We start from the raw sequence: 72,089 nt of genomic DNA, 5'->3' as shown, positions 1-72,089 counted from the left end.
CTTGCTAAGTTGTTAAGGTTGTCCTTGCACTTGTGATATTCCTGTCTCAGCCTTCCAAGTACTGAGATTACAGACATGCACCACCATGTTCAGCTGAGAGTGATCTTTTAAAAGTATAAAATAGTTTAAAGCCATTGAGCTCTTTATTTTATTTCAAATAAAATTTTCATTTTCTGTATCATTCTGCAAGGCCTCTGCATGTTCTTTTTTTTTTTTTTTTTTTTTTTTTTGGTGGTGGTACTGGGGTTCTTGGAAACCCTTCTCTGGGCTACACTCCCAGACCTATTTTATATTTTTATTTGGAAACAGGGTCTCTTAACCCAGCAAGGCTGGTTTCGAACCAGCACATTCCTCCTGTCTCCGCCTCCCAAGCGGGAATTACAAGTGTGTACCAACATGCCCTGCTCTGCATGTTCTTATCTTTACCCACTTTCCAGTCTTAGCTTGTGCCCTTCTTCCCTGTAAGCATTAAGGTATAGTCACACTGACTAACTTCTAGATTCATCAAGTTGTGTCCAGTGCCAGGATGGTGGTGTACAATATTATGCCACTTTCAATACTCCTAGTGTGTCTATCTCCTTCTCATTTTTTAGGTCTGAGCATGTATGTGACCTTATTGGGGATGGCTTTCTCTTTAAATCAGTTTCATACACACCTTATTCCTTTCCATTCTGATTCCCTATTCATTTTCTTCTTAGTTTTTTTTCTCTTAGTTTTTTTCCTCCTAGACTGGTATATATCTTTGTATAGTACACTCAGCCTAAACACTGCAGCAATCAGGAGAGTCTAATACTTTAGAGCCAAGTCCTAGCTTCAGCACTTAATTCTGTGAAAATTAGGCAAAACTTTAATATCTTCCATACCTTTGTTTTCACATTTCTATAATAACAATTATCATATATAACGTTCTGGGAATAGTATAAAGAGTAAGTAATGTAATATTTGATGCAGAGGAAGTATAGCTAGTAGTATTAATACTAGTACTACTACTAATTACTTATGATGGTGATATTATTTTTGGTGCAATCAGCAAAATTGTTGAATGAGTGTTATATGAATTATTGTTCAGTTACATAATACCAAGAACCATGCTATTTGTGAGATTTATTTTAAAATAGTCTCACAACTTAATGCAACAGGCAGCATTATCTTCAGGAAAAGCTAGAGAACCTAAATAACATCCCCCAAAGATATATAGCTCCAAAATAATGGTATGAGAATTTTAAAACAATTTTACTCCACGCCTGATGCTATTTCAAACAGTTCACTGTTGGTGGACTAGATTAAGTCTCTGCATAAGAACCACCTGCAATCTTTTACAATTGCAGATTCTCGGTGTCACCCCTGCAGACTGGGATTCTGTAGATCTGACTTGTGAACATGAAATCTGTGGCTCTCACAAGAACTATCTGGTCCCCCTGAAGTAAAGCTAATTGGAACCACTGCTCTGTCCTGCTCCTGCTTTGTGGATTAATGATGCTGCCCCTAGGCACCACAGTGATGTGGGAGCCCATCTTGGGGGAAAAGCCATGGGATTAACGGAACACTAGTGAAAGTTCTGGTTCCATTAGCAGGTCCTTCATTCTTATCATCATAACCTTTACTTCCACACTGGCCTGAATAGTGGGTGGCCAAAAAGGAGCTTGTGGCTACAAGCGCATTACCAACATCAAGAAAACATCATGGTATCATGATAGTGCTTCGAGGCAGCCTTTTGGATTATTTCTTAAACATGGAGCTAAGTCTGAAATTTACTTCCAGGAGGAAGAAACAACTTTCCTTAAATTGGGTAAGAAAGCAAAGTTATAAACAGATGAATTTCCAAGTGCTTCTTTATATTATTTTGTCAGAGATCCAGGAATAAAGTTTGCATATGAGAAGCTTTGGAAAGATGATTGCAAGAGGCAAGCAATCAAGATCTATAGGGAAATGTTTACAGAAAGCTCCGTGTTCAATTAAATAGAGGAGCAGATGTTGTTACAGACTGCTCCATGTGTGAATTTTTTTTTTCTACAGCATTCTGGCCAGAAAAAATCATTGATATCTTCTTGAAAACATAGGTAGCTTTTAGTGCTGGCAATTAAGTACCTCAATTTCTTTTAGTTATCATGTAGAGACATCTCTAACTCAAGCCAAATAATAACAGGTTGGCCGCATTTCAATGCAAACTGGGAAATGTTCAAAGAATACTGGGATTATAATTCCCAATGATCATTTAATTTTTTCTCCTTGCTTCTATGATTTACATTATGGCCAGCAAAAGAAAAAAAAGTTTTATTCTTAAACATTTGTATATAATTTTAGACAATAACCAAGGTGGTCTGGTGGAAACTTGTCTTAGAAATATAAGACTTCTGTGCAACCTTTGGAGTTGAGTTTAAACTGAGTTTGGAAAGGTGAGAAGGGGCCACAGCATGTGGAGACCTCACAAGTTAACACAGTGATGATAACATCTCTGGAATGGATTCAGAATCAGTCTCCATGAGAGCAATATGAAAGGATGTTCAGACTTATTCCTGTGCCCAGCAGGGTAATTCAGCCCACTGAAACGGCTCAGCGTTGAGGTGGGCCTCATTCCCAGATCCTAATTGTCTCAACAGGTTTAGTCTACACTACAACAAAAACGGCCCTCAAATCCCATTGATTTAAAATATAAAATTTTCACTTTATTATTCACATTCCATGACCAAAGCAGGTTAGCAATGGTGCTCAGCTCAAAAACTTCATTTGATGAAGCTATCTTAAAATATATTTCTTTGAACAACTCAGTAGATGTGGACAAGGTTCATCTTGTACCAATCTTAAACTCTTCTTCCTAGAAGTAATACATGTTATTTCCAGCCATAAGTAGTTGAAAGACCTATCCCAGAGCCACACTCACATTTAGGTGTAAATGCAATGTACAAATGGCGGTGAATGAAAAGTGGGTATTGGAAAAAACTAGTAATGGATACCACATAAAACAAAATGCTTAGGTAAGCCACCTAGGAGAGGAAAGAAAGTCTTACCATTGTTCATGATACAAAGCAGAAGATGCTTGTACCAAGTAATGCTGAAAGCACCTACAAAACATAGGATGAGACCCTATTTATTCCCAACCCAGAGTCTATAACTGTGCATAGATTCCTCATAAGGTGAGAGAGACAGGGAATTAGAGGCCATGGCCTGGAAATGAGAGTTTCAAGCTTGCTAAGAGGTATCTCAAAGAATGAAATAGGAAAGCGACAGTCTCATAAATTTCTGCAAAAATGAATTTCTACTATTCTTTTTTTTTTTTTTTTTTTTGGTGGTGCTGGGGGTGGAACCCAGGGGCTTTCTACCTCCAGGCTATACTCCCATACCTATTTTATATTTTATTTGGAAACAGGGTCTCACTAGGTTGCTGAGAGCCTCACTAAGTAGCTGAGGCTGGCTTCAAACCTGTGTGATCCTCCTGTCTCAGCCTCCCAAGCATGGGGATTACAAGCATGCGCCACCATGCCTGGCTAAATTTCTACTATTCTTATAATAACAAATCTGTCATTGATTAACAAGCCAGTGTCAATGTGGCTATGTCTTTGTGCTGATGGTGTAGAATGGCATAAATTGAAGTTAGAAAGGTGAGCAGGGGCCAGAACATGTGAAGATCTCACAGGCCAACATAGTGAATGCGTATTTTGTTTTAAATGCAATGAGAAGCTGAAAGCCTTTAAGCCCATTCATGCTTTCAAAATATCATTCTTACTGCTGTTTGAAGGTAGAAGTGGAGCAAAAAAGGAAGCATAAAATGCAAGTATGATGTTACAGTAGTGGTCAGGCAAAAGGTGACAGTGATTTACTCTAGATGAGAGACAAATGTAGTTCTATTCTGAGCCTTAAATCAAAAGGATTTACTCATATGATGATTGAAGGAAAGGAGAGGAATCAAAAATGACTCCCAAGTTTCTGACTTGAGCACCCAGAGAAATAAGGGTGTCATTTTCTGATATGGGAAAGGGTGGTAGAAATTTAGAGTTCGGAAAAAATTAAAAGTATAATTTTGGAGGAAATTGCAGGAAGATGGTGACTGAGTAAAGCAGCACATCTCAGTCATCTGACACTTGATCTCAATCACTGGAAAAGCAGCATCTTGATAAGGAAAAAAAGCAACAAAAATTTTGATCAAAGCAATGAACATTTGAAAGGCAGTGGGAACAAAGGCAGAAGACAGAACATAAGACAGCAAAGTACCCTGTTTGCCTCCCCTGGAGAATGGCTGGGGCCGAAGGGGCTGCAGCAATACCATCATGCCTGTACTGGGTCTGCTGGCCCTGTGGCCTCCAAAGACCCCCCTAGCAGAAAAGCTAATATCTTGATTGGAAGTAAGCTGCTGCAGCTGACAGGAATTGTAAGTGTTTGGCACCTCAATCCATGTTCCATAGAGATTCTACTGCCTAGAACCTGTGGCAGCAGCAGCTGAGTCTGCCAAAGATCCAGAACAGCAATCAACAAAACCTTAAGTAAATTAGTGATCATGAAGGGAGATAATCCAGCATGGTCACAAGGACTCAGGCAAGAAATAGTAGAATTGTGGGGCGAGGCTTTGCAGTTCACTGTGGTGAAGGAGGGGATAGAGTATGCCGTCAGACAAAGCAGAGGCATTGATTAGCAAACAGCCCCCAGGGCCAATCCAGCAAAGAGGCCTAAAGTCTCAAGGGTGCAGTACCCTAGTAGGCCATCCAGAAATCACCACAGGCCATCCAATCATGGTGATGGAGGGGAAGTAAGACCAACTCAGTTCTATCTGTGGAGAATGCCAGAGACCTTTATGTATACACTGTATCTGTTCTCAGTGGCACCCTCGATCTTGGTAGGTGGGAAGACACAGGCTCAGGATTTGTGGGAAGTGTGGAGACCTGCAATTACACTGGTCCAGCCACGGTGATACCCACCACCTGCATAAAGAGGGACTGGGGGACAGACCCTGAAAAGAGCTCAGAGACCCAGGTTTGCTGCATTGAGAGACACATGTGGCTGAGAGACACCAGACTAGGGACCCAATCATTGAAGAAGACCAAAAAGTGGAGCTATAGACTGTCATTATTGCTATAGGTTGCAAAGTAAATGAGAGTGCTTAGAACATGCTCTAAAACCTAATACAGAAAGTGAAACTAAAATGGCTGAAAATATCTATGCAGACTCAGAAGGACTGCAGAGGCCAACTCAGATCTGTACTCATATATTTGTAGGGTTTTTTTTGTTTTGTTATTGTTTTGTTTGTTCATTCATTTTTTTGGTGTGTGTGTTTTCTCTCTTCCCCACCCGTTCTACAAGTTTCTTCCCTCTTTCATATCTACTCTCTTTTCTCCATTCTTTTTTTCTTCTTTTCTTTTATTTGTCTGGTATTAAATTTATTTCATATCACTATACCTAAGTACTCTACACTGGTTACTAGAATTCTTCTATATATTCACTATCTCTAATATCTACCTTACTACACTCAAACTCTCATTCTACTTGAACCTATGCACTACTTTACCCTATTCTTGCATCTACTACTTCAGCCCCTTTTCCTCACTCAACCATCACCTTTGAATACAACACAACTTGCCCTTGTATATACCATCTGACACCTACAAAGTGACAGCAATCAAAATCAAAAAAGAGAAAATTAAGAAAGCTGAAATTATGAAAAGGAAGAAAAGCAAAGAAAAAAATTAGCTCCCACAATTCCATAATAACAGAACCCACCAATAGAATTGCAGAGATTGCTAGGATAAATCAAAACTTTAAGAGTAGAAATCATGAAAGTTTTTTTTTAAAAAATTAGAGTAAGTATTGCTAGTAAAGAACAAATAAACAAAGAATCTGATACCATGAACAGGAATCAGAAAGAAGTTCTAAAGGAAGTGAAGGATGCAATCACTGAAGTGGAGACATCAATACAAACTATAAACAGTAGACTAGACCACATGGAAAATAAAATAACTTTTAGAAGATGACCAAACAGAAAATGAATGCATGGTATATAACTTAAAGAAAATACTTTGACAACATGAATTGGACATTCAAGAGATATGGGCCAATTTTAAAAGAGCTAATCTAAAAATGCTAAGCATAGAGGAGAAAATAGAAGCTGAAACCAAAGGAATCAATAATTTTTTCAGAGAATTAATATTAGAAAAATTTTCAAACAAAAAAAAAAAGGTCAACACATAGGTACAGAAAATAAATAGAACCCTAAACAAGATAAAACAAAATGTTCACCAAGCCACATAATAATCAAATTGACACATGTAGAGGCCAACAAGAGAATTTTAAAGGCAATTAAAGTAAAATACTATGTGACATTTGGAAGTAAACCAATAAGAATCACTCCAGACTTCCTAAATGTAAATATAAAAAGCAGTCAGAGCCAGGGTGCTGTGCAGGCACTCAGGCACTTAGGCAGGAAAGGGTAACGGTTGTTACAAGGCAGAGTTCCCATATCTCTCTGCCCTTTGTCCTAATGTTTACCCATAGTAAAGCCTTTAGCCCTAAAAATATGTAGAAATAATCAAAAGCCCTAAGATCACAGTTGCTTTGCCTGGGGCATTTTAGAACTGTAAAGATAGCACACTAGATTTATTTATTTACTTACTTATTCATTTATTTATTTATTTTTGTGGTATGGGAGGTGGAATCCAGGGGCTTTTCTACCTCCAGGCTATACTCCCAGACCTTTTTTATATTTTATTTGGAAACAGGGTCCCACTAAGTTGCTGAGAGCCTCACTAAGTAGCTGAGGCTGGCTTTGAACTCATGCAATCCTCCTGTCTCAGCCTACCAAGCGCGGGGACTACAAGTGTGCACCACCACACCCAGCACACACTGGCTTTAAACAGCATTTCTGTCTCCATCCTAAGTGCATTATCCAGAGGCAAAGAGGTACCACCTGGCTAAGAAATAAGTTATTAATCCATTGCTTTGGTAACACTGATAAGAACATACAAATACAAAAATTTATTTAAATATCAGGGATGAAGAGGGACCAGAGTTCTATTTTCAGGCTCTCCAGTATGCCTGAACACTGATTTTCCCCTCTTCTCTTTTTATTTCCTACTGATTTTGTAATAAAGACTTGTTAAATTTGCACCAAGCTGCCTATTAGTTTTAATTTTCCTATTCAAAAAATTATAGTTGAACAGAAGAAAAAATCCCACAGAGCCATTACAACCTGAAAAAGCACAACTTGCATAAAACACACCTTTCAAGAATATACAACCTAAAGGTGAAGAGCTGGAGCAAGGTAATCCATGCTAATAAAATTTAAAGACAAACCATAGTAGTAATTATGATATAAGATATATTAAACTTCAAGCCTAAACTTATCAAAAGAGACAAAGCAGGTAATTTTTACTGTTAAAAATCAACCCAGAAAAAGGATACAAGAGTCAACATCTATGCACCAAACATAGGCTCAACCACTTTCATAAGACAAATTATTTGTGACATTAAGCTACATAGATCCTAATACAATAATTCTAGGATACTCAAACACTCCTCTCACACCACTTGAACTGATCTTCTAGACAAAAGGTCGGTAAAGTTGCCTTAGACCTAAAGAACATCATACACCAAATGGATCTATTAGACACATACAGAATATTCCACCCAATAATAGCTGAGTTCACATATTTCTCAGCTGCTTATGGAACCTTCCTCAAAATAGACCACAACCTGGGTCACAAAGTGAGCACTTGAAAATTAAAAAAATGTGACATAATCTCCTGCATCTTTTCAGACGACAGTGGTGTGAAACTAGAAATCGACTATAAGAAAACCAGAAAAACCACATAAACACATAAAAACTGAACACCATACTACTAAATGAGGAATGGGTCATAGAAAAACTAATGGGAGAAATTTTTAAAAATTCTAGAAACAAAAACAGAGGCACAACATATCAAAATTTTGGGGACATCTTGAAGGCAATATTAAGAGGAAAATTCATGATAAGTCGGGTCCCTCCCTGCTCCCACGGGACCCCACAGTGGGGACAGGAGGTGAAACCCTGAAAGCCAGAGCGGAATTGCCACAAGACTTTTGACATATTGGGGCAATATCCAGAGGTCACAAGACTCCAAATGTCCCCAAAGGATTGACATTTCCATGCTGCTAGCTCCACCCCAAGACCCCCCACTATAAATACCCTTACTTCCTCCCTGTTGTGCGACTCTGCACAATATCAGTCTCTGGACTTCGACTGGGAATGACATTCTCTTTTAATGTATGAATATAAGGCACCAATAAAAAAGTAAAAAAAAAAAAAAAAAAAAAAAAAAAAAGAAAGCCTAATCCCATGCTCCGCTCCTTTGCTGGATGGATATATCTCCTTTGTGACTCCTGATTCAATTTCTTTTTTTTGTTCGTTTGTTTGTTTTTTTTTTTTTTTTTTTTTTGGTGGTACTGGGGTTCCTGGAAGCCCTTCTTCCTCCGGGCTACACTCCCAGACCTATTTTATATTTTTGAAACAGGCTCTCTTACGCCAGCGCGGCTGGCTTCGAACCTGCGCGATCCTCCTGTCTCCGCCTCCCAAGCGCGGGGATTACAAGCATGCGCCACCACGCCCGGCTCCTGATTCAATTTCAACATTTCATTTGGTACATGAAACTGGGAGGATTTTTTTTTTTTTTTTTTTACTTTTTTTGTTGCTATACCCCTCCTTGAGCTCCAGACTCTCCAACCTGACCCTTAATTGGACCAACCACTTTCTCTTAGACAGGTTAAGTTCTCTCCCCTTTCCTTAGTCAGCGGGTCCAGCTTCTTGCCTCTGGCTTCTCTGTTATCTAAGTGCACAGCTGTGTCAGTGTTGCCTCTGGATGACCAGGTCTTCCTCCAGTCTTGAGAAGGGATTAGAGACATCTCTCCCATCCTTGGCACCCATTTCCCAACATTAATCAGGAAAAATATGGACACCTGCTTCCTTTTCTTCATTTTCACCAATGGACCAATTATGGGAAGCCAAAATTCCAAAATAGATTCCCAGTCCCTGCTGGATTGTCTCCTCAGTAATATCCAGACTCTGGGTCTACCAGAAGACTAATTCCCTGAGCACCTACATTTCTATTGCAATAGAGTATGGCCTCAGTATGATTTGGATAATAGGCCCACAGCCAACATCATAGTATATGGAGAAAAACTAAGGGAGTTTGCCCTAAAAACAGAAACAAGATACAAATTTTCCCCATCATCACTCCTTTTCAATATAGTACTTGAGACTCTAGCCAAAGCAATAAGACAAGAGAAGAAAATACAAAAAATTAAAAGTAGGAAAAAAAAGAGCAAAAACTATGTTTATTTGCAGATGACATATTGTACTTAGAAGACCTAAAACACTCAACCAAAAATCTCACAGAACTGATTGACAAATTCAGTAAAGTGTCTAGAAACAAAATAAATCTTAAAATATTAGAAACTTCCCTGTATGCCAACCATATATCTACTAAAAGAGAAATCCAATAAGCACTCATACTCATGATATTCCACACAAAAAAATTAGTAATAAACCTAACAAAGGAGGTAAATGATTTCTCAAGAAAAATTATAAAATATTAAAAAAGAAATCGAAGACTTTACAAGATAGAAAAACTGTTTATGCTCTTGGATAGGCAGAATAAATATAATCAAAATCTCCATCCTTCCAAAAGTAATCGAAAGATTCAGTACAATACCCATTCGATTACCTAGATCGTTCTTCATAGACATAGAAAAAGTAATCCTTAAAATTTTTTAAAACAACAAATAAACCAGAATACTCAAAGTAGCTCTCAGCAACAATAACCATGCAGGAGCATTACAATGCTTGACTTCAAACTATACTACAAAGTCACAGTAATAAAAACAGCATGGTGCTGCCACAAAAACAGACACATAGACCAAGGAAGAAGAATAGAAGACTCTGAAACCAATTCACATACTTACAGCCAATTGATTTTTGACAAAGAGGCCAAAAAATACACCGAAAAAAAGATAGCCAGCCAGTCATGGTGGTGCACACTTGTAATCCCAGCATTTGGGAGGCTGAGACTGGACGATAACAATTCCTGGACAGCATTAGCTACTTAGTGAGGCCCTCCACAACTTAGTGAAACCCTGTTTCAAAATAAAAAATAAAAAAATAAAGCAAGGGGTATAGCTCAGGGGTTGAATACCCCTGGGTTTCATCCCCAGACGCCCCCGCCAAAAAAGCTAGCCTCTTCAACAAATGCTGTTGGCAAAACTGGTTAACTATATGAGAAAACTGAAAATAAACTCCATTTTCTCATCCTGCAAAAGAGTCAATTCAAGATGGGTCAAAGATTTAGAAATTAGACCAAAGATTTTGCAGCTCCTTGAAGAGTGAAAGGCCCAAATCTTCAACATAGTGGTACAGTTAAAAACTTTCTCAACAAGACCCCAAACACACAAGAAATTAAAAGAAGGATAAATATGTGGGATCATATTAAACTAAAGAGCTTCTGTGCAGCAAAGAAAACTCTTAAGAACCTCAACAGAGTCGACAGAATGAAAGACTTTTGCCAGCTACTCCTCCACAGAAGACTAATATCTAGTATATACAGAGAACTCAAGAAATTCACTCTTAACAAAACAAATAGCCCAATCAAAAAAGTGAATTAGAGACTTCTCAAAAGAACAAATACAAATAGCTAATAAAGATATAATTAGCAATTAGAGAGATGCAAATCAAAACTACCCTGAAATTTCACCTAACCTCAACTATAATGTTAATCATTAAATATACAAACCACAACAAATGCTAGGGAGGGTGTGATGTAGTAGTAACTCTAATTCATTGCTGATAGGATTGCAAATTAGTGCAACCACTTTGGAAAACAGAATGGAGTATCCTCAGAAGAACAGGAATAAACCTACTCTATGACTCAGCAATACCACTTTTGGGTATCTACACAAAAGAATGGAAACCAAATTATCAGGCTAATACATGAGTATCTATGTTCATAGCCACACAATTCACAATTGTCAAACTATGGAACCAGCCAAGATGTTCATCAACAGATGAATAGATTATGAAATTATGGGTTATGGACACAGTGGAATTTTACTCAGTCATAAAGAACAACAAAATTATGTCCTTTGCAGTCAAAGGATGTAATTGGAGAACATTATGCTAATTGAGATTAGCCAGTCACAAAAAGTGAAAAGTCAGATATTCCCTCTAATATGTATCTTTCTTCTATAAAGATGGTGATTTTACTCCCTGAGTAAAGATGGTGATTTTACTCCCTGAGGTAGTGATATTTGACTGTCTTTTCATCTCAGGAGGATAGGAAAGAGAGATTGACTCCAACCCTCAAACCCATGTGAAGGTAGGGTGGTGCACTGGCACACACATGGTGTACCCTGAACCCAGTTTCAGTACTAGTGACTGTAACATTGAAAGTCATTCAGCCATTTTGAAACTAACCCAAAGTTAAGAAGGAGGGAAGGTGGAGGGAATGGGGTGGAACCTTGGGAAGGGCTAAATGTGTAATGTTTGCATGTTTGCTTTACCATCTTGTACCTCATAATTATGTATGATTACAATGTGCGGATAAAAAGTAAAAAAAAAGAAGAAAAAGAGCCTAATATTGGACATATTAAGCATATGATGGCTATCACTCAAGTAAGGTTAGCAAATTGACAAATGAATATTTAAGAATAATTCTCCATGAAGAGCATCAGTGAGGAATAACCTAGAGCTGGTGTTGTCCTAAAGGTATTCATTTACTTACTTATTAAATATATAGTTACTGAATGAAAATAGTGTAGTAGATACCAGAGAGGGAATATACAAAATGGTTCTGGCTTTATGAAATTCAAATTCTAATAGTTTTATGTGTGCCTTTTATTTCCTAGGGACATTCCAATTGAGTAGGCAGAATTGTCCTCCCCAGTTCATTAGTGGGGAAACAAAGGCTCCCAAAAGCCATATTGTGGCCAATGATAGTCATAGACCTGTAGTGTGAGTTAGAGTACACCGTGCTATGTGGCCATCCTATGATGCCCAATGATGATATTCACTTTGTCTGTTCCAAGCCTATGAGGTAATGTCACTTTAGAAAGGAGAGGTAAAGAAAGCAGGACGCGTATTAACATTAAGTTAGATGGAGAGTCACATCATACAAAGTCCCAAGTCATCCTGTGTAACATGACTCTTACAGCTTCAAGCTTTCAAGGATTTTATTATATCTTTCTACTATAGGGATGGTCATCTTATTCCCTGAGGAAGTGATATTTGAGAATCTCCTCATCCGAGGAGGATAGGAATTGGAGAGGTTGGCTCCAACCCTCAACCCCATGTGAAGACAGGGTGGTGCATTGGCACACAGATAGCACACACTGAACCCAGTCCTAGTACCGGTGACTGTGACACTGTGACAAGTCACTCAACCATTTTGAAACTTAGGTTCCTTGTCAGCTATAAAATGAGTGCAATAACAGAATTTTTCACCTAAGTTAGTAATAAGAGTCCTGGAACAGAGGTAGCATCCTGGAAAAGAGAATACCCCTGAGAAATTATTATTCCTTTTTACACGAAAGTTAATGGGACCTATACAGGCACTAGTTCCACCAATTCCAAAGAGGGATGATTATCTGAGGAACAGGAAGGCAACCACAGGGTTACTAAATCAGCTCTGGTCACTTCTCCTTTGTCCAGATAGAAAGTACTTATCCCGCATTTCTTTACAATGTCTGCTTTGTCAAGCTCCTATCATTTATTTCTCTCTTAATCACAGTCTGTCTAATTAACATTAAATTCTATCTATACTCACTACAAAGAAATATGCCCGCCAGACAAGATTTCCCTTAATCCCTGGTGGTGTGTAATCAAGGATAGTATTGGCAGAGCCTAAGATAAGTCTTGTTAGCCAATGATTGCATCATGGGAATGTAGAGATTCACATATGAGCAACTGAGCTACCATGATTGAGGGAATTTTCCTTCAGAGGCTATTGGTCCCCTAAAGGAAACATGTCAAGTGCCTCCATAGAGGGAATATAGGACAATTTGTTCTCAAGGGGCTCAATTATTTCTAAATATATTTTCAAATAAATGAGACTTTCTTAAACCATTTATCACCATAGCAACTAAGCTGGCAGGGTTGGTGGGAGTTTTAGCTTCTACCAACTGCGAAATATGCTTGTTGCTTGCAAGTCTTTAGAGGGAAAAAAAAAGGTGCTACATTGAATAAGGAAAGAAATAAATTCACGAAGGCTCACAGAAAATTAATGAATAAAGGAATGATAAAAATTTAAAAATGTACAACTTACTCTGAGTTAAGTTATAAATAATACTAATTAATATTTTATTAGACAGGAGTTTATTATGCCCTTTATTTGGTTATCTCTTAAGAAAATACTTCTCTTAAAATTTAAATGCTTTTGCCAGGCATGGCGGCAGACGCTTGTAATCCCCGCGCTTGGGAGGCGGAGACAGGATGATCGCGCAGGTTCACAGTCAGCCTCGCTGGCTTATGAGACCCTGTTTCCAAATAAAATATAAAATAGGTCTGGGAGTGTAGCCCGGAGGTAGAAGGGTTCCATCCCCAGTACTACACACACACACACACACACACACACACACACACACACACACAATTTAAATGCTTTTATCTAATCATAGATCCCAGCATATATGGTGCTTCAAAGGCTGTGGTCTGGAGAGCGAAAGCAAAGGGTTAGGCCTGAGGTTGGAGGTCAATGGTAGAGGCTTACAGAGTATGCATCAGCCTCTGGGTTCAATCTCCAGCACTGAAAAAGAAAAAAGAAAGAGAAAGAAAGAAGAAATAAAGACAGAAAGACAGACAGACAGGAAGGAAGGAAGGAAGGAAGGAAGAAAGAAAGAAAGAAAGAAAGAAAGAAAGAAAGAAAGAAAGAAAGAAGGAAAGGGAGAAAGAAAGAAAGAAAGAAAATAAAGGGAGAAAGACTAACCCAGGGGTTCCGTTTTTGGTTCTGATTCCACTGATATTATATATTGAGAAATATTTTCAAATGTCTCCTCTCTTCATGTAAGAACATTGGGTTCTAGTACTTGCTTTAGATAACTAAGGTAAACGCTAACTTTTAATCTTCTCTATTGGCTTTTAAAATGTCTTTCACTGTTTATCTAATTGCAATGGACTTATTCATTCTTTAAAGCTTAGGAAATGAGTCAGGTGTTGAAACCCATGCACTATATGCATATGTAAGATCTGACTGCCCACTTATCTTTGCAGAGGTTCAACTGTACTGAAGGAGGGCAAGGCTGATCATTGGAAGACGTCTCTGAAGGAGGATAGAGCAGCATTTACTGAGAAACTATTTATAGGCACTTTGTATATTGTCTCCTTTAATCCTTACAACTTTGTATATGAGGAATTTTAATTTTCATGATAGATGTGAGCAAAGAGAAAGTTTAATCCATTTGCTCCAGGTTTCCATCACCAAGTTGTGGCACTGGGATTTTAGCCCACATCTTCTTGACTCAGTCTAGGACTTACCAGTCTAGGACTCTCCGGTGGAACCTTCTGGTCCAAAGGCACAATGTAGTGGACAGAGGCTTGGTTAGAGAGACAAGACTTGAACTTTAGTTCTAATTATGTCCCACCTCAAGAAATTCCATCCTGCCACTGACCTTCAATACCCTCATCTTGCAAGAGACTGGTTTACAGGAAGGGACCACTTCTTGAGTAATGGGCAATCTCAGATGAAAGAAGACAAGAAGATGTGAGAGATGGAGTTGGAGGGAGAGAATTTCAGATACTTTGTAGCCATGGGAATTTACTGCAAGGAGGTTCCCATCTGTAGAAAATCAGCATCTGCCTTTTGGAAGAAAGGATGATCCTGGGTAGCACAGGTTTTAGAATGTGTCCAATCAGCATTTACAACTGGAAACAGAAGTCAAACTCTGAAATAAAATAAAATAGAAGCCAGATTACATGTTTGTAATCACTGTACTTAAGAGGCCAAGACAGGAAGATTTGAGAACATCTTTAGCAACTTTGAGACCCTTAGGAACTTAAGTAAAATAGGCCTGGGTTTATATATCAATAGACACATGAATATACTTTTGCTTATCAAAGGCAGAAATGTGCGTAACATCCATTTGCCATAGATTGTTGGGAACCAATCCCCGTGGATTTACACCTAAATGAGGAACAGGCAAATACTCTGGACATACAGGACATTGTTTAACAATTTGTCCTGGTGCTTCTCAAGTAATTTGAAACTGTTTACGCAGACCAGCACTATTTTCATGATGTAAAGAATGTGATCATTGAGCTTGTTCCAATTGAGAGGGGCAGACAAATTTTGTAGCATCATCAGCAATTTGATTACTTTCTGCCAAAGGAACAGGTAGGGCAGAATGTGCTCTTATGTGTCCAATAAAATAAGGATGCTGGCATGATAAAATCTGAGTTTGAATTTGAATAAATAAATTACCTATCAATTTATTATGTGTATCAATATATGGTACAGTTTCCAATGTTGGAAGGGCATTAGCTATATACAAACTATCGGTATATAAATTAAAAGCCATATCAGATAGATGTTGAAAAACAGCTGCTACTGCATGCAATTCTACAACTTGAGCAGACATAAAAAATGTTTGAATTATAGTACTATGTTTATTAATTGCATAAGATACTAGATTAAAGCTAGATTAAATTGTAATTGTTGAGAAGTCTCCCTAAATTTCCCCTCTCCTGCTAAGATATCAAAATTTATGGGTGTTCTCTGAGCTACATTCAAATCTGCTGTGGATTGGCATTGTTCTGCAAATTCAGGTTTCCATAATAAAAAAATCACCCACTGATAAACAGGCTCAGGCTATCTGCTTCCAATGAGAAGGACACAAAGCCTCCATAGAGAGAGATTCCAACACGGCTTGTGTAAAAGATGCTGTTGAGGACAAGCCATTTTTAATTTTTTTAACTGTTTAAAAGGAAAGGATCTATGTCCTCTAATAACACCTCCTTGACCATAAGGGTCTTCAGTAACCAGGAAAACTCTGAATCCTCTAGTATCTTCTCCGTTTTTTGCTGCCCAATTCATAGCCGCTTGAAGCGGTGATATTAAAGATAAAGGTCTGGGTTCTTCAAAACTTAGTTTAGCAAGTGCTACATTAAAAAGTGAAGGCAAAGTGCCTAGTTCCCCTAGCACAAAGCATATCTTTTAACATATGTACAAAAAGCAAACAACTATTCCTTGACCCATTGTATATTACAACTCCCACGTTACTCACCGTCACCACAAGTCTTCGAGTGCACTCTTTTTCTATTCAGTGGTGTTCTTCACTGGATCCTCAGTTTCAGAATCTCCCCATATGGGCCACCACCTGGCAGAGCCAGCCTGCAAAGGTGCAGGTTCCCAAGAGAGGGGAGTGAGGATTAAAAACTTCAAGCATGGAAGGGCCACCAGTCTCTACTGAGCCAACCCTGGGTTTATTCTCCTGTGGTTATTTATACAGTTTCTAGCTTCAGGTTACAGTGGAATACAAGAAAGACAAGTCCAAAGTACATAAATCATGGGCAGGTCAAACAATACCCTGGTGCAACACAAACAACAAAAACTTAATCTTCTCTCAGACAGAACAATAGTATCATTAGTTCTGAGAGAGTCTTAATTACTTTGAAACCTCCATGACCTCAAACCTTGTTGACCTCAGGCAAAGGACAGTCAGAAGTACTCTTTTAGTAAAGATAAGGGGAAGACCTTAATGGCTCCTCATATTATGGGACCACCTGTAAAGAGTTCTGATGTCTGGCTCCCACATTCAGAGGTTCTGACATAATTGAATTGAGTGAGATGAGACTGTATTCGAGTGTATCGAAAACTCTCCATGTGAAGCTAAAGTCAAGAATTGCTAAGACCTATTACATGGGGTATTCTAAAGAGGGACCCTAGAGTATTTTCAAGGTTCTCTAGTTAATCTGATCTGCAGCCAGAACAGAGAACCATAGATCTGCACTTGGGAGATTAGGAAACACATTTAACCAAAGAAGGAACCCAAAGCTGCACTGTCATTCTTAAGATTATACAGCTCCAAATTGGTAGGGCCATGAATATGAGCCCATACCTTCTTTCCTGGTGACCCTAATTCTCTGAATAAGGCAGTACTCAGTTATATGATACCCTGTTCACTTGGGTGAAGGGGATTAGTTTTCTCCTCTAAGCTCAGAGAATCTCAGAGAAAAGCAAAAAGTTATATTTAGATTCTTATGTTCCTGACTATATCCTTTCTACTCAAAGTACGGTCCATGGAAAAAATGCAACATAGACATAGGCATCTGAAGCACCTTGGTCCCCTGGAGCAGAATCTGAATAATCTCTGTTCACTAACTCCTCCTCCTCCTTGGCCATCATCATTTCCTAGTAGACCATCCTTGGCATGGTGAAAGTCCTTTTGACATTCTTCTCTGCTGCTGAATCATTCTGTTAAAAGAATTTGGAAATCTCATCCTTAAACCAATTAAAGACCTCAATGCATTTAAGTACTAATTAAAGTTTGAGAAGCATCAGACCATGCCCTAGTACAGAGATTGGCAAACATTTAAACTTTATTGGCCATACAGTCTCTGTCATAGCTACTCATTCTGCCTTTGTAGCACAAAAGCAGTCAGAGCTGATATGTGAATGAAAGGATTTAAAAGTGTTTACAACATTAGCAGGCCAAATTTGGCCCAGATGCCATAGTTTGCTGGCCTTAGCATTAATGCAATGAAATATGGTTGAGAGAAAATGACACGGGCTCACAAAATTAGAAAATTAAAATTCAGATCCTGTCTCTGGCACTTACTGATTTTCTGACCTTGCACATATTACTTAAGCCCTGTAGGTCTCATAGGTAAATTGTGTAAAGGAAACTCTACCGTGTCATGTTGAAAATGATTAAAGGGCATGTTAAATGTCCAGCGTGTAGATATAGATGGCACTCAATGAATGTCAGTTTCCTTTCTTCCTTTCAACTCTTTTTGTGTACAAACTCAATGAATCTGGCAGTGTTTTCACTAGGGCACTACAACACAAATAAACCAAATACACTGTTGTCCAAAACAGCATTTTAATTTTGCTTTGGAAGGCTCTCTTATTTGTATTTGATTTTGAGGAAGATTGACCATTTAAAAATCCCCAAGATGTCTAATTAAATGCTGGTGCCAAACTATAAAAACCAGCCTCCAGGCAGCAGAAATTTATGAGCTGTATCACTCCTCTCCCCACCTTGTCCTCTACCCACAACCCCTCTCTACAGCTTATTCTCTCTAGGGGTTGAAAGGCACCTGTCCTAGCCAACCTTTTTATCTAAGACCAGGTCCCTCTGACTCATACCTTCCCTAAGGGAGAGAAGAAAATATCCAGTGAAATAATTTTGCTGAAAAGACTTTGCTGGGTTAAGGTTGGAGAAAGGCAGTAGCACTGGTTTAAAGATAATATTTCCAAATATTCTTCACAGGATGATTCAGCAGCAGAGAGGAATGTCAAATAGGGCTTACACCATGCAGAGGAGAGTCTACTAGGGAATGGTACTGGCCAGGCAGGAGGAGGTAGTGAAAAGTGACACTGCTGGTGTTATGTAATGCTGGACAAATTAAAAAACAAAGCCCATGCAGGAAACTAATTGGCATCTTTTCTAAGCAACTTGAAAATCAGCAAGAAAATACAATTCATAGTTTAGTTGTCATCAGACTGGTAGCAGGAAGCTGATAAGTAAACACATATGAAAGACTACAAAAATAAAACTCGAATGATGCAAGGAGAACCATAAGATGAGGTGAAGTGACATCGTGTGAGAGGCTGATTCAGGAAAGTGCAAATGACACCTGTTGCTATGGTTCTGTTGATGTTGGTTCCCTCAAAGCCTCATGTGTCGGGTGCTCCATCCTTGGGATGAAGTGCACCTGCTAAGAGGTCGGACATGGTAGGAGGTTCTTAGGTCAACTGGGACATGTCCTCTAATGGGGTTAAGACATTTCTTGTGAGCCTCTAGCTAATTCTCATGAGAGGATTATTATAAACCCCTGAACCTGAAACTACCGAATCTCTCTAAATTCACGTATTAAGGTGTGATTGTCTGATTCTTCATATGCTACTACCATTCCCTGTGCCTGAAAAGCCCTCACCAGATGAAGCCAATGTCAATGCCATGCCCTTGAATTTCCAATGCTGAGCTAAACAAAGCTCCTTTCTTCAGAAGTAGTATTCATGCTTCAGGTATTTTGTTATAGTGACAGAAAGCTGACTGGAAATATGGTCCATGCATGTTGCTGGTTGGTGTTAGAGAGCTTACAGCATTGAAAGATGTCTAATCTAGAGTAGTTATTTTCTAATACAGGGGCCTGGGCAATTACAATGAGAAAGATAATTTGATCATCCTCTTCTCTTTAACTCAGGACCATAAAGTAGACAATAAAACATACTGTAGATCCTAAGTTCCTGGAAGAGTTCTATTCAGATTTTGGAAAATCTGGAGAGTAGGTAATTGGAGTAAAAGAATTGAAAATCCTTACATTTGATCATAAGCAAAAAATAAATACACCTGGGAAATTAGCGGATGCCAATTCCAGCATAATTCTCAGCTTAAAGGAGTATGACTTGGAAGCAAGAGCGTGCTATAAAAGTGAGAAAATCTGACATTAATTAATGAAGTGTACTAGGGTAGAAGACAAAAAAAAGCTACACTTTTCTTGTATTTTTCTTGTGATAAAGGTCTTTGGCATGGCTGTAACATTTCCTTGATACCACTGCATGTAAGAATGAACAAATAAAAACCGCCAGATAAAAAGATTCAGAAGTTTAAAAGAAAAGGAACAAAGGTAAGGAATTGGAGTGAATATCAACTTTCAAATTAATATTTTTAATGAGATTCCAGCTGACACTGGAGGAAAAAATGTTTAAACAATTATTTGATATTAGAAAAATATTTCAGATAATATATCTAATTGTCAAAAATTTTTAAAAATGTGGAACCATGCCTAGAAAGTTGGATAATGAGAAGAACTGAGAAGTCAACAAAAACAGAGTTCAAAACTTTGTCTCAGCACTAGGAAGAAAAATATAAAGATAAGAGCACCATGATTAATAAGATGACAAGATGAGGCTGTGAAAAAATGACCCCAGAGATTCATCATATATGATCTATGGTTAGTACATGAGGATAAAAGTGAGCACAAGAGAGGGAAAATCAAATACCTGAGTAAACATTGCCTGAGTTGAAGAGAAATGTGAATTTCTACCAGGAAAAGAAAGTTAAAAAACAGATATTAATATAACTTTTAAGTTTGTTTTTTCAAAAATAAAAATACCCATAGAGAAAAACATTTTTAGGAAAGAACTTCTTTACTGTACTGAATACAAATGAAACTGAAACGTATCTATGGGATTTTGAAGGAAAGACTCGCATACCTTTTAAGGGAGATAATTCTTTGCTCAGTCAAGCTTTATTTTATCTATCAGATTATTAAGATATTGTGAAATATGTGAGTACTCATATCCCTCATGAAAATTTGCCCAATGAAATAATTAAGCCACTTAGGAAAAATAACAAAACTCCAAAAGAGTGAAGATGTGGCATGAAAGTTAAAAAAAAAAAAACAGTGAAACTGCTTAAACCTAAACTTAATGTCAAAATAATTGTTGTTAACATGCTTTTCCGCCATAGGAAGAATGGTTTGATTTATTTCTTTTCTGAAAAATAAGATTTGTTGCCAGGCATCATGGCATATCCCCTTAATCCCACTACTATAAAGGATGAAGCTGGAGAGGTTCCAAGCTAGCCACGGCAATTTAGCAAGGCTCTTGGCAACTTAGTGAGACACCGTTTCCAATATAAATTAAGATAGTGCTGAAGGTGTAGCTCAGAGGTAGAATGCCTTGGGTCCAATCACCAGCATCACAAAAGAAAAAAAAAAAATGTTCTTTGGTTTTGGTTTGAATTTTTATGCGGAAGTGAACAGCATGTTGCCTTAAAACAAATAAACAAAGAATTTAACATGCATGTATTCCCTGTCTCTACTACCACATCTGGAATAAGATCCCTGTAAGCATATTCTTTTTATAAAGCTTTAAAATAGTATGCAGCCTGGTAAAAATAATTTTTGAGAAATAGTCAATATGATTATTAATAATGGCAATCTGAATCTAAAATCCCACAATATCTGATTTAAATTATTATAAAAAGGAAAACAGATGAAATATAGAAATGTTCATTCATCTATATCTGTCAGAGTGGACATAAATGAATACTATTCACAATCGTGAAAAAGACTTTATTTCTACTGAATAAAAAACATCAAAATGCTAGACATATAATAGCTACCAAATACATATCAAAAGATCCCCGAAAGAAATACCTATGAGGTAGGATAAAAACTGTAAATTGGAAAACTTTCAAGCCTTAAATGAATTATCTCCTATTGAAAGGGTAGAAAATAAGCAAATTATGCTTTTTTTAAAAAAAAATTAGACCAACAAACTGCATGTGAAAATAAAAGCAAGATAATATTACTCTGTTTCATTCCTTTTTCCTGGCTCCTCCTTCATATTAACAGAATGTGTGGGAGAATGTAAATATTCTTAAAAATGACTGTAGATAGAGGACAGCTTGGCCCTAAACCATCTTGCTCTTCTTTTCATACTGATTTTCTAGGTTACCTCTATCATTTCCATGGTTTTGCATCCCATGTGTAACCTATGGTTCCCAAGCTTTTATGTCCATTCATGACCTTTTTCCTGAGTTGTCAACTTGTATGTTTACCTACTAACTCTGTATCTGTATTTGGGGTATCTTAATAGCTATCTCAAGTTGACAGGTAAAGACAAGAGCCTCACCTTGCCCTTCACCACAGAGACACAGAGCCTGGAGGTGTCTGCCACCAGTGACTGTGTGTGATGGAGGAGAAGGCAAAATGCCAAGAAGGTCTGAAAGCACAAGTTCCCAGAAGACACAAGTTTCCAGCCAAGGGCGTCACCTTCGAGTGGCACACCTGCCTGGTTCTTCTCACTACACATTGTTGTTTTCTGTTTAGTTTCTTTCAGAATCAACTAAGCAAAGACGTTCATTATCTCTGTCCTGGAGAAGGATCCAAATGGTTCAGAAGACTAAGTGATGGATTACTCCCCCATCCCGTAAAGCTAGCTGTCATACCCCACAGTCAGAGGAACTGAAGACTTGCAAGAAATATAACTTTTTGACCTACTGTTTAAAGTAAAAAAATTATAGTTTTAAAAAAGTAAACAGATAAACTCAAATAATGTCTAATTTTTATGAAATGTGGAAGGCTAGAGTCTTTGGAAGCCATTTAGAATAATTTGCTTCAGAAATAAATATGATCCGTACCATAATGCTTAGGTTCCTTTACAGAAACTTCAGCTGTACACAGGAAGAAACTGAAAAGTCTCTAGATAAAGGGCAGAGTTGTCATAAGGTTCAGGTAAAACATATTTCCAAAAATGGCAAAGATTGTGAGGTGACTATTTTCAGAGGCATCAGCCCCCTAATTTCAAGAGTAAGAAGGATCCAGATGTCTTCGTGTTACAAAAGATGAAAGTTCTTTAGTAGAGGCTTTATCAATCTTACTAAGTATTTGTTACACAAAGTCTTGCTCTATAACCAATTTGCTTATACATACATGAAGCAAATAGTTGAATAATCTCAAATGTGCTTTCAATATCAACTTATGTACCATAAAACTGTATTATTATGTTTCATACTCAAATTTTTCAAATTAAAAATTTTATATTGTTCAATAGTTTGTTATCTTTAAATATACCAATTTTTAAAATCATATTACCATGAAACTGAGGAAAACATATGCACACTAAAGTACAAAAAGAAAATCTCCTTTCCTAAAGCTAATGGCTATGACCCCCAAAGGTCCATACATTTTTTAAGACTTGAGCCCCAGAGCTGCATTGTTGGGAGATTGTGGGACCTTGAGTAGGAGGGGCCTAGTGAGAGGCCTGTAGGTCATTAGTGGTGTGACCTGGAAAGGAATAGTAAGACCTTTCCTTTTATTGCTTTGCAGCCATGAAATGAACACTTTTACTCTGGCATCTCTCCCACCATGATGTGCTTCCTCAACACAAGCCCAAAGCCATGGGTCCAACTGACCATGGACTCAAACCTCCAAAGTTGTGAGCCAAAATCTTGTCTCATTAAAAGGTGAGTAACTCTGGTGATATTATAATGATGGAAACTGAGTAATACACTGACACTTTCAGAAACAGTTTTCTTGTGGGTTCGAAGCATTTTCTGATCCTCCAGGCATTGGAATTGTATTATATCAAATAACTTATCACTGTGCAAAGTTTCCTTCTTAATAATTTCTTAATATGGCCTCTTTGCTTCTCTCTTCTTTGCTTGACTCCACACTTTTTTCTTATGCACTATTCACTTGGAAAGAAAAAGTTATCTCCCAAATGGAGCATCAAATAAAAAATGATTACCCTATTGGGAAATTATCTTGATGCCCACTTATATACTTTTAAACATCTCTTAATTGAAATAACTTAGTAAATAATTTTACTGTTTTCAAACTGAATCCTTCACAGCAAGTAAGCTGCACATGCCCCCAAGTCACTCTCAACTGATAGGGCATCCTGGGTGTCTGCACTGGAGAACCTAGTTTCTTTTTTATAGTCATGCAGCCTACAAGCCTGCCTGCCTGCCTGATTTCTCAACCAGTTGCAATTTATAAATGGAATATCCAGAAGTAATAAGAAATAAAATAGTCTTAAATGTGGTGATGATGAGGGTTCTGAATATAAATAAAAAATGAACAGGTAGCCTTGGTGATCTTTTAGTAGGGCATTCTCATGCCATTCAATGATTTGAATGAGGAAAAACAGATGTCCCTCTTTCCAGGTAGTATAAAGAGCATCATTGTCTTGTGGTAGAGTGAATAATGATTCCCCCAGTGACGTTCACATCTCAATCTCCAGAATTTATGAATATGTTGCCTTACATGGTAAAATAGACTTAGGAAATGTGATTAAACCAAAGATTTGGAGATGAGTGAATGATTTAGGACTAGCTTGTAGGCCCAGTGTAATCACAGAAGTGTTTAACAAGAAGCAGACAAGAGAATCAGAGTTGGAGAAGAAGATGTGAGGATGGAAAGTATAGACTTAAGGATGCTACTGTGCTTCAAACAGGAAGATAGAGCCACCAGCCAAGAAATGCAAATCTCTCTAGAATGTAGAAAAGGCAAAGAAATGACTTCCCACTTTGTGTCTCCAGGGGGAATATTACACAGCTAACACCTTGATTTTAGGAGTCTGACCTCTAGGTCTATAAGAAAATGAGTCTCTTTTATTAAAGACAATAAATTTATACTAACGTGTCAGATAAATCCATATCATATTTAGGTCATATTCTTGTTTTACAATTCATATTATAAATAACATTTTAAGTTCATATTATAGCAATTCCAGTTCTCCAGCCTACTGATCATGAAAATCTAATTATCTCTCTCCATATCCTACAACCAGGCGATCAATCCCAGAGGTGCATACTTAGTCTAATGAGGTCAAATCTGGACACTAACACTAATGCATAAAACACAAAATTTGGGTCAGTCTGCCTAAGGGACCATTATCCACAGCCATAACTATCATTCCTACCAAGCAGCCATGCTGATGACAACAGGAAGTCCAGTGGCACAAAGCAAGACCCTGCTGAGACACAGAGCTTCACAGCCAGCGACCACAGGAATAGCACTTTCTTTGGACCCAGGGAAGAATTCTGCCTCCCAGTACTGCTCTCAGCGTGTGTGCTCCGTGCTGGGGTGAAGCTGGGTTCTCCAGTGCTGGTGCTGCAGGTTATTTAGTATATTCTAGGACAATTCCTAGAAAACTCACAGCACCAAGGCAGCTCGATCAGGATGAACCTGTACCTAATGTAGGTCCTGAGCCAGTTCCTCCTACAGAAAACATGGCCATGGTGCAGAGCAGAAACCCAGATCCAGACTTCCCTGTCTTGATGGCTTTTCTCTTGGGGCCCCAACTGCCTTATCCTGCCTGGTGACTATCATCAGGGTCACTCAGTCAGATGGATGTTTCACCAACTCAGGACCTTGAGTTGGTGAAAAAAAGACCTTGAGTTCTCCCTTCCTAGGAGAGACTCCTCCCCAGTAATAGTGTGTGTGTGTGTGTGTGTGTGTGTGTGTGTGTGTGTGTGTGTGTATGTGTGTGTGTATGTGTACGTGAAGTTGGGTCCAGGAGCATTCTCTCTCTGTGTTGTACCATCAGCCCTATTTTTCTTTTTTATTTTTAAACAGGGTCTCACTAATTTGTTGAGGCTGATCTTGAACCTTTGATTCTCCTGTCTCTGTCTCCCAAGTACTGAGATTGCAGGTCTGGACCACCATATTTTTATGTGCTATTTAAAGTCATCTATAAAAAATCAAATATTCAAATTATTACCATGAATTTAAATATTCATCTTTATATTATATGATGCCTGTGTGTGTGTGTGTGTGTGTGTGTGTGTGTGTGTGTGTATGTGTATGATTACTGGAGATTGGGGATTGAACCCAGGGGCATTCTACCTGTGAGCTACATTCTTAGCCTTATTTAATTTTTTACTTTGAATCAGGGTCTTGCTAATTTGCTGAGATCCCTGCTTATAGTGCTGAAGCTGACCTCAACCTCCTCATCCTCCTATCTCAGTATCTCGTGGTCTGTGATTACAGGCCTATGCCACCACAATGGGCATGATGCCAATTTTAAATGCAAACAGTAACCCATTTAACTCATAGGTGGAATTATCAAAATAATACAAAATAATTTGATCAATTTGATAGGTTGTAGGAAGATACCTTATACTGACCAGAAGAGACAAACATAAGGCAGGCTTAATGAAATTGGAAAGAAGGAGAAAGAGAGGGCCCTTGGCATGAGGTCACTCTCAGGGGGTAAGAAACCTCTGGGGTTCCTGGGGGCCCCTGCACACTTGTTCAGGTCTAATGGCTGCCAGTTTTTGCTTTTGCATCCCCTTGACCAATGTTCCATGCTTTGGTCTGTGGCAGAGGTTGAGAAAGTGCATCTAAGCCTTTCTCCTTCCCACAAAAGAGTGGCCACCCCCACAGATGTCCATGCTAGGATGCACTTAGGATTTGATAAGGCATGGATGAGGGGTACCACCAGACTCCACACCAAGATGCCATAGTTACACATAACTGATCCTTATGTCCAAGCCAATGCCCAGATCCCTACAGGGGAAGTAATGGCAGTAGTCAAGGTAAGGATAAGGAAGCCAGGTGAAACCAACCAAAGTGTCCAGGGTTAGAGGGGCAGGTGTCTGTGTCTTAGAACCCATCCCAGAAGAGGGAGGGTGGTAGAAGTCCATCCTGCAGATGAGGAGTATAAACTCAAAGCCTGTGGTGCATGCTTCACCATCCCATTGAACCTCACATACAAACTCCAAATCCAAGGACAACATTCTGAATTGAAACAATGACCCCAGAGCACTAACCCCTGAAATAAGTGTCTCCTTAAGAGTGTCTTGTGCAACCATACTGGTCAAATATCCACAACACCTCTCTTGTCTGGGTTTCTTGCCCCTTCAGTTCCTAAGCCATCATCAGTCATTCTCACTATTTCTGATATTGTATGTTTCTAGTGGTGTGGATGGCAGTACCTTTGCACAGCAGGCATTTGTCTCTGTTCTTTTTTTTTTTATACCATAGACAGGTATTATATTCTCCTTCTCAATATTCTCTGTCACCACTGTTGTGACTCAACCCTAGTTGAATCTAGTAAAACTTTATGCCTTTAGTAGGAAAAATAAGGTATCACCAAAAAATCAACTAATTTTGGAAAGATTTTTATAAAATATAAATTTAAATACTTTTTGAACTATAAGTAGATCCATTTAAAAAGCTATATTCAATTAAAGCTTCATATTTTCAGCAGCTCCAGAAACACAGGTTGTAGTTATAACAGTCTAAATGCATTTCCTAAAATATCTTGAGACACTGCACAATTGAACTGAATCAAAATGTTATGAGGTTGGAGATCTATCTTAGATCAAATGTCAAAATATCCATATTTATCCAATATTAAAATGCCAAAATCATTAAAGAATAGCGGGGATGTTTTAATAATTTTGAGTACACTAAAAACCCCAGAATTCATAAAAATGATTGACAAACTTTCCTTATGCAATATTTAAGTAGCCTTTATCATAATAAGTCACCATGAGCAAGTCAAAGGTCAATTAAAACACTAGGAATAAATGTTTTAGAAATTATACCAATTATATCAAAATAAGTAGTTAAAACCACAGATTAGCAAAGAATATAAATGAAAGTTTACAGAAAAGGAAATATAAATGGTTCTTAAACAAAGATGTGTGTGTGTGTGAATGTATCACTTTGAATCTCATTATGACATATAATTATAATGTACCAATTAAGTATAACTTTCTCCCAAAATAAATTTCTGTACATGTATTCGTAGAAATAAATACAAATTAAACTTTAACAAGTTACAAATTTCACCTATAGAATCATAAGGATCAAAATGTGTAATGGCCAATCTCTCATACAGAAGAATTCCACATAATTTATGTAAATAATCCACCCTCATGAAATTGGAGCATAGTCCTGATACCTTGAGTTAACTTCCTTCCTAAAAGCACATTATGGAAAGAGGGCAAAAAGGAGTAAAATTTCATAGCAGAGACATCTGACAAACACTCCCTAAGCCAGGTGATTAAAACAGCAGTGTTAAATCATTTGATAGTATACACCCTGGATATAAAGTGATAAAAATAGCGCTTTGTCTATGATCACAAAACTCAGAAACACAGAACAGACATATCCAAAACACAGAATCCAGGTCTAGTCATGAGAAAAACATCAGAAAAATCACAATTCAGGGAAGTTATACAAAGTATCTGACCAGCATTCCTCAAAACATCACATTAAAGCAAAACAAGGAAAGTTTGATGCATTCTTACATCTAGGAAATACCTGGAGAGACGTGATAATTAAAAGCAACCTGTTATCACAGGTGGGACCCCAGAACAGAAAAAGCAAGATAGGTAAAAGCTGAGCAATCTGAATAAAGTATGAGCTTCAGTTAATCCAGTGTATCGATATAATTTATAAACTAAGACAAATATTTCATAGAAATGTAAAATGTTAGTAATGGGAACATTAGGCTGAAAAGGCAATACAAATATTAACTGGGAAAAGGCGTGAAGCGACATTTCACCAGATAGAATCTATAGACAGAAAATGAGCATCTGTTCTTCATCGCTGCTCACTAGGGCAGTGCAAACTCAAAGGAATATGAGATGCCCCACACACCTCTCAGCACCACGGAATAAGAAGTAGCCACACCATTAAATGCTGCAAGAACTGAGGAGAACCGGGCCACTCACACATTGCTTGGAGAATGTAAGTGGCTATAGCTTTGGAAAAACAATTTCCTCAAAAACTAAATATGCCACTACATATGACCTAGAAATCACATTTCTTTGCATTTTCCCAGGAGGATAAAAATTATATTTTCAAAAAAACCTATACTTGAATGTTCAAGCAGCATTATTTTTAATAGTCCCAAAGTAGAAACAGCCCAGATGTCCTTCAATGCGTGAATTTTTCATGTTTTACATCCTTGCCAGGCAGCACTACTGAGCAAGGGAAAGAAACAAACTATTAACACAAACAACCACTTGAATGGATCTCTAGAGAATGGTGGTGAGGGGGAAAAAGGCCAACTATAAGAGATTACATATTGTATAGTTTTATTTGTATTCTATTTTTGAAGTAACAAAATTAGAGAAATGGATTAATGTTTACCAGACTACAAAAGCGTTGGAGTGGAAGGATGTGAAGGTGGTTATGTAGGAACAATATGAGAGAAATTATGCATAAGCAAAATTATTCAGTGTTGCATTCCATAGGCAGATGCAAACTACAATAAGTGCAGTCAGTAATGTCTTTTATACTACCATGAAACAAACTTTAAAACTGATTGTAAGGGGAAACACAATGTACATGTATGTATACAATATGTATGATACTGGAGGAGAGATAGATAGAGATTGATTTTTGGCAACTGCATAGAATATCTTAAGAATTATATATAAGAAAGGAATAACATTGTTCCTCTTATGGGGAGAAACTGAAGGATAGTAGTGAAAGGGCACTTTTTTTTCTCCCTTTGGAATTATGGATCAGCATCAATTAGTCAGCTTGGGCTAGGCTTTGAGCAGTAACAAGCTAAGCCTCATGGGAGAGTTAACTCCTTCAGGGTAGTTCTCCTCCATCAAAGACTGTAAACAGGCTACGCGGACATTTCTATATTTGGCCTCCACATTTCTGTTAAAGATAAAATGGGACATGGAGAACTTTCATGCACTCTCCTTCCGTTGATCAGAAGTGTCACCTTACCTTTTGATTCATAGCCATTGAGTGAACTTATCATAGTCCCGAACTGCAAGTAAACCTGGGAAATATAGAGGTCTACAAATAATATTTAGTCAGCAATAGCATATCTGCAGCAGTGTTGTTGCTTTACCTTTTAAAATATCCAAATCAAGCTAATCTCTTCAAAATAAAAGGACTTAAAATATGGGGAACATTCCTCCTTTCAATGTAAAGAAGGATTAGTGTTTTCTGATCTGAGAGAGTAGTATGTGGGTGTAGGGACTATCTAACTTTGTATCAACACAGGACAATACTTGGATGCATTATTTAGTCAGAAAGTGCTTTGAGCATGTTGTGGGTAGCACACAGGTTTGTAAAACAGTACCTGGGAGACCGAGACAGGAGGATCGCAGGTTTGCAGTTAGCCTCAGCTACTTAGTAAGGCACTGTGCAATTTACTGAGACCCTGTTTTGAAATAAAAATTAATAATAAATAGCTGTGGGTGTTGCTCAGAGGTAGAATGCCTTTCGGTTCAATCACCAGTACCGAAAAAACAAAGAAACGAAGAAAGTGCTTGGATAGCAGAAGCAAAGTCTATGAACTGCTCAGTGCCAGCAAAGTATCCAGAGCTGGAGTCACAGGATGGGATGCAGGAGGGGTAAAGGCATAATTGGCCATAGCAACACATTAAACACCAAATGGTAGAACTATGTAAAGCAGGTCAATGCCCTTTCATTTCATTTTTCACACTTTTGTAGGTTCTGGAGACTTCTTTTGAAGTCTTATTTTAGATACACAGTTTTCTCTCACATTTACACCCAGAAGAGGCTCAGAAGAGCAGGAGATATTTCCCAAATTGGAAATCTATATCCACACAAAATATGTGCATGGATGCTCACAACAACTTTGTTCACTTGATCAAGGCTGGAATCAACCAAGATGTCCGTCAGTAGTGAGTAAGAAAATTGTGGTATAGCCAGGCAATGAAATATTATTCAGAGCTAAACAAAATCAGCAAACAAACTATAAGAAATGGGAGAAGCTCACATGAATATTACTAACCAAAAGAATGCAATCTGAAAGCCTATACATTGTAAGATTCCAACTACATGATATTTTGAAAAAGATAAAACTATAAGGACTGAAATGGTCAGGGGCTGCTGAAGTTTCAGGGCGAGGGAGGGATGAGTAGGCAGAGCACAGAGAAATTTTAGGGCAGTGAAACTACTCTGTATGATACTACGTTAATGAAGATGTGTCATTAAGCATTTGTCACCAGGAATGAATCCCATGTAAGCTATAAACTTTGGCTAATAATGATGATTCAATGCAGATTCATGAGTTGTATCAAATGTACAAAAATTCATAGGGTTTCATATATATGGGGGAAGGGGCTCTGTTAAAGACTTCAAGTCTGTTGCCTCTCCAAACTTAATGTTAGAAATCTTAGCCCTGAATGTGATGATGTCAGAAAATGGGGGCTTTAGGAGGAAAGAATTTGGTCATGAAAATGGATTGTTCATGAATGGGACTAGTACCCTAATAAAAGAGATACCAAGGAGCTCTTTACCTCCTTCTTTTGTATAAAAGTATAACTAGAAGTAAACTGTCTGCAAACAAGGAAAAAGACCCTATAAGACCTCAAATCCACAAATACCTTGGTACTGGGCTTCCCAGCTTCTAGAACTGTGAGTAATGGACATCTGTTGTTTAAGCCACCCAGCCAGTGCTAACTTGCCAATAGCAGCATGGAATAGCTAAGATGCTATCTGTACTTTCTACTCAATTTTGTCCATGATTCTAAAACTTCTCCTCAAAATAAAGCCTATTAATTCTTTCCCCAGGCACCAGCAAGTGAGGAGGAATAGTAACTTGAAGAGCAGACGGTATATCCAAGAGCCTTCCCACTTATATCACTGAGGAGCCTCCAGCTACTTTGCTAAGGCCTCCCAACTCTCGTTGGCTGGAAGGCCAACACAGCCTTTTCAATTTATGTTTATTAGTATCAGGTTTATAACCGGGAGCACATTATTCCACTAGTGTCTTCTCTCCTGCACGAGATTTTTGTTTTCCTGACAGAATAGTTCAATAAATAATAGCTGTTGTGATTTTTTATACCCAAGGGGAATTTTATGATGAACAGGAACATTTGGAAAAAAAAGAGTCAACGGTATGGATGACATACACATGTATACGTACACACTGTATACACATGGCTCACTTAAAATTAAAGGTATTTATATAAATGCCTACACACACACACACACACACACACACACCACCGTGTGAAAAAAGTTAGATCTGATAGAATAGTTAATGATTTGCAGCCAAAGCACCTTAAGTCTTGTTCTCCTGATATGTTAATTTATACATCAGCTTATGTTAAAAAAAATAAGAAAAGAATAGAAGAAAGATAAGAAGGAAAAAAAGTGTGAATTTTTGTGCAAAAATAATGATTACTTTTATGAGCAGGAAAAATGATGTGCAATCATATACTTGTTATCTACAAAGAGTTTCATTTTTCTTCATTAAACTTTTTGTTGCTATGGAAATATTTTTCCACACTGAGGTTTTGAATATTTTTTAAAACACTTTAAAATATTTCTTAATTATCTTGCTCTACAATTTGCTTTTAAAAATATTTTTGAAGATACTGGATTTTCAATCCTGCAATTTCAAAATCAGGACTATTGTTTGACAATTGTGTTATTCGAGTTTATCCATGACTTGCTCCAGCCAACCCTCATCCTATGCATGGGCAGCCAGTTCCTGAAGAGGTCCTCAGCAGGACTCAGCCCAGCTCTGACACTTGCCAGACTCCAGTCCCTGGCATTTGAAGAGTGGCCCTGCTCTGACTTCTGACCACAAAAAAATGACTGTAGTCTCATTCTAATTGGAAGAGAAAGACAATTGCAAATTATTCGGATAATTTCAGGTAGATTGAAATGCTATGAAGTACATGAAATAGTGGAATGAGATAGAATGAGAACTCTGGGCAAGAGAAGAAAGTTTCTTAAGAGGGTAGTCAGGGAAATTTGACAGGAAAGCAAAAATTGAGTAGAAACTTGAGCGGCAAAAGGTACTGTCAGGAAAAACTCTTTCAAGAAGAAGTAGTAAGTTTATATTCACTGCCTGAATGAAAAAGTGAACTTTAATTATCTGAAGATGGGAGAGGCGGCATGATGATCAGGGACTCCAGAAGTTATGAGGAGGCAATTCAAATGAGGCCTGGAAACGTGGAAAGGCTGAGTAGGCAGGGCTTGCAGACCATGCTAAGAGCACAGATTTTGTGCTGATTATCAAGGAAAGCCATTAAAGGATTTTACTCTGGGGAGTGAAATTATCTTATTTGTGTTTAATAAAATTACTTTGATGAATGACAGTGGACTTCAAGAACAAGAGGCATCCAAAAGGAGCGAGGCTACAGCAGTAGGAAAAGCAACTAAGGATGAAAATATGAATGTCAGCACTGGGAACTGTGAAAAGTGACTAGCTAAGAGTCACATTCCAGAATTCTTGGATAGAGATGCCATGCTCGGGGCCCAGTATTGTTAATGTTATACAAAAATATTTTCTGTTTTATCAAGTACATTTTCATAATTTATGGAGATAAGATTTTTTCTTTAGACTATTGATAGGTAATCTTATGCATCAGTTCTTGCCTTCCTGGACTTGTATCTTGCATTATTAAATAGCCCTGCTCTCTTAATTTTATTAAACTACTACTGTGTTATCTTTGCTAATAACTTCCTTATTGACCTTTTCATAAATATAATTGTGATTAATTTATGATTATTTTATCTTTGCAAGATTTTTGAAACAGTATGAACACATGCTTAAGAATTTAGAAATTAAACTGGACATGGTGGCGCACGCTTGTAATCCCTGTGACTGGGAGGTGGAGACAGGAGGATCACGCAGGTTTCAAGCCAGCCGCGCTGGCTTAAGAGACCCTGTTTCCAAATAAAAATATAAAAAATAGGTCTGGAAGTGTAGCCCAGAGGTAGAAGGGCTTCCAGGAACCCCAGTACCACCAAAAAAAAAAAAAAAATTTAGAAATTAAGATGGGCGTGGTGGCACATGCTTGTAATCACAGCATGTGCGAGGCTGAGACAAGAGGATCGTGCTTCGCAGACAGCCTCAGCTACTTAGTGAGGCTCTTTGCAACTCAGTGAGATCCTGTTTTAAAAATAAATAAAAAATTGGGCTGGGGGTGGAGCTCAGAAGTAGAATGCCCCTGGGTTTTATCCCTGTTTCCAAAAAAAAAAGAGAATTTAGAAACTTTTATTTTTTTTTTTTTTTATGTTCTGGGTTAGAATGTGGCTTTATTCAGGGTTCTCCAGAGGTAACAAGCCAATGGGCATACATTCTGTTGGCTTATATTATTGGAGGCTAAATAGGACCAAAATGGTTATTTGTAGGCTAGAGGGTCAGAGAAAACTGTAGTTCCTTTGCCCAAGAAGCTGAAAGTCTCAGAATACAAGATACCAATGATGTAGTCCCAGTGTGAGAATGGGGCTGGAGGCCCCTGGAGCGTCATTGACTCTTTAAAGGGTGTGTGGTTTACTGCTATTTCAATGCACATCAGACTTCAGAATCTTTGGCCTTTGAATGTGGACTTGCCTACTTGCTCTGGCAAGGAATCCCAGTATTACTTGGAACAGCGCTGTTGAGAATGGGCATTTTTTACTTGTTCTTTTTTGGTCAGCATTCTCACTGCTATGACCCAAATTTCCTGATGACCACAACCTAAAGGAAGGAATATTTATTTGCTCACAGTTCTAGAGGTTTCAGTCTATGTCAGGCTGGCTCACATTTGAGGACCTCAGGGAATGGCAGTGGGAAGGAGAGAGAGAGAGAGAGGGGAGGAGCCTATGGACATACAGCTAGTCCCCAGTTGGCACCCCAGTGATAAACCTGCCCAGCCACACCCTATCTGCCTAGGCTACCACCCAGTGGATTTACTCACTGATCAGGTTGGAGCCCTCATAATTCAACTGTGTCACCACTGAGCATCAATACACCAGCTCGTCCAGGGGGCAGTCTATATTCTAACCATAACATGTTCTTAATCTTAAAGAAAAAGCTTTCAAGTTTTCAACATTGGGGATGATGTTCACTGTGTGTTTGTGACATATGGCCTTAATTTTGTTGGGATACATTCCTTCTATACTTATTTTTTTTGTATATTTTAATGATGAAAGGATATTAAATTTTGCCCAATGCTTATTTTTGCATCTGTTGAAGTGATATAGGTTCTCTTGTCTATTCTTTTAATGTAGTGTGTCAAGTTCATCAGTATTGCATTAATATTAAGCATCCTTAAATCCCAGAAATAGTCTCTAATAAAAGAAAAACCAGGACCTGATAGCTTCATTGATATTAACAAATATTTAACAGTTCAGTCTTCTCCTTGTATTTCTTCATGATTCAGCCTCAACAAGTTGTATGTTCCTAGGAATATATCAATTTCTTTTAGGTTATTGAATATGTTGAAGTGTATTTGTTTATAGTAGTTTTTATACTTCTTTGTATTTCTTTCGTATTATTTTTGCTGTCTTTACTTTATTTCTGATTTTTTTTTTTCTGTACCAGGAATGGTACCCAGGGGCATTCAACCTCCAAGATACACCTTCAGCCCTTCAGCCCTATTTTTTATTCTTTATTTTATAACAGGGTTTCAGCTGGGCGTGGTGGCGCACTCATACAATCCCCGCACTTGGGAGGCGGACACAGGAGGATCGCACAGGTTCGAAGTCAGCCTCAGCTGGCTTAAGAGACTCTGTTTCCAAATAAAATATAAAATAGGTCTGGGAGTGTAGCCCAAAGGTAGAAGGGCTTCCAAGAAGCCCAGTACCGCCAAAAATAAATAAATAAATAAATAAATAAATAAATAAATAAATAAATAAAAAATAAAACAGGGTTTCACTGAGTTGCACAGGACCTCACTAAGTAGTAGCTGAGGCTGTTTGCAAAGTGTGATTCTCCTGTTTCAGCCTCCCAAATGCTGGGATTACAAGAGTGTGCCACCATGCTCAGCTTTTATTTCTGATTTTGAGTTGTATTTTTTTTTTCCTCAACTAGGAAAATGTTTGCGAATTTTCTTTCCTTTCAGAAGGTCAACTCTTAGTTTTGTTTATCATTTCTATTTTTAATCATTAAATAACATGTATAGTGATCCGAAAAACTTAGACAAGATTACATTAGTTACTTATAGATTGTCTTCCAACTCGCAGGAAGTAACAGATTCCTCCAAATCCTAAAATTAGGCATATAATGGGCCTCATATGCCAAGTTATTTCAAGACGATTCCATACTTTACAAGGAGCTTTGAAAAAATTTTGTCTTGAGGGTAAATAATAGCTATTCTTAACTTAAAACCTCATTACTGTCTTTCCCTTACTATATATAAGAGAAGCTGAAGACTAAGGAATACGATTTAACTTATATAGCACTAAACATAACTACCAACTTTTCAAAGAACAGAGAAAGGATTCGAGAATTTCAAAGTATCTAAATTTAAATATTAAGTGTCCTATACATAGGTTTTTTTCTTCTTACACAAAAGTTACTAATTTATATTTAAACATCTTACTTAAAATTTTAAGAGAAAATAGAAATTATATGAAGTATGAAGGGTAAATGATGAGCTATATACCCAATGTTCAAATGTAAAATATAAAAAAGAAGTAAAAACTTTATAAAAGAAAATTAATATTCACCACTCCTTCTTCCCTCAAATTAGGTAATTTCCAAGAATTTCACAGGGAGATACTTTTTTGCTCGATAAATGTAAATAAAAATAAACCCCATATATTGTATAAATTTTTTTTTGGTGGTACTGGGGGTGGAACCCAGGGGCTTTCTACCTCCAGGCTATACTCCCAGATCTACTTTTTTGTATTTTGTTTGGAAACAGTGTCTCACTAGGTTGCTGAGAGCTGGCTTTGAACCTGTGCAATCCTCCTATCTCTGCCTCCCAAGCGTGGGGATTCCAAGCATGCGCCACCACGCCCAGCTATTGTCTAAATTTTTATTGTTATAAATATATAATTCTTTCCAGGCATGGTGGTACATGCTTGTGATCCCAGAATTTGGAAGGCTGAGACAGGAGGATCGTGGTTTGTGGACAGTTTCAGCTACTTAGTGAGGCTCTTTGCAATTCAGTGAGACCCTGTTTCAAAATAAATATTTAAAAAATAGGACTGGGAATATAGCTCAAATGTAGAATTCCCCTGGGTTTCATCCCCAGTACATCAAAAAAGAAAAAAATATTTAATTCTATTTTCATGACAAGTCAACTAGCTGAAATAAGCACAATCACTTGAATGGATTGTCTGCATACTGGACAGGGCTTATTCCTTCTCTTTAGCTTCTTTTTACAGTTGAAGTATGTCATAAGATGTTCAGTAACCATGAATAACTATTTTTAGACTGACCTTGGCAAATCAGACAAGATCCAGTGACATTAAAGGGAAAATTACATTCCATATTTTCTTCTTTGTCTTGTATTTCTTCCCTCTTAACCTCATCAACTTCTTGGCTGCTATAAATAAGGGTACTAGAAGTTGATGACTCAGAAGTCTTCACCCTCATGTGACTGGAAGGTTGTGTGACTGCATTGTCATTGTTTTCCTCAACACATGACTATCTGGAATCATTCACTGTAGATTTTTTTTTACCATTAGCCACATCCAAACTTTCTGTCTGTGTTGGGTTTTCTAGTTTGATTTTCCTCTAGGATTTTCCCTTTATCTTTTCCCTTAACTTCAGGAAGCCAATTCTCACAAAGGGCCCAACATCTTTTGCAGTGTCGTGGAAGGGGAGGAGTAATTTTGTTGCATGAAGTGCATTTCCAGTAGTCAGCTAAGAAAATTTCAGGATCTTCTTCACATGAATCTGTCTTATTTTGCCCTGCCTGATACATGGTAACACGGTGTACTTCATCATCTTCATCTGAGAGTTCTTGTTCTTCTTCAGTAAGGCTGTAATCTTCTGAATCAAGAGATTCAACCTCAGATTCTACACTAAACTGATCTAAAACTGAGTCCTGATCCCACCAGTTGCTGAATGTTCACTCTCACCATCATCAAGATTGGAATGGAGTCGCCTCGTGGACTCACTGCCACGCTTCTTTTACAGTGTTCCCTGACCACACACAAAGTCAGGTTTTCATCAAAGGAAAGGAAGGAAAGGGAGATAACCACCCGAACTGTGGCACTTTCTTTGTTGCTCACCAGATAACTCATCTGAATTTTCTTCAGTTCCTTTCCTGGGTGAGGTGGATTGTCTAGAAACCAAATTGGAAGGTGAAGGTGTCTCTTCCTATAGCTCTTGCATGGGGTCCTTCTGTGACTCCCACCTTCAAGTTGATACCTGTTTTCAGTCACAGATGTACTGGAATCTGATGCTTCCTGTTGATTGACTACCACCAAGTTTCCGTAGATCATTGTATGTATTTTCCTCTTTCAGAGTGTCAGAGTCTTTCTGTGCACCAATAGACTTCAGTAACTTCAATAGCAATGGCTTCGGTCTAACCAGGGTTCTTGTTCTAAAGCTGGAATCCGTCAGGTGCTTACAGCACCATCAGGAGACACAGAAATGCTGATATCGCATCTTGGCCTGGGCCAGTGAGAGAGAAAGCGTGCCGTATCTCCATGGCCACAGTGTCGATCTCCAGTCACCAGTGACTACAGCTGCCCCTCACCATGTGGGTTTTCACACAGGATGGTACAGGGGAATACTTCAGGGTGCCCCAGTTTCCTTCATGGAGCGTGCAAAAGTCCAATGCCCCGGGCCTCGGTCACCATTTCACTGGCAGGCCAGCAGGTGCTTAAACACATAGATTCAGCTAGAGGAGGCTTCTACTGTTTTCCAGTCTATCAAGGATTATTTTTAGGCTGCATTATGCTGAATCTAGAACAGATGGCACTATGAGGCTTTACTAGTAGGAGTAACACTTTGCTTTGTAATTTTCAGGTGTTCAATAAAGCTTCAACATCCTTCACCACTACATGACCTCAGACATACCCATGCATCTCACAGTCCCCAGGTCTTTTATGGCACGTAGCTGCATATTTAGCCAAAGACTCAACATGATCCCTGGGCAGACTTCTGAAGGCTTTCTCTTTGTCATCTTCTCTTTAGCACACTGTCCTGCAAGCTTCAGTGAATCCAACAGTCCTTTCACTTTAACATCTGTTTCCTCTGCCCAACAAGCTTGCTGCAATCTATGCACCATTTCCACTGTGAAAAAGCAAACATCTTCGTATATTTTGGTAAAAGTGTCTATTAGAAATCCCTGTAGAGTACAATTTGACAAAAACATTTGAATTTAAGTACATGAACATTCTTTGACCTTACAGGTCTATCAGTTGGTTTGAATCTCAGATATTTAAAATATATGTGTATATATGTGTAAGGTTACACTTTGCAGCAATTTTTAAAATAGCAAATGACAGCTAGGAGTGGTGGCACATATTTTTAATCCCAGTAATTGGGAGGCTGAGACAGGAGGGTAGCAGGTTCATTGCCAGACTCAGTGAGGCCTCCACAATCTAGTGAGACCCTTTTTCAAAGTAAAGAATAAAAATAGGGTTGGGGATGTAGCTCTGAAGTAGAATGTCCCTGGATTCAATCCCCAGTACTGAAATAAAAAAAAGAAAGAGAAAAGAAATAACAAATGACTGGAAACAACCCGATTGTTCCTATACTGGGTAATGCTCTTAAAATTGCTGCTTATACATTAGCACCCTATTCAGCTTTATAAAAGAAAGGATTCTGTGCCAACAGAAAAAAAGATCACTAAGACTAATTTCAAGAAAAGCCAAATGGAGTACAATAGATATAAAAAAAATGAAGGAAAATTAAGAATCTCCAACCTAAAATTATATCAGAAGTATTTCCATGTGTAATTGCCATCTGGGTGTATGCGTGTTCATCTTGTAGTTGTATGCATTGTGTATATCTACAGCCCATGAACTTTTATGAATGATTGACAGCAACTAGAATTTTTATGATTATGGGTCCTTTATAATTTTCTCCTTTTAAAATGAATTTTAGTAGTTTATGTTTTCAAAAATAGCAGTACTTGTGGCAAGCCATTAAGGTCTTCCCTTATCTTTACTAAAAGAGTACTTCTGACTGTTCTTTGCCTGGAGTCTACAAGGTTTGGGGTCATGGAGGTTTCAAAGTAATTAACACTCTTAGAACGACTGATGCTATTGTTCTGTCTGACTCAAGATTAGGTTTGTGTTGTTTGTGTTGACCTGCCCGTGTTATATGTACTTTGGACTTGTCTTTCTTGTATTCTGGTGTAACCTGAAGCTAGGAAATGTATAACCACAGGAGAATAAACCCGGTCATCGGCCAGTAGAGATGTCAGTCCAGTAGAGATTGGCGACCCTCCCTTGCTTGAATTGAATCCTCACTCCTCTCTTAGAACCTGTACTTCTGCCGGCTGGCTCCGGCAAGTACTTTAATTCAGATTTTCAAATTTGGTATATGGATTTATTTATAATAACATGTTATCAACTTTTTAAAGTTCTGTGCTTAATATACCTAATTTCCTTTTATGCACAAATGTCATATTACCATCATCTTTTTTAGCTTAATCATCAGTAAGCTTTCTTTTCTAACTTAGAAACTATTTTATTTTTACTTTTTTTTTTTTTTTGGTGGTACTGGGGTTCCTGGAAAACCTTCTACCTCTGGGCTACAATCCCAGACCTAATATATATTATATATATTATATATATTATATATATTATATATATATTTTATATATTTTATATATAAAATAAAATATATATAAAATTATATATATATATATATATATATATATATATTTTTTTTTTTTTTTTTTTGGACACAGGGTCTCTTAAGCCAGTGAGGCTGGCTTTGAACCAGCACAATCCTCCCATCTCTGCCTCCCAAGCACGGGGATTACAAGCGTGTGTCACCACGCCTGGCAGAAACTATTTTATTTTTAATGATACAAATAGCTTTCTTAAATGGTGCTTTAATGGCAGTATTTTCTTGGCAGTATTTTCAACAATACAATGCTGTTTGTATTTACCAATTTTATTCTTTGTTTCCATTATCTAAGTCCTTAATATCTACTATATTATTTATTAATTTTGTTCTACTTTCTCACATTTAACTGGTTGTTATTTTTAAGTTTCCTGAGTTAAAAACATGATTTATTTATTTATTTATTTTGTGCTTTTGGGGATGGAACCCAGGGACCTCTACATTCAGGCTATGCCCCAATCTATTTTATATTTTATTTTGAAACAGGGTCTCAGTAAGTTGCTGAAAGCCTCATTAAGTAGTGAGGCTGGCTTCAAACCTGTGTGATCCTCCTGTCTCTGCCTCTCTAGCGCTGGTATTACAAGCGTGCGACAATAATAATTATATCATTATAAAATACTAATTCTTTTGATGACATTTGTTTTATTGTTCTCTTAGGAGAGCAACCATAAGTTTTACACATGATTAAATTACTAGTTTAATTGCACTGGCCAGATGATACCTACCTGTATGCTTTATACTTTGAAGAAATTACTCATGTTTTCTTTGCAACTCACAACAAGATTAAGGTTTCAATCTTTGTTTATAGGATATAGTCTCATATACACAGAACTAAGTAAATCCTGACTGTTATAAATTTCTTTTATAATCCAGCTTAAAACTTCCTATTGGGGTTTTCAAGGCCTAGAAAATGCTTTTAACTGTTTTCCCTCTAATTGTCATTTTATTGATTTCTTTTTTTGAGACAGATGGAAGAGTCTTTGCTATATTAACTATTAGATGAATGCACTTGCTTATTTAGGAATTTAATCTCAGTGAGAACAAACAGTACAGGAATATTGAAACAGACTGCCAAATCCCTTAATAATTGGGAACACTTCCTCAATAATGATTATATTATTTTCTATGTATACTTTAATTTTACCACATTTTATTACTATCCTTTTATATATACCAAATACATTTCTGTACCCTAACATATGATTACCTTATTTCAAATAACTATAATAACATATAAGTCTTACACTATGAGTTCCTAAAATTGAAGGTTCTGAAAAGTTACATATTATACACATCACCAATGTTTCTTTTTTTTTTAATTTTTTATTTTATTGGTGCACTGTATTCATACATCATAGTGGGATACAAACTTTTGTAGACATACATGCACACATCGCCCAGTCAGCCCCCACCCGATCCCCACCCCATTCTCTCCCCATCCCTCCCTCCCATGCTTGGCTTAGTGGTTGACATCTAGTATTATAGCAATTTATCCAAAATTAAAAATGATAATCTCACATAACAGTTTCATTTGTCTGATACCAAGCTTTTGATGACTTAAAGATAACATTTCAATATTTCTTTTTGCTTTCTTTCTTACCAGAGAATATCTTTTTTCTATTTTTTAGGTGAAACTATCATATATTTATATATTTATTTTTCAGAAAAAAATCTATCCTAATATGGAATATGGAGTCTAGGTACCCAAAACGATCTTGAAAAAGAACAAAGCTAGAAGATATATATTTTCTGATTTCAAACCATATAAAGCTACAATAATTGAAACAGTGTAGTACTGTTCTAAAGGCAGATATATAGACCGTTGGAGTTAAATACAAGCCTAGAGCTAACTTCTTCCCTATATTGTCAAGTTATTTTTGACAAGGTTTCCACAAAGATTTGGTGGTGGAAATAATAATCTTTTAACTAAATATTGTTGAAAAATAATAATTACATGGAAAAGAATAAAATTGGACCCTTACCTAATCCCACATACAAATATAAATCTTAAGACTATACACTTTTAGGAGAAAATCTGGGTCATAAAACCTCACAACATTGAAATTGGCAGTGATTTCTTGGATATGATTTCAATGGCACAGGCAACAGAAGAATATACAAATTCCCTAAAAAATAAAAGAAAATATTGTATATCCAAAGACAATGTAAACAGAGTTAAAAGTTACTAATAGAATTGGATAAAATATTTCCAAATGCTATATCTGAAGGTATATTAATATTCCAACTAGAAATCCTAAAAATTAACAACAATAAAGGCAAACAATACAATTTAGAGATAGGTAAAAAACTAACATAAATAATGAATCTCCACAGATAACCAATCTTAGTTGTCTGTTGGATGGAAACTCTTGTTTCTCTGGTTCTGGTGAGTGTTACCTATTTCTTCTTTGTAGTTAATCTCTTTGAGTATTTTCTCTAGTGCTGGTTTTGAAGACATAAATTCCTTCAGTTTCTGTTTGTCATGGAAGCTTCTTATTTCTCCATCTAATTTGATAGAAAGTTTTGCTGGGTAGGTAATTTTTGGCTGGAAGTTGTTTTTTTTCAGAGTTTGGAATATATTACTCCAAGCCCTTCTGCCTCTCATGACTTGGTTTGGGAAGTCTGGAGTGATTCTAATTGGCTTGCCTCTGAATGTCACTTGGCCCTTTGTTTTTCTTGCCTTTAAGATTCTCTGCTTGGCTTCCACATTGGTCATTTTGACAATTATATGGCGTGGGGATCCTCTTCTCGGATCCTGTCTAAAGGGAGTTCTATAAGTTTCCTGGATCTGTGTATCAACCTCTTGCTCTATATTTGGAAAATTTTCTGCTATTACTTCCTTGAAGAGATTGTTGATCCCTTTGGTATCACTTTCTTTTCCCTCCTCTATTCCAATTATTCTTAGGTTAGCTCTCTTAAGATGGGCCCATATTTCTTCAATGTCAGATTCCTGCTGTTGGATATCTTTTTCTAGATTAGAAACTATGCATTCATTTTTGGATTGCTCATCTTCTAAGAGCGAGATTCTGTTCTCCATGTGGTCTAATCGGTTGTTTGTGCTTTGAATTGAGGCCTTTACTTCATTAATTGCATCCTTTATCTCTTTTTGGCTCTCTCTGAGTTCTTTTCGAAGCACCTCTATTATTTCTACAGTTATTTTCCTGATTTGATCTTCTAGAAATCTCTGATTTTCTGTTTTATCAGGTTCTGATGTTGTGGGGTTGTGCACATTCATTACTTCAGTGTTATTCCTCTTTCCCATGATTTCGGAGGTTTGTGCCTTCTCTGGGTTCTTCCCTTGGGTCACTATGGCTTCACTTAAGATGCTCTGGATCTCGAGTCTGTATTATCTCAGACCCTACTACTCCTTTACTGGGTTGTATCACAGAGTCTCCGACCCAGGGAGTCGATAGAGGCTGCTTTAAACTATGGGGGGTGCCAGGTTGTACGCTCTCCTATGGTGTGATATCTCTGCCACCACCACTCCCTCACTGGGTCAAGTCCCAGGAGGTACAGTACTGGGATTTCTCCTCTGTGGCCCGCAATTTGACTCACTGTTCTTGAGTACGTAGATGTAGCTGTACTGGACTCAGTGAATTCACTGCTGCTGCCACCGCCGGTGGCAATATGGCACCTCTGCCACGCCCTCGGCCATGAGGCTGGCGTATTTTTTCTTCTCTGGTTTTGATTTCCACTCTGAATCCCTGCAGCGTGTGCTGAGCTCAGCCACTGGGAGCTTTAAATGCTGTCTGCGCTGAAAGATCCCGCCTGGCTGTTCCGCATCGGCTCACCTCGGCTTGCTGTAGCCGTCCGTTGAGTTCGCCGCTGCCGCCGGCAGTATGGTGCTGCTGCCGCGTCCTCGGGCGCGTGTGTCTCCTCTGTGGCCGTGAGCTCTGTTCTCAGTCCGCTTTCTCTCTGGAGCCTGGTGGTTTTCTTGTTTTTCTGGTGATGGTGTTATCTGGCTATGAAAGGCGCTCTTTTTGTGGTAATGGAGATTGGTTGTTAGCGGGACTCTTAAGCCCCGCTTTTCTCGGTCGCCATCTTCCCGGAAGTCCACCAATGTTTCTTAATAAAGATTTTAAGAAGAATGTTTGTTCAGAAGGCAGAATGACGAACTGAAATTTACTAAAAATAGCACTTGCAAGTTCACAACAATCAAAATTTAATTTTGTGTATGAACATCAGAAAAAGGACAGATGGTTTATTTTACTCCTTTCAACTATACTACCACTTATAGTCCATTTCATTTGAGAATGACAAGCACAAATACAATCAATTTTATTTTTGTCCATTATATATATTCCTTTTCTAGAAACTCAACTTCAGTTGAATCAGCAACACAGGAAAAGCCAATTTAAGGTCCTTTTTGAAAAGCAAGTGAATAGAGTAAATGGGTGGCTATCAATATATTTACAAGCTGTGTAGGTATTGGCTTATAGAAATAAATTCTATATACCCTATCAGAAGTACTGTAATTCTTTTTGCAATGATAAAGAACCAAGCTTAAGAAAAAGAAATACTAGAGATCTTTTGAAATGTATCGTTTAAGTTCATTGCTTGAAATAGAAGGCATGTATAAAATAGGACACTTCCAGGGCAGTTTTTTAAAGGTCCTAATTGTACCAGTATTGGGAAGAGGCTACAAAATGTATTAATGTACCAGTATTGGGAAATATTTCCAATTTTCAAAATATATCTTTGATAGTAAAACAAACAAACAAAAAAAGCCAAGAGCTTCAAAGAAAGGGCTGTAGATTTTCAGGTGCCAAGGGTAATTAGCAAGGGAATAGGAGCCCAAAAGCCTAGGACCTTTTTACATTTTTAAGAGAAGCAAACTTCCTCAAGGATGTGGGGGAATCTCAGAATCCAGATAAGCAACTTAACACATTTTAGAGTGTAACAAATGGTGGTGTGGGGGGGTGGGGTCTGTGCTGGAGACAGAGCAGGTCATCTACACATCAAAAGACCTGCCATGGAGATCTAGTAAGGTCAGAAGACTGGTTATAAAAATACTCTGTGTCCAGGAATCTTCGGTGACTTTGTTTGGGGTCATCCCACTATGTCACTCTGTAGCATAGTGTGTTACTCTAAGCTGTAGCTTTCCCTCTTTCTAATGGTGCCATAACCGTTACAACTTGTATTTATATCTTTGTAATAATAAACTCATTTAAGTCTTCAGCCAGAGTCTAGTGTATATCAATCCCAAATCTGAACAAGAACCCGCGGTTTACGGAAACAGTTTCCGGGAGTCTAACAAGAGTCCCAGGAACAGTTCTCCCAAACCATAACAGTCCAAACAATAACACTAATTACTAAGGTATGAGAAGCAGGTAAAGAAAAGACGAGTGCTGATGAACTACCCTGGGGTTAGTGATAGTCAGCTACAGTTATCATCCCTAAGTTTGAAAGAATAGGGTAGAAAGTGGTTACTTGCTTGAAGATGGGGATTTGTATAGAGTACTGATTACCAACCCTTGGGGTGTTAAACATATTGAGGGACATGACTAACTTAATAGTAATACTGAGGAAGAGATGAGAACATAAATACCCAATTTTAATCTCCTTCTTTCTCCAATCTCCTTCCAGTGCTCCCTATAAGTCAGCCCCAACTGAAAACTGGAAAATCAAGGAGACTATAGATGCTGTTTATAGAGCTCAATCTCCTAGGACAACGATATGGTAAAGACAGGTAAAGTTGTGCCTAAAAAAAGCAACAAAAATATCCTATACACAACCCAGGAGTCTAAAGTTTTAGATAGACTTTTAAAAAATATGCGTTTTTTTAAAAAAAAAGAGCAAAGCACATTATAATCTTATATCATAATATAAATCATGTTGGCAGTGACATACATGGACACAATACTTGGTGCCCTCCTGCCTCTCTCCCCATACAGAATACTGAAATTGACTTTTGTATTTTCACATACGTACCCAAAGCCCAGATGGTGGTAATTCCTTCAGTGACCCTCACTCTTCCCCTTCCCCTTTGATGGAGACATTTGAGTTGCCATGATGAATTGACATACTCAGATTTGATCTGCAAGTTAGAATCAGAACTAAAACCAGAGACTTCCTCTCCATTTCATAGACATCTGCTGCCTCCCACATAAAAATATCTTGGGGAAACTGTCATGATTGGAAAAGACCTAATGGGATTCCTGGGTCAAAACAGAAAAATGAACATGCATAGTCTTTTCTGTTCTTTTTCTATTGATCATTTGCTCTGTTACAAACTGCCTTAAAAATAATGACATGTAACAGCATCCATTTTATTATTTAAGTTTATTTTATTATTTAAGCTCATAAGTTTATTAAGTCAAAATTTTAGACAGGAGCAATAATGACTTCTTTTTATGATTCTCAATGGTTGGGAGCTAGCTGGAAAGACTGAATTGCTGTTGAATAGGGAAAAGGCTAGAGGCCAGAATTATGGTCGAGTTTCCTCATTCACAGATTAGCTACCCAGACCGGGATGGCTGAAAGGCTAAGCAGAAACTCTCCATGAGCTTGGTACTTTAAACACAGAACAGGCTGATTCTGTGAGGGGGGAATGCCTAGAGGAGGCACCCAGAGGACCAACACTCCAAAGAGCAAAGCAAAATTACACTGCCCCTTCTGAATGAAAGTTCACCACGTCTCATCTGCTATATTCTTTTGGTTCCAAGGGTACTGCTAATTCTAGCCTATCCTTGAGAAGGAAAGAATTAGATGCTACCTGTTGGGGGAAGGGCAGTTTCAACTGTAGAAGAGCTTGTGGCATAGGGGATACTGTAGAGAAAGGCAATATTCTAACTTCTTTAAAAACACGTTTTTAAAAAAATCAAAGTGATTTAATAAAAATGAATTGACATTAAGTAAGGAAATTGAGTTGGAACTCCCCTGAGAAAGAAACTTAGGAATATTTTTGAAGGAAAGAAACTGAAATGAAGAGGGGTATTTGATGAGGTCAAATATGTAAAGCTAAATTTAGAAGATAGATAAAAGACAAGTCCAGAAAAAGATAACTTGCCTCTAGAAGTGGAGCGAAATTCAGGATTCACAGACAAGATGTTATGAGAGTAAAAAATGCAAAAATAGGGGTAGTGACTTCCCATGTATATATCACATAATATTCCTCTCATACTCTGTAGCAAAATTCATTTGAATGCATCATTTATGTGTCTGATTAAAAAAAAGAGTAGATTTGCTTCAGGAAATTAAGAAGCTTTTAAGAAGTATTTTGCTCCATACTATCAGTTGATTTGAATAGGCCAGCATAAATATGACACTAAAACAAAGCAACAATATTACAATACCAATATCCTTAAGGGAGAAAGACATAAAAAGTTAACTGACATTCTCAAATATTAAATTGGGCTCTATCCCAGTGAAGTAAAATTAGCTCAAATATTTAAAACTAAGTTCATATAATTAACAGAATAAAAGAGAAATCATGACACAAAAATGATGAAATTTAATATTCTTCACGAGGAAAGCTTAAACAAACTAGTAATAGAAAAAATCAATTAAGATAAAGATTGGGAAGAAGGTGAGTACATCTGTCCTCATCATTCCTGTACAAGATTGTGCTTGAAACCGTGCCACACTAAGAGCTCTAGGAATCAAAGGCTTCCTACAAACATTCAATACAGAAAGCCAAAATGGAGACACTGGAGTAAACAAGTGTCTGGAGAGTTAAAAAAAAAAGGGTAAAAAATTGCTGTGGTATATTCATTTTAAAGGTAGGCTGAATAGTAAACACCTATAGCAATTGTAAATATCACTTTAAATAAACATTCTCTCTAATTTTAGAAGGTTCATTTAGAATGTAATGTTTTTTGTTGAAATTGGCCAAATACTTGATTTTCAAGCCACCTTCATTCCCTTCTGATTAGACATAAAAAATTTTTCATACCTATTTACAAAATATTATTTTATAGGATGTGTCTTCCCCTTGCTATGAAAATCACTTCTCAGTCTACTTACCTAACCCTGCATTTTTCCCTTATGTATATATGCATAGAGAGTGGCCTGGAATCACACTTACCTAATAAAATGCATTATATTTCTCAGCAGTGGGGTTTACTTTTATAATGCTTGAATTTTTACAATAGAATATATCATTTAGGCAAGGACAATAAAGAAGAAAGCTTTATTTATAAAAGATTCTTCCCCAATGTTTGAGAAATGCTTGAGGGCCCAAGGCAAAAGGGTTGCTAATTTATTGGAAAAAATTCAGAAGCAAATTAGAACATGGGGATGGCTGCTCATTGTCTTTGCTGCTATCCCTTAAAGGCAGGGCATTTGCTCTTAAAACTATGGCCTCCCCTTATCTCTTATTCCTAATACTCCTGGACCACAAAACACCACTGGGTACCACAGACACCCCAGCCTATACTCAGTGCAAAAAAACAACTGTTTAGTGGTTTCACCCTCAATTAAAATAGGCTTAAGAGAGTATTATGGTTAACATCTGGAACATCTCTCAAATATGTTGGAAGCCTGATTCCCAGGGCAGCAAAGTCCAGATGTTGAGTCTTGGGGAAGTAACTGGGCCATGAGGGCTCATTAACAGATTAATCCACTGGTGACTGAATAGACTGTTGAGAAGTAGTGAAAATTGTCAGCTGGAGACATGGATGGAGAAAGTAGGTCCCCAGAGGCATGCCCTTGAGGAGTATATATTCCCCGTGGTGTCTCCTACCCCTCCCCCTTCTCTGCTTCCCTACTGCTGTGAGCTGAGCATATTTCTGCCTTAGAGACAAACAACCATAGACTGAAACCTCTGAAACCATGAACCAAAATAAATCTTTCCTCCTTCAAATTGTTTTCCTCAGATATTTGTCACAGTGATATAAAGCTGAGTTAAGAAGAAGTGATATAAAGCTGATTAGAGAGTTTACAGGGTAAACTGTTTAGAGGAGTTAAACATAAGAATCTTCATTGATTATTATTCTAATAGTACTTAGATAAAAATGAGGAATAAAAGTGTGAATGATTACTTGGGGAAGTTAAGTCCAAGAAAGGATAATATTAGTACAATCAGGAAGTAAAAATGATGTCAGAAATAATATATTATGTGCATTTAACATATACAATGCATTCACCAATCGTTTGCCAAGAACTCGACACTGTATCTGGTGGTAAGTACTTGGAGTGAAAAGGTTAGCTTGTTCCTTTCCCAGTTGGCAGTTTAATTAGTAGTAATGGGAAAGCTAATTGAATAATCAAAAATTATGATCAATGTTTTGAAGGAAACAAATAGTGGTTGTTTTTTTAAAAAAAAATATAGTAATAGTAATGTGTAAAAACCCAATAGCGGGAGTGCTATATCATAGAGTAGTTCTATTTTTAGTTTTTTTTTTATTTTTTTATTGGTGCACTACATCCATACATCCTATTGGGGCAACCTAACTGAGGGGATGGGAGAGGGGAAGAGGGAAACTCTCTATTTTTAGTTTTTTGAGGAAACTGCATACTATTTTCCATAATGGCAATACTAATTTACATTTTCATCAGCAATAGATAAAGGTCTCTTTCTCCGTATCCACCAAGAGTCATTTTTTTCCATTTGATAATAGTCAACTGTGGTGAGATGATCGCTCATTTCGATTTTGATCTGTACCTCTCTGATGGAAATTGGGATGTCACCGTGACACTTGGACTCCATCTTTTTTGCATCCCTATTCACAATAATCAAGACATAAATGTCCATACATGGATGAAGAGATAAGAAAGTGCTGTATATATACATGACAGAATACTATGCATCTATAAAAAGGATGGACTCCTATAATTTGTAACGATCTGGATGGACCTGGGGATCATTATGTTATATGAAATAAATCAGACACAAAAAGATAAACATGATTTTATATATGAAATCTATGAGTTTATTTCATAGAAGTTGAGAGCAGATAGTGTTTACCAAGGACTCAGAAGAGGAGGAGGAGAGACTAGTTTTTCAATATGATGTTACAATTAGCTGAAAGGAATAAGTTCTGGTGCCTCACTGTACAGCAGAGTGAATGTAGTTAACCATAATGCATTGTTCATCCCAAAGGAGTTAGGATTTGAATGACTCATCATAAATAATGATGGTGAAAGTGATGGAAATGCTATTTTCTCTATTTTGATCATTATCCAGTGTGAAAATAAATCAGAGCATCACATTGTACTTCAATTACTATAATCAATGAAGAAACCAAAATAAAAAATTAGCAGTGTGGTCAGAGCAGCTCTCTCTGGGAGAAGGTAAACATTAGAAATGGCAACTATAGACTGAGTAATGAGCCCTGAAAAAAGGCCGAAACTGGAATTTCTCACAGAAAATGCAAAGACTCTAAAGCTGGGAGGGGTTTAAATGAATTCAGGGACCTGAAAGAGGGTGAGTGTGGTTGGATGGTTATAAGGAAAAGAGCTAATGATCCCTGAGTAAAATATCTGAAGACAGCCCAGACGAGCAATTCCATTCAAGGACAGCTTTTGAGCTACCAAGGCTGAAGAAGCAGATTCTATCTTCAATACTGTCTTAGAGGGCATTTGCTCTAGGTTTCTGTGCCTGGTTGAATGGTGGTCCCTCAAAAGATATGTCCATCAGGACCAGGGGATGGGGACCTTATCTAGAAAAAGCAACTTTGCCAGTGTAGTTAAGGGCCACAATATGAGACCACCCTAAACAAGTGCAGGCCCCAAAGCTAAAGTCAATTATCTTTAAAAGATAAGACACCACGTAGAGAAAGCCACGCGAAGATGGAAGGAGATGCAGAAGATACACTACTACAAGACAAAGAATGCATAGAGCCGGCAGAAGCTGAAGAGGCAGGGAGGGCCTCGCCCCCAGAGGCTGCAGAGGAGGGCTGCCCTGCCAAAACTTGAGTTCAGGCTCCTGGCACCCAAAGCTGGGAGAGTGTCAGTTTCTGCTGTTTTAGGCCACACAGTTTGTGGTGATTTGTTATGGAAAACAACACACTTGCTGATGTTTCCAACTCTTTTTCTTTCTCAAATTCTTTCTCTTAGAACAACCTGAAAGCAGCAGGTGATAAGATGAAATGGGATGGGCAGGAAAGCTCCCAAGAACAAGAGGCTTGAATCCACTCCTACTCATGAGTGCACTAACACTGATCAAAAACACAACCAAAGCTCCCGTCCCCAGGCTATAGGACTCTCTCGCATTGGCACTCCAAAGAGATAGAGGAGTCTTTGCCTTTCGTAGACCCTGGCTCCTTAAATATGCTTTGTTTAATGCTCTGGGATCTTCCTATTTCCTTTCATCTATGGTTTAAACGGTTTGTATGAAGTCTCCCAGGAAGCCTTTTTTTGCTGTGCTCTTGTCCCATTGCTTTATATGTCTTCTAGTGTCCTGCAGGGTGTTCTCTGGACTCCAGAAATCTGGGTGTACCTCAGGAGGAATGATTTCAGCTTCAAGGTTTTAGAGTAGAGTTTTCAACTCCAATTCTCTATAGTATCATCTACTCCCTGAAGAAACCGAAGTTGGGTTTGACGCAGCCATGGGCGATTGTCCTTGAAGTCTACTTGTTCTTGCTGACTGGATTGTAAGAACTCTGGGCTCCACAGGGGACCCACCAGAGAGTGCTCTCCTCTGCCTCTGCAGAGACATGAAAGGGGCCCTAGGGTGCATCTCCTTGGCTCACAGGGAAGTTCTAAGTCACTCAAGGCATGACCGCGTCTGCAGAATACAGAGAACGGCTGGGTGGCTAGAATGTTTCCTCCTCTGGTGATTGTGGAGTAGGTTTGGTTTGCACAGTAGGAATGTGTCTGCCTGCCAGGCTTTAAGGAGTCTCACTCAGAATGGGGCTGTATGCAGTGTTAAGCAGAGTGAGAGAATGACTGCTCAAACCAGGCCAACAAGGAGCCCGGCTTCCAAGGTTGTGACTGGGGTGAGAAGCCAGAATGGCAAGGGGGAAGGAGTCAGAGTGGGAAACCTGGGTCATGAGCAGAAGGGGTTCATAGCCAGGACACAGAGGAAGCTGCTGCCCACCGCTGAGTTCTCAGTACTAAGCTCCACAACATGGAGGAAAGCCAGCTGGACCCCAGGCCTCAGAGCAGAAGCTGAGAGGAGCCTGAGCCTTCATTTGCTCTTCATTGGGGCGACCGGCATATGTGTCGAGTGACAGTGTCCCTCTCCTGCCTTTCTGCATCTCACACCTTCACTACCAGGATAAGCAAAGAACCAAAAATAGCATACAGACTTTTAAAAACATAGTAAAATGAAAGCTCACCTAATTATCTCCATAAAATTTTGGACCAATCAGAGAGGGGTTAGACTGCAGAAACAGTGACATCATCAGCCTCAGCTGGCTTAGTTGGCTTTGCATGACCAGTGTCCCAAGGAGCATGTCTTTGTGTGGATGCAGGAAAGTAGCTTTCTACAGATAACACTAACCTACCTTCATTTCCAGTGTGTGTGTGAGAGACCCAGGAGCCTTTAAGATACTGTGTATCTGGACTTCCCAGCCCAGTCTTATTCTTTTTGTTTCCTTAACTTGGTTAGGTTTTTTAAAACAAAACAAAGTCATTCAAGAAAATGATATGTACCCTCTTCCACTTTTCTTTAGTGACAATACAGCTTCCTACTCAGAAATGACATTTTTTAACACCATTTTCTCTAGGTATGACCTTGCAAATAGTTATCATGAAGAGAAGAAAAGTAGAAATCACAGGTGCCTGCAGGCCTCTGAGCTCATTTTAGCTTTCAGTCAGCTGCATTCAAAGAACAATGAAACCCTAGGGCTTCCCTGATCCCAGGTAGAGAAAAGTTCTCCGTCATATAGAACATCTACCTGAAATCAGTATGCAAAGAAAAAGAATAAACTCCTGTTGTAACTGGAGTCCACTTGTTAAGGCCACACAGCCTCTTCAGATTCATAATAGAAATGTGTATCATAGGCTCAGTCTGCAAGAAACAGTACTTATCCATATACCACAACAAGGGGCTATCTCCACGACACCCTGCATACTGCTGGGATTCTAAATCCTACCTCTCTGTGTCGACATTCATTTGTCCCAGCTCCAAAGCTTTAACCATGGAAAGCAGTTTGAGTTTGCCCCAAAATAGGAGAAAAAACATTAAAGGTTTTTAAGCAGGGAAATGACATGATCAGGCTTGTATTTGGGAATAATCAGTAGTGCATGTCTGAAAGCAGAGGCTAGGTTGAATGCTATCATGGGAATTGAAGGTCCTGGAAGTGTTAGAGAGAGAAATGGATGTATTCCAAACATGTCTAGAAGGAAAAAAGAAGGAAGGACACTAAATTTAGAGTGAGGCATCTGAACATTTAAGAGATGGGTGGAAGCAAACAGGGTCTGCTAAGGAGACTCGGAGAGACAAGCCCCTAGGGAACTAGGACAGGACCGCGAGGATGTTTTGCACACAGAAGAAAGGCAATAAGTGAGATTTTGAGAAGTGGGTTGTAAATAGCATCAGACGGAGCCTAAGAGCAAATACGTTAAGTATGACAAAATGACCCTGGTGTTCAATGAGAGCGTCCATTTGGCAGTGGGAGTGGAGATGGCTAACCCACATTGCAGAGGCTGAGGAATAGATACAGCATGAGGAAATGGAAGCAGAATACTCAGAAAGCTTTCAGGGCGGTTGATTTTGAGAGGAAGTGAAATAGCATAGGCAGAGAAGAACATAGGTTGAGGGTTTTTTTTTTGTTATTGTTTGCTTGGCTTTTGTTTTGTTTTGTTTTTACTATAAGAGTATTGTGCAAAAGCCATGGGAAGGGTAGCTGCAGAGAGGAGAGAGAGAAGGCAAGGGCGAGAATCCTGGAGGACAGAGTGGCGGGGAGTATGCAGTGCAGAGTACATTGAGAAATTAGCCACTGGCAGGATGAGGAGCCTCTTTTATGATAAAATGAGAAGGGAAATAGAGGGAGAACAAATGGGAATAATTTATGTTTGGCACATTAGATGTGAATGGATAATGGGAGCAAAGGAATTTATGTTGTCTTTAGAAGAAAAAAGAGAAAACATTTATTAAGCCTATGAGAGTTTTTATTAGCTAAAGGGAAAGCAAAAATCTTCTACCTACAGGGAATTTAGAGCAGACGTATACATGAAAATGGTCTGGGAAGGAACCAGACTATAATTTCAAAAAATGTTTGACTATGTAATCTGGTGGTTCATACAAGGACTTTGGAACCAGAGACAGACACAAGGTTTTACTCTCCAGTTGCATTATGTAATAACTGTATGATCTTGTACAACTTACGTGACTGTTCAAAGATACCAGTTCCTAATGCAGGGGGTAGAAGAATTGCATGTGGTGATGGAGAGACAAATGGTATAGGGACCACAATATTTGGGAGATGAATAGGAATTTAAATAAGAAAGCTGTTGGATATGAATGACAGATATGAGTAATTTATGTTCCAAAACGAAAGATGAGACAGAACATCGGAAGCACTAATGGAATATTGTATAATCATTTGCTTGTTCTTGTTATCAGTTTTCACAGAATGCTCACATATTTGAAGCCACCCACACTTTTATTATAACAAAGCAGGATTTTTTTTCTGCTTCTACAGTGTAGAAGCTTCTGGTAGTCAGCTCAGAGGCATGCGTTACATAGTTCTGTTCATGTGTGTGGCTTTTTTTTTCAATTTTTAAGGTAAAATATAGTTTTATCTTTAATATTTAAATTTTATACACTTGGTTTCTAGATACACTTTGAATAATGTTTATAATTTGCACAGAGCAAAAATAAATAAGTAAAAATATGGCAGGCATCGGCATTGCCACTATTACCAAATTTCCCGTTACTTCACAAATTTCGAGAGTAATTGTCGACTGACAGAAGTGATCATTATCTACCCTGCGTGATGATCAATACTTTTATTTATATTAACAGCTTGAAGCTGGAATTTTACTTTCTATTAAGAGAATTACAGCCGCCTTTAAATCAATGTTTAGGATAAAATATAAATGAGCATCATGCCCACTGAAACCCAGAAGTTGATTATACTTGCCTTGAAGAGGCTGATTGTATCAGAACGCTTTGCCAAACTAGAGATAAGGGCACCCAGTTAAAATGGCTCCCAGCCATGCAGACAAAATTCAGTGATCCATGGTAGAATCAGCCTTGGCCATTGTTCTAATTACACAGGTAAGGAAATCCTCAGATGTCTAGATGTGATGGACTGATAATACATCAAGCTTGAAAGATGGAGAATGCAAAAGTCCTATTAGGGTAAAGCTGATCAGAGAAAGCAGCTTAGAGCTGGTGCCAAAGGGAATCTTGATTCATCTAATATACTCAGTGTCACTCTCAAAATAGAAATTACACTTGCCACTTGGTTCCTAACAGAGTGGGATAATGTCGCCATCCCCAACACATGCAAATGCTTTGCATTTGTCAGAGGAAGAGAGATGGAAGAAATGGAAGTTCAGGGTAGAAGAGAGTTACACCTGAGGTGCCTCATTGCTCTTTCCACTGGAGTAACCTAGACTTTCTATATGACAGCTTAGAGGAGGGCATAAAAATTAGCCAGTCCTGCTAAAGGAGAGCCCCACAGCAGACATAACATTCTTCTCTAATAATCTACTAGTTCAGATTCAAGTGGATGGAGGAAGAGACTTCTCTTAGTGGAGGGCTGGCCTGAGTGTGCAGAAAGAAAAAGGCATTAGTGATGGCCTAGCCACTGCAAGCTCTAAGGGCCCTGATAGTCCTCACAGTTGACTCTACGTACAAATGTCAAGTCCACCTACATATTCTACGTGTTTCCATTTAGTGATGCTACTCTGGGCTCAGAGTGTGAAATAAAGAGTGTTCTGGCATACAACGAATTAATAAAATTCTCCCCTGCTATGGATTCTTGCTGCTCTTCAACTTAGATAATGATATATGAAGCTTGTTACGCTCTGGCTATTCAGTGAAAAATGAGTCTCATGAAAGGTGAAAAATTGGTAGAGCCTGAAGATTGTATTTGTATCAAGAGCCTCATATTCTTAAGGCTTAAAATAACCTCTTTGATTTGAAAAGCTGTAGGAAAATTACCCTAGTACGTCTTATAATTTCTATGCTTCTATATTTTAAAATGTGTTTTCTCAGACATTATTCCATTTGGCTTATAATAGTCCTATAAGAAACATAAATACAAAATGTCTAGGGCCTGGAACAAAAGCTTGGTCTTTCTCCCTTTAAAATAAACGGTTTTGTTTGATAATAAAAATAATAAATGTGCTTGCAGAAAATCTAGACAAACAAAAAGCTTTAGAACTAAAAAATCTTCATAAAAGCACCTCTGAGAGATAGGCATCATTACTCTTGTGATTTAACTTCCAATATACTCCTATCTGTTTCCCCTTAGTTTTCAACAATGTAAAACACTTAAAAGCCCCCAATGTCACATGTATAGTTTTTGGTTGTACTCGTATAATAAAACAACAACTACGAAAACCTTTATTACCCTGCCATTAAACATTCTTCAAATCAGTATATAATATGCATATATTATGCGGTACTGAGGATGGAACCCAGGGACATTCTACCTCCAAGCTACATCTCCAGCCCTATTTTTTATTCTTTATTTTGAAACAGGGTCGCACTGAGTTACAAAGGGCCTCACTAGGTAGCTGAAGCTGTCCTGGAACTGCAATCATCCTGTCTTAGCCTCCCAAATGCTGGGGTTACAAATATGTGACACCATGCCCAGCAAGTACATAATATTTTTAATCTGACTCTATAATGGATATACTCTAGGATATTTGGAGAGTACAGAAAAGTACTAAGTTAATTTATGTCGATGTCAATTATTGTCAGTGATGTCTTTAATGGCTCTAATCATGGTCTCTTAATGTTTTTTTCACTTATTACTGGATGTGTGTTGAAGTTTAAATACATGATCTTCTAAACCTGAGACACTATTTTCCATGTGGTTTAGTCTGTTGGTGATACTCTCTATTGAATTTTATATTTGATTTATTTTGTCTTTCATTTCATTTAGGGCTTCTGTTTGGATCTTTTTCGGGGTTTCATTTCTTTATTAGCATGACCTTTCACATCCTGTGTAGTCTTATTTTATTTTAAGCCCTTTGATCATATTAATAATTAAATTTCTGAATTATTCTGGTATTTTCTATACATCTCTATCAGTGACTTTCATTGTTATGGGGTGGTGAGTATTTATTGTTATCTTTTTGGCCTTTTTTCTTATGTTTTCAGGGTTCTTAGTTTTGTGCTTCTGCTTTCTCTTTCTATGAGAGTCCTGTGTCTAATAGTTATCTCTTTATGATAAAATATAAACCATGGGTAAAAGCATCTGTTCCATGTAATCAGGATTTTAAGTATGCCCCCATACATCTTTAGTAAAATATAGTTTCTGCAAATTACAATGATAGTTAAAGAGCAAAATATATTTTAACAATTACTATAAAAGTAATTATTAAAAATCTCTACTATTCTATTTTAAGAAGAAATGATAGTGGAATATTATGTATGATAATATGAGTATATTATAAATTAATATAAGTAAGTTGATTTTGGAGATGAAATAAAAGTAAAAAAATAAAGATAAAAAAGGAGAAAAGACATAAACATAATGGTGAAGGAATGGGGGACAGAAATGAAAATGTAGGAGGTCTTATAGAAAGTGAGAATTAAGATAGGAAGAAGGAATTTGATTTAAAATATTTTCTGTATGGCCACTACCAATAGGCAAAAATCAGTACCTTTTTATGTATTTTCTTCTAGATATATTTTACTTAATATAAGTAAAGGAATTGAAAGTGGCATATGCTTCTCTCCTCATAGAAATGCATTTATCACATAGATACGAGCTCTCTTTCTATCTTTGTGTGTACGTCTGTACACATATGTGCACTAAACACACATAATAAATACAAACCTGTGATTAAAGAGTACACTATTTTGTAACTTCACCTTTATTGAACAACCCGGTAAATATTTTTCTTGCATGCTTTTTACATATTATCTTATCCAACATGTAATTATAAAGCTATTAGAACATCAGAAAAGTATAAAAAATTCTATGTTACATATGTGTATATCTACCACCTACCAGTTTTCATTCCTGTTTGGCTGCTTGTCATTACTGTACTCTGGCATCACCAGCTGTACTTGCAGTGAGGGGATGTGGGTGCAGCTCACACTCTCCAAGGAAGTAAACACCTTCATACAGAACAGGTCCTCCTGCTGATGACATGGAGGTAAACAGGAGATTTTGGTGGGACACTGACAAGGTAGGCTGTAGAAGAAAATTATCTTGGTAACTTGTCCAAGGTCAATGTGCTATTATCCTGATTGTCATCAGGGTTCTTTAAAGCCTTTCTGTTTGATGTGTGTGGCTCTTTGACTTTCATAGAGCAAGGGGAAAGAAGAATTTTCTGGAGATCAGCTAAATATGCTAAAATTAATTACATTGCGAAGAAATGGATTTTGTTCTTGAAATGGTTTGGAGTGAACATTTAGCCTTTACATTAGATAATCTAAAACCTACAAAAACTCTGTTCCTTGATGATGTAATGATCTAAGGGATCATTATCCGAGGTATCAAGCCTCAGACACAGTAGGATGGAATAGTCATTCATACCAAAGGAACACATTGGCCATAAAAATGTACCAGTTTGGAACAAAATACCACACTCAAATTCTACATAAAACTATCTATGCCTGTGATCTAAGTGGTTCCCAAGCATCTTCAAAGTCATAGCAACAGAGAGCTGAGCTGGCTCCCCTGGGGCTGAATTCTCACCAAGTAAAACTAAGGGGACTCTGAAAGACCTCAGCTTTCCATCAAGCGGTAAGATTCTATTTGCCTTCACTCAGCAATAACATTTTCTTAACTTTGACCTTTTAATCTCAATTTCTCTTTCTCAAGGGTAGCACTAAATGGAAAAGAGCTTTGAGCTTCTTCTTACAAAGAATAGATTAGAATCATGAATACTGAAAATTCACCTTTAACAATGCTCTCCCCCCAACTCTGTTTTGTTTGAATTTCAACATAGTGGCAAATATCCTTCATTTCTCATGTTTGAGAGCAGAATTCAGAGGCTCATATGGATATTCAAATCATCATCTTCTTATCATTCACTATTCCTTTCAATTTGACATTCTTACCTCTCTCCTGATGAGCAAAGTAAATTTGGTCAAGATAAAAAGATGAATAAAATAACAGTCAAGGTGGCCTAATAAAAAAACCACTCATTAGATGGCTTTCCTGATTTTACAATATGGTGTTTTTAAAATGTATGCTGCCTTCATGGAATTTAAAAAGTTCAATCTTCCTCCTTTTTCTTTTGAAACTCCCTGCAAAGTGAAAGCTATCCAGACAAGATGACTGAAGGGTGCAGCGTGGTTATATCAAGGTCCCTTAACTCTCATTCTTCTAAAATGAAATTATGAGAAAACTGCTCACCTGAGGAACTTTCCAGGAAGTAATGGGGCAAAGCTCGTTAATCAGTAGAACGTTGTTTACTGGAGTCTGCTCTTAGCTCTCTAAGGACCAGGTTCTCTGCCTTCAGGATACAGAGGCACCTCTACAATTCTCACTCATAAAAAATGAAAAATCACTGCATGAGAGTGAAGTTGATGACCTTTGTGAAACTAATATAAAGTGATCATTTTCCCCTTTCACAAAGCACTCAGATGAATGGGAAGGACTAAATCACAAAATTCCCAAAGGCTGTTCCTTCTCTCACACAAGAGTCAACTCATCTGAGTTCCAAGTTTGCACTCAGAGAAGCTTCTTTTGGCCAGTGTCCATACACTTCTCATATAGAGTTCATGAAGTTCTACAGAAATATATTTTTTCTGAAAGAACCAGGGAAGTCACCATATTTGACTTAGATCAATTTTGCCTCTTTCTTTTTAATTAATAATGTGTACATTATTTGTACAGTGCTGAGCCACCTTATTTTGGATATGTAATTTTCTGGGAAAATCATTTCTTCCAGCAAATTAAAAAAAAATAGAGATGGACAGAAAGGTAGAACTTCTGGAAAAGTAGGCCTTCCTCCTACTGAAGCAAATATGAAAACAGATCTCAGCAGATTTTTAAAACTATATTTAAAATATATTTAGGTTCTACTGTTTATTTCCCCTGATCCTAATTAAGCAGTCAAAACTCTCAGGCCTGTCTAATTATCTAAGGATAAGATTCTGGGAATTCAGCATTTTAGACTGTCTGCAGGAAATCAACATAAGCAATTGTCGTCATGATTTTCCTGAGAGACCAAATGTCGGCACCTACCAAATTTCCTGCTTAATTGAGTTCTAGAATTCTTTCTAAATTCACAGTATCAGGCATTTTCTCTGCTTTAATGCCTGGTCAACATGGAAAATCAAGACAAAAATCTCGTAATATTTTGTGACAGTTTGGGGCCACAGGGTCACGTTTCCTCACATGTAAAATGAGTATGTGATAAACATGTTGTTTCACGCTTCATTCTTCCTTCCTGGCTTTTGCTACCACTTACCTGATATTCTCTTGCTGCCGTCTACATCTTTATTTTAATAACAGCTATGGTTCTGATATTAAGCAATTTCAGTTAGTCCTGGTGAATCACACAAAGTTAGAGTGGAAGAAAAATTTGGAGGTTCGCTAGTCAAAACGTTTTCTTTTTTTAAATAAAAATTAAGCCTCTGAAATTAACATAATTTTTCAAAGGTTTCACCGTCTATTTTTGACAAAAACTTTGTGCCCATCTCTGACTCAACACTGCACTCTTGACTCATACACCACTGGTTCAAAATATTTTTAACCAGTGGATTCTCTGCTTCGGAAATATGAGGGAGGCAGTATATTAAGATACATTGAAAAGACAGGAGAGGCCTGGAAATCCATCTGCTCAGGCCCTGCATTCACTTCCTGCCCTGTCCCACCGTCAGGAGGCTCTAGGGAAGCTACTGAACATGTAAGCAGAGGGAGACATGGGCACAGAACAGTCCAAGGAGAAGCATCAGGGAAAGGAGCTGAATGGACACGTCTCCAAAGATGATACACAACTGGCCCCAAAGCACACGAAATACGCTCAGCATCAATAATTAATTGGGAAATGCACATCAACACTACAATGAGATGCTGCCTTATACCCACTAGGATGGCTATGATTGCAAAAAGTAAAAGTGTGAGAATGTGGAGAAATTGGACTTGTGGGCATTGTTAGTGGGGATATAAATAGATATAACCACTGTCAAAATAAATCATGGCTGTTCCCCCTAACATTAAAAATAAAATTACTATAGGCTCAGCAACATATACCCAGAACTGATGAAAGGGCCTTGAAGAGATATTTGTACATGAATGTTATAACATTATTTCCATTACCTAAAACATTGAAGGAAACACAAGAAATAAACAAAATATGACATAAAGACACATATACACATGTACACACACACACACACACACACACACACATATACGGAACTATATTTTAGCCTTACAAAAGGACATTCTGTCATATTATGGCATAGATAAAACTCTTAAGGATGTTATGTTAAATAACATAAGACGGACAAATACTAGGTGGTTCCACATAGATGAGGTACTTAGAATAGGAAAAATCATAAAGACAAAAAGCAGAATGGTGGATTTCAGGAGCTGAGGGGAAGGTAAGTAGGGGTTCTTCTTTAGTGGATAAAGAGTCTCAGTTTTTCAAGAGAAGAGTTATAGAGATGGATAGTGGTGATGGTTACACAACATTACCAGTGTACTTAATACCACTGAATGTATACTAAGAGATGGTTCACATAATAAACTTTATGTATATCTTACTACAATAAAAACATTTTTAAATTGGGAAAAATAAGAGCCTTGATCACAACTGGAGGGCCACACTAATGCATATTGACTGTCTTGAGGCTCACTCAGCCTGATCTATAAACCAGTGCATATAAACCATATTAGCAAAGTGAAAAAATGCTAGCCACTCAGCATCCTACCCTCTAGAAAGACCTAGAAACTGGAATTTGCAACATTGCCTGATAGCGTGCTTATGTACAGGAACTAATGAATTTCAGTCTCAGCTTATTTTGAAAGAAATTACATAAAATATGGTTAACTTTAATGCTTTCAGCTAAATAGAATAAATTTAAGTTAAGGAAAATAAACTCCATGCAAAGAATAGCAACTTTGCCAATATTCTACACAAGAAATGTCAGTAACCCATAAGATAAAAAAAAAATTCAAAGGGTAAAGGGTGCACGAGTGTGTGTGTGTGTGTGTGTGTGTGTGTGTGTGTGTGTGTGTAAATGGTGTTGGTTTGGGAAAGTAATGTGACAATAGAAAAATACGTGTTAAAAGAGCCAATTAGAGCCGGGTGTGGTGGCGCACGCTTGAAATCCCCGCGCTTGGGAGGCGGAGACAGGAGGATCGCGCAGGTTCGAAGCCAGCCTCACTGGCTTAAGAGACCCTGTTTCCAAAAATGAAATAGGTCTGGGAGTGTAGTCTGGAGGTAGAAGGGTTTCCAGGAACCCCAGTAACGAAAAAAAAAAAAAAGCCAAAAAGCCAATTAGAAAAGGAATATATACAGACACATGCACACACACACATACACACACATACACTCAAAGACGTTTTTCTATCACTTAGCAGATGGAAAGAACTAAGAAGCTAAATCAATGTTATTTTCACTCACAGCAAAATTTTACTTCCTTTTAGTAGGGAAGATAAATATAGGAAAGAAAGAGAACATCTGGAAGATGACAAGAAAACAGGTTTAAAAGGCAACCCGCTTTCCACTGATGCATTCCCTAGTTCCTGCCTGGAATGTTCACTCTATTACCTCTGTACTCAGAAGATGGTGTCAATAGGCCTGTCTAATGTTTCCCTTTGCTGTGGTTTGAATCTCTACGTCTCTCCAAAAGTCCCATGTGATAGAATTAAAAGGTGCTATCACCTTCAAGTCAGTGGTCACTCACATGACTGGGCTGGTGATCTTAAAAGAGGTTAAAGGAAGCATTACACTCCTTTTTATTTTCTTCCCTCAGCCACGTGAGGATAAAGCAACAAAGATATCGTTTAGGAAGCTGAGAGTGAGCCTCTACCATACTCCACATGGACTGACACGTTGATTTTGGACTTCACAGCCTCCAGAAATAGGAGAACTAATTTTCCCTGTTTACACGTTACAAAGTCCAAGGTGTCGTGCTAGAGTATTATGAACAGACTATGGCTTTATTCAAGCTCAGCTTATGATTCAAAGCACAGATCATGAAACCACCACAGGAGGTCAGAGACCCAGACCTTGTTGGATCCTGGCTCTAGAACATCTTTCTCCTTTCAGAACTCGAGTTTCCCATCCTTTATGTATCAGGAAGAAGTTTGTGCACTCATGTTGCTAAATGTAATAGCTGGCAATTTGATGCTTACTACTCTGATTACTATTTCTGAATGATACAAGGATGGCAACAGGCATTATTTTTCTAGAGCCTAGAAAATAATAGAGAAAGGCCTTATATTGAAACTCAAAGAGCAGTGTTTAAATCATCTTCATTTCTGCATGGCTCACAGGAAGCTATCACATCATTTTCTAAGTGACTGTGTTTATTCATCTATGTACAATACTACATAGTCAAAAAAGATTCCAATATTTTTACCTCTAAATAATTTGATTTTTTTCTGATATTTTATGAGAAAAAAGTTTGGAAACATAAAATAAATATCAGGTCAAACTTCTTTGTGTCATTTACTATTAACTGGGAGAGGTGATGCATACCTGTAATCCCAGTATCTGAAGGGCTAAGACAGGAAGTTCTCAGGTTTGAGGCCAGTACACCTAAAAGTTAAAGTAACTTAGCAAAATTCTGTTTCAAAATTTAAGAGTAAATTTTGAAAAAGCACTTAAGGTGTAGCTCAGTGGTAGAATGCTCCTGGGTTCAATTCCCAATAGCCAAAATATATTATTTTATTCAACAAATACTTATATTATTCTTATTATACATAAAGGCTACTTTTAAAATTTTATAAGTATTAATTCATTTTATACACAACCATTTTTACAGATGACAAAACAGACACACAGAAATTAAGAAATTTGGCAAGGTCACAAGGCTAGTAGGTAGTAGTTTTAAAATTCAAATTAAGATATCTCATTCCACAGTTCCTGTTCCTACTTACTACATTATGCTGCATCACTGTAGATAAATTATTATTTAAAAATTTATCAACATTGTATAAATGAAAAAACTAAACTAACCCAAATCAAATAATGTACTGGGGGTACTTGAGAGCCAACAAGCAAAAGTTAGAATGATTTCCCTAATCTCCTCTTGACTGCTGGAATTGTGTAAGTACTTAATCCTCTTCATGCTGAGTATTAATCTTTAGCAAGTGGGTGTCTCCTGAAAATTCCGAGGGATAAACTAAAGTGGGTTTTACAGGCAGAAGCTATATTTTAATTGTGCTTTCTGAATTAAGAGGAGTGAATGAGGAAGTTTGGGGCTTCAGTCAAGTTCCCTTCCAATAGGCTATTTTTTTTTCAGTAGGCTTTCTCTAGCTTTACAGAGGCTATCTGAGCAGACTCTACACTCAGAATTATAAACATAAGGTTGCAGTGGCTATATATTTAGAGGTGGTCACTTTCATAGGACCATGGAAGAGACTTGCCATAAGTAGCTCAATTAGTTATGAAACCTACAAGGACTGTGTGTTTTCTTTGTTAATTTTAAAGAGAGCTGCCCCTTCTAATCACACTTGTCTGAAAGTCTGTTATCATATGAGTAAAACACAACAGAACAACAAACACCTGAACTGAAGCCTGGAGAGGACATCTCTTTGATAGAGGCAACTCCATCTTTGTGGCCTCAGCGCACATGTGTCCTTATAATAGGAAGAAAAAAAAAATGCCCTGTAGAAGGAGATAAGAATATAGAGGTGATGTACAGAAGAAAGTGGAGAGAACTGGTAGAAAGAGAAATTGTCCTACTTCGGACCCTCCAAAGTCCTACAGAGCCAGCCTTGTGTCCAGTATCTCCCCCAATCACTCAATCTCTCACCTGAGTACAAGAATATGGATTACCTGGATGAAGTCATAATTCCCAGTTCTCAAACTCTACACTGGTTTAAAATATTTACTCAAACCCTTTAATATCAAAAGTAGAACGGAGATGTTGAGTGTAAAAAAAGTGGGGTGCTGGAAAGACAGAAAAAGGAAAAAGTCCTGTTTTGTGACTTTGACAATTGCCTGGGTGAAAATACCTCCATCATTGATGATTTCAGGTCCTAATGAGACTTCCCTGAATGCAGAGTCATTCATTCTGTCTTGAGCCAACACATACCTCACACCAGATGAGCTTCTTGTTCCCTTCAGATCAGTGGACTGTATCTGTGGGAACTTAATTTAAAATCCTACGAGCCAGCAGGTGATACACACTTCAAAAACAATAGACTTGTTTCAATGACTTTTTCTGTCCACCAGAAGTGATAAAGGTTATGGCTATACTCAAGTAACGGTCATGAAAATATAAGGCTATTGTATGTCTCTGTTTAGTGTAATAGTACCTTGACCCACTGTGGTTTATACAGGCCTACTACACTAACCAGGTCTGTACCACCCAGGGGCTGGAATATACCATCCAATCTGAAATATAAGTTATGGAATAAACAAAATACTCCTTTCTCACTGGAAATGGCTACTGTAGGTAGAGTTGGAAAACAGAACTTGAATCTGTTGTCAAGTGGGCTTCCAAATAGAAAAGTCCCTGGAAGTAAGGAGTCAAGAAATAGGCACTCTTAAATGGTAATCATGAAGGAGAGGAATGGAAAGTCAGTGCTGTGCGCAGGTGGAATGGGCCCCAGGGGAGTTTAGAAGAGGGAAATGTTGGAGAATGTGACTTAAAATCAAACATATTTCTAGCCTGAATAAGCAATATTAGATCCCCCCAAAATAAAAACAGTTTCTGAAATTTTCTATGGGTTTTGAGCCTGCTAGGGGGTGAGAATGACAGTATAGAGAAGCAGAGATAAATGTTGCTTCAACGGGCAGCTTTTCCCAAGAGGGAGAAGAGAAGGAGGAAGAAACATTTCCCATATGTAACTCGTTCATGAAATAAGTCACTCAAGCAGCCAGGCCTGGTGTGCTAATGGATGCCTCTCCATCTGGAGGAGGAGGGAGGGATCAGCTCCACACCCTTGCCATGCCTCAGTAATTCTTGTCTCAATCTATTAAGTTTGGCCATGAAACCTTTGGCCATGAGTAATATGGATGCTTCCTCAGAGAAGAAGATCAGCATGGACCTACCAGGAAGGCCTCTCCCCTCATTAGATACCCCCCCAACGTGGACATCCGCTTCTTTACCTATCCTTACAAGACCTCTGGTAGGCGATATTTAATTTGTCTCTATCATGTTTAGAAATTGTTCATACCAACTAATTAGTTAGACCATCCCCAAGGCTGTTGAATTGCCACGGTTGAAAATTTGCTGTTTATTTTATTCCTCATTCCATATTGGGTCCAGTCAGAATTTCAGAGATGCTCCAATAGAAACAAATGAATACAATTCCAACCAGATAGAAAGATCCCGAGTTTGATTATTAGAACGTCTCTCTTAATCAGATTCCTTAGAGAAAATAAAGTTCACACATTATCATCCTGGTTTGTTAAAGTTATGCCTTATGACATGGGGACTCAAAATGGTGATGGAGGCATGCAGCATATCTCACTAGCTGAAGCAAATTAAGTTCAACTACTGAGAAGGCAGCGTCCTAATAAAGAAAATTAAATCTAGCTTACAACCCAAAAGAGACTCGGGGACTACGGCAGAAGAAATCCAGTAACTCTGACCTGCAAGATTCTCCACAACACACACAAAAACTCACAAGCAAGCTGCAGACACAGGCAGCCGCGGTCGCCAGCCCAAAGAGGCTTTTTGGGAGCGGCAGTTCGTGGCAGTCTGATTTGCCCAAGAGTCTGAAAGTGGCCACAGAGCTCTGACATCTTCAGCTGCGAGCTCACCCGAGCACGTGAGTGGCATCCTTTGCTCACCAGAGGAGGCACTCGCAGAGGCGCAGGGAGACCTTCAGGGCTTTGGAAGCAGACAAGCTAACTGTGCGAGCAGAGAATCAGCAGAATATGGAAGAGCTGCCAGAACTTCAGAGCCCCAGACTGGGCTGCCAGGTAACAGCGTGAGCTCAGAAGAGCCATGGGACCCAGCAGGCACACAGTGAGTGCCACCAGACAGGGCAATAACTGTGGGTGCCAGTGGACACCGAGGGGGCAAGTTCAACTCCAGGGTCACAGGAAGGGCTCTTAAGGCATAATACCTGCACAGGGCCACAAGGGGTCCCGGCAAGCAAATAGGAGACATTGGCCTATACACCATACATTCGTAAAGTAGTAGAACTGTTTTTTTTTTTTTTTTCTCACTTTTTATTTTTTATTTTTGCTGTTTTGTTTTGTTTGTTTTGTTTTCTATTTAGTTTTTTGGGGGGATTATTATTTTCTACTTTTTTTTACTTTTATTTGGGTTTCTTTATTTAGTGCTTTCACTTCATACCACATAGTTGTTAGTTCATTTTATTTTATTTTATTTTTATTCTGTTTATTCTCTTAACACATTTTGTTCTCTCTTGGTGTTCTATTTTTGTTTTTGTTAACGTTGTTGTTTATATTTGATGTATAATAGTTAGCCTTTGTACCTTATTTTGTTACTTTATCCATTAGTGTTTGCTCCTTCCCCACACTCCTTCTACAAAAGTCTTTAATTTAGGCTATCTACTATCTTCCCTCAAAACTTTCTTTGTCCCTTAACTGTATCTCTAAGTTTCTCACATCTCCATACTTAAATATTTTAATAAATACAAGAGTCCTACTATCTAAACTTCTCCCATTCTAAACCTGATTCAACCTTATTATACTTAAATTCTTCCACAACCTAATTATATCCTCTACCTTACCTGACTCCTGCACCCATCACCCTAGCTACGCCACCAGATATAATGATAGTAAATGTTTATGCCCCAAATGTGGGTGCAACCACATTTGTAAAACAAACCCTTCTGGACATCAGATCTCAAATAGACCCAAATACATTAATTCTGGGAGACTTTAATATGCCTCTCACACCACTGGATCGATCTTCAAGGCAAAAGATGAATAAAGACTCTTTAGAACTAAAGAAAACTATAAACCAAATGGACCTAATAAACATATACGGAATATTTCAGCCAGAAACTACAGAATACACATTCTTCTCATCAGCCTATGGTACCTTCTCCAAAATAGATTACATCCTGGGACACAAAGAAAGCACCAGAAAATTCAAAAGATGTAATATAATTCCTTGCATCTTTTCAGACCATAATGGAAATAAAGTAGAAATCAACAATAGGAAACTCAAAAGAAACTATGCAAATACATGGAGACTGAATGATACACTATTGAATGATGAATGGGTAAGAGCAGAAATTAGGGAAGAAATAAAGAAATTTTTGGAAATAAATGAAAACAGATACACAACTTGCCAAAATCTATGGGACGCTATGAAGGCAGTATTAAGAGGAAAGTTAATAGCATTGAGTGCCCACATAAGAAGGACTCAGAATCACCAAGTTCAGATCCTATTGGCACAACTCAAGGACCTAGAAAGACTGCAACAGTCCAATCCCAAAGCCAGCAGAAGACAGGAAATTATTAAAATCAGAGCAGAAATAAATGAAGTAGAAAACAAAACAAAACAACAAAAAAAAAAACAATTCAAAGAATCAACAAAAAAAGCTGGTTCTTTGAAAAGATTAATAGAATTGATAAACCCCTGGCCAACCTAACCAAAAGAAAAAGAGAATCAACTCAAATTATTAAAATCAGAAATGAAAAAGGAGACATCACCATACACAGAGGGGAAATTCAAAGGATTATAGAAGACTATTTTAAAAATTTATACTCCAATAGACTAGAAAACATGGAAGAAATTGATAGATTTCTAAGCAGAGTTAACCTTTCTAAACTGAAGCAAGAGGACATAGCAAGCCTAAACCAACCTATAGCAAACAAAGAAATAGAAATGGCGATAAAAATTCTTCCATCAAAGAAAAGCCCAGGCCCAGATGGGTTTCCAGCTGAATTCTACAAAACCTTCAGTGAACAACTAATACCAATACTGCATAACTTGTTCCAGAAAATTGAAAAAAATGAACTCTCCCAAATTTCTTCTACAAGGCCAGTATCACATTAATCCTGAAACCAAATAAAGATACCTCAAGAAAGGAAAACTACAGACCAATATCTTTAATGAACATAGATGCAAAAATTCTAAACAAAATACTAGCTATACACATTCAAAACTATATCAAGAGAATAATACACCACGACCAAGTTGGTTTCATCCCAGAAAAATTAGGCTGGTTCAACATACGCAAATCAATACATGTTATTCACCACATAAATAGAACCAAGAACAAAAACCACATCATCATAGCAATAGATGCTGAAAAAGCATTCGACAAAATCCAACACCCATTTATGTTAAAAGTACTGCAGAAAACTGGAATAGAGGGAATATACTTCAACATCATTAAGGCAATATACAACAAACCCAAAGCCAACATTATATTGAATGGGGAAAAACTGCAAGAATTTTCTCTAAAGTCAGGAACAAGACAAGAATGTCCACTATCACCACTCCTTTTCAATATAGTCCTTGTGACTCTTGATGCATCAATAAGACAAGAGAAGGAAATCAAAAGAATTCAAATAGGAAGAGAAGAAATAAAATTACCTTATTTCCAGATGACATGAACCATTATCTAGAAGATCCAAAGAACTCAACAAAAAGACTTCTGGAGCTTATTAACAAATTCAGCAAAGTCGCAGGTTACAAAATCAACCTAAAGAAATCAGTGGCTATTCTTTACACCAACAATGAAACCACAATGAAAGAAGCAAAGAAAATAATTCCATTCACTATAACCTCAAAACCAATAAAATACCTGGAAATAAACCTAACCAAAGATGTAAAAGACCTCTACAACAAAAACTATTAAACATTACAGAAAGAAATTGAAGAAGAACTTGGAAGATGGAAAGATCTCCCGTGCTCATGGATAGGGAGAATAAATATCATCAAAATGACCATTCTGCCAAAATAGACCTAGAAAAATCAATCATGAACTTTAAGTGGAGAAAAGAAAAAAGGCCCAGAATAGCCAAAGCAGTTCTCAGCAATAAGAATCATGCAGGAGGTATTACAATCCTAGACTTCAAAATATACTATAGATCAATAGTAGCAAAAACAGCATGGTACTGGCACAATACAGGTATACTAACCAGTGGATCAGAAGATACAGAAACAAATCCACACACCTATAGTCAATTAATCTTTGACAAAGGGGCCAAACTCATATGCTGGAGAAGACAGGCTTTTCAACAAATGGTGCTGGGAGAACTGACTATCCATTTGTAGAAAGATGGAACTAAATCCTTACCTCTCACCATGCACAGGAATCAACTCCAGATGGATCAAAGACTTAGAAATCAGACCAGAGACTATGAAGTTATTAGAGGAGAGCATAGGTTCAACACTACAACATATTGGCACAGGCAGTAACTTTCTCAACAAAACAACCAAAGCTCAGGAAATTAAAGAAAGAATTAACCAGTGGGATGACATCTAACTAAAAAGTTTCTTCTCATCAAAGGAAAGCATCAAGAATCTAAAGAGGAAGCCTACAGAATGGGAGAAGATCTTTACCAGCCACCACTCTGATAGGGGGCTAATATCCAGAATATACAAAGAGCTCAAAAGACTCTACACTAGCAAAACAACAACCCAATCAAGAAATGGGCAATTGAACTGAACAGACACTTTACAAAAGAAGAGATACAAATGGTCAATAGATACATGAAAAGATGCTCAACATCATTAGCCATCAGGGAGATGCAAATTAAAACTACGCTGAGATTCCATCTAACCCCAATCAGAGTGGCAAACATAAAGAAATCAAATAACAACAAATGCTGGCGAGGATGTGGGGAAAGAGGAACTCTTTTACACTGTTGGTGGGAGTGCAAACTAGTTCAGCCACTATTTTCTTCATCACTGAAAAAATACAGAGTTTTGTGATTCATCTGTCTGCCAGGATAGATTGACGTCACCTAACAAGATTCTACTCTTCTCGCCTTCTGAGTATTTCTGAGCATTAAATAAGTTAAGACCAAAAAAAGGAGGAGGGGGACATTTTTGTGGCATCCTTCATTACGAGAACTTTGGTATAGTATCCTCAGGGACTATGCCACATAATGAGACCCATTTAGTTTTGAAACATTGCTTCTCCAGAAAGGAAAGTAATTTTATTTACTAAAACTATAATAATAATTTTTCTGCTTCTCTAGTCATTTCAACCGATCTTGATAAATAACTAGTGACATTTAAAATGCAGTTCTCAAATCTCCCTTCTCATTAAAAGGAAAAAAATAGTGTTGGAAACAGCTATCCCTCTTGGCCCTATTACTAGATGGTTCACTTTTAAAAATAATTGCTTTTACTATAAAAGCAAAACATGAATATTAAAGAAAATTTGGAAACTCAGAAAGGCAGACTGAAAGAAAAAAAAGGACATTTAGCCCTGAAAATCCAAGCAAAAAACATTTAACATTTTATTGTTTGCATTTTTGATTTCTTCTCAGTTTTTATGTTTATGAAATATTTTCTTAGCTTAAAAATAGGTCAGTTATCCATATTAAGCCACACATTTAATGTGATTCTAAATTTCAATACCTCATTAGAATGCAATTCTAACCTAAATCCCCATGGATTTCTTTTAGAACTTGATTAATTTGCTATAAAATCAACTTAAAAGTTTAACTGGATAAGACTAGGCAAGAAAAAAATTGAGACAGTTCAGAAAGCAGTAGCCTGGTTAAAAAAAAATACATTGAAATTAAAGACATCTATGCTCTTTGATCTAACAATCCAATTTGAGAAAAATGTCCTTAAAATTTAGCACTCATTTGCACAGA

At 37.7% G+C, this 72,089-nt stretch overlaps 1 pseudogene across 1 annotated transcript; it reads right to left on the bottom strand.

The window, feature by feature from the left end:
• Window positions 1-36,654: 36,654 nt before the first annotated feature.
• Window positions 36,655-67,107, bottom strand: LOC308267249 (E3 ubiquitin-protein ligase Mdm2-like; annotated as a pseudogene). Its single transcript has 5 exons — window positions 66,953-67,107; window positions 58,193-58,378; window positions 49,657-49,831; window positions 38,401-38,658; window positions 36,655-38,047 (listed from the first exon to the last, which is right to left on the bottom strand). The product of its transcript is annotated as an E3 ubiquitin-protein ligase Mdm2-like (transcript).
• Between the last annotated feature and the right edge of the window lie 4,982 nt (window positions 67,108-72,089).

The sequence above is a fragment of the Muscardinus avellanarius genome (genome assembly GCF_963383645.1).
Source record: "Muscardinus avellanarius genome assembly, chromosome: 9".
In the NCBI taxonomy this organism is placed as follows: domain Eukaryota; kingdom Metazoa; phylum Chordata; class Mammalia; order Rodentia; family Gliridae; genus Muscardinus; species Muscardinus avellanarius.
Note: the sequence above shows the minus strand (reverse complement) of the source record. Positions and strands in the feature narration are given on the sequence as shown.